Below are 72,089 nucleotides of genomic sequence, written 5' to 3'. Positions count from 1 at the left end.
CCCTCAGCTTGAGTCAGCTCATTGTCAGTGTGAACTGAAAAAACCACCCACCACCACTTAGAGAGACTGTACTTTGTGGAACCAACATGGATCTGCTCTTGACACTCAGGAGGTAGAACTAATTACCCTCATTCTGGGTACCAGTATTTGGGTGATGCTCAGCAGACAATCAGCAGCCCTACATTCTGGCTGCAGATGACTTCTGACTTTAACTCATACTCTGCTGCTGTGCCACTTCCTTACCTGAGAAGTTTCTACCCACACCCACTCCATGTTCATTTGTAAGCACACCTCAGAGAGACAAACAATACAGGCAAGACTGAGGACAATGGGACCATGCCATTGGCTCTTTGGATTGGTCAATCATCACTGAGGCTAACATTCTACCTCCTATCTTTACCTGCTAGCAATATCCCTTCTGGCTAAGCCTAACTCTATGACACGACTTGTGACTCACAGGTGCCTTCTAGGCCCTGTAAGCCAACTTTAATGTCAAATCGAATGAAATCCACTTCACTATTGTTAAATAATGTCATTAAACAAATAGAGCAATGGGGAACTACTTACAAGTCTTATTTAAGAAGTGCCCAGAGATAGTGTGTACCCAGTACCACAACAAGGATACTCGTGATTGGTGCAATTGAATGAAAATCTCTATAGTTCAGAGACAATACTAACAAACCTTATGGGATTACAGAGATAAAACAGTGTCTCCTACTAATCCCTGAGATGACGATAAATATAACCCGATAAATATAACCCCTGCCGACAATGTATGCCCTTACAACTCTTGACCTCTCTTTCTATTCATTACAATGTTCTCTATCCCTTTCTAGTATAAACCTCATTTGCAGAAGTGGAAAGAGGCTGCATTAACAAAATGGCCAAGGGCACGTTACCATAGACCTCCTTCCTGAATCCTAAACAGAATATACAAGGGAGGCATTGTATACAACACACTATTACCTGAGCTTAAGCATGTTTAAGAAATTAGAGATTTAAAAAATACGCATATAAGTGCACTTGCGTAGTTCAAACCTGTGTTTTTCAAGGGTCAGCTGTTTCAAATCATTACTGTGCACCTAAAACTAATACAATGCTACATGTCAATTATCTCAACTTTTTAAAAATTTACATATCTCGCCTCACAGAAACAATGAAAAAACCAGTAGCGAGGCTAACCAGAGAGGAAATTTTTTGGTGTAATCACACCACCACCTCCCAAGGGGCCATCCCTGAGGCTTTGAAAGCTGTATAAATGTCTGCCCTAGAGAAGTTTCCTCTACAATGGAGCAGGTGATCTCACAGTGAAACTCAACAATGTTATACTGAATAGGTACAGAAATGGGCTAAATATATAATACAATTGATGTCTATTTTGAAATAACTTGGCCCACCTGTGATGATCCCATATGTAAGTCATACTTCAGGATCTAATTTAGTGCATGGCTAAATTAACCTTATTTTCAACTGCTAAAAGTACTTATGAAACCTATCCCAATGCACTGATGCTACTTACCTTTGGCAACTGGAGAGAAAATCACTAAGCCACACCAATCTGAACAAGAGGGAACATATAATTGCCCACCAAATCATATCTGCATGTAGCCGTAGCTATAGCAATACCTTTCTATTCAGATCTAACCTCATTCTGGGCTTGACTCTGACAACCTGATTTTAGTATACATAGCATTAAACCTCCTCTCTGGCAAAATTCTTCCATAAATCTCATTTATCAAGACAAATCTATTCCCCTCACTACTGATATCAAACAAGAGCATCAAGAATCCAATGAATTTATGTGAGGCTAGTGACACAGATGTGTTGGCAATGGTAGACTAAGCACATAACCCATTCAGCTGACCCAGGTCATGAGTGCGAGGTGGAGAACACCCAAGTTCATTTGACTATAACATATATGCTCCTATTAGCACCACTTGCAATTGCACTAAAGCAACACAAACTTACCTTTCCTGGAAAGAGTATACAGGCAACAGAGGGAGCCTGACGGACCTGAAAGAGAATCAAATTGCCTCTACTATCACAAGCTTTCCCCCCATCCAACCTTACAACTTATTTCCTGCACTTGGATTTGGCTCAAAATTCCTGTAGACTTTTTCTCAGCAGTGGAACTGCTACCCGCCCCACCCCCACATACTTGTTCCTACAAACCATGCTAGCCGCAGCTCTCCAATGCCTCAAACATGCCCTCCCAGTCATCCCCCTGGTACTAACACCTGTAGGATCACTTATTCTGGGGACAGTAGGAACAGCCTATGTGCAGGACACCTCACAACACTGAAAATAGATAGCCATGCCCAAGGAATTATCCTCAGAAATTAAACAAATGGCCCCAAATTAGAACTGGAATGAATTCCAGTGCACTTTAGGGACATGGTGTTAGATAACGGCATAGCCTTAGCTTACTTACTTGCTGTTAAATGTAGAGGCAGGGGGTGTCTGTGCAATTGCTCACGCATATTGCTGCATTTGGGTCAATAACACTAAGATTTACAGATAGCCAGAGACATGTTTCAAAGGGGACATAATGTCACCATCTACTGATGTTAAAACAGATTGAACAATTCAGAATCTCCTTTTCTGATCTATTCCCCTGGCTTTCCCCTACTAAGTGGGCCAGCTAGCAGGAAATTGGCTTTGAAATCCTACTTTGTGCTCTTGTAGGATTTGGGGTCTTTAGAATGCTTTATCATGGACGTCAAACTCAGGTATTACAAAGTAACACAACTTAGGTTACAAAACAACATGGAGTCAGAGAATGGATTACTATATAAACAAGGCAAAGATGTCCCTGTATATTGCAGGCCCCTATGTGTTGGCCTCTATGCTGCTTCATTTTTTCATAGCAGTCTGAGACCTCTAGCTCAAAGACTGTTGATACCAAACTCAAATTTTTATATATCCTGTTGCTTTAAATGTAATCCAAATAAACCCTTTTGGGGCCATTTAGAACCTGTCTCATATACTCTATGAAACTGCACCCAACATCTGCTAGCCATAGGTAAGACATGAGATGATACTGCTTGTCGGAGTTCTCTAACCCAGAAACTCCATTACAGACTGTGAGCGGTGTACCCCCAATATTCATATGTTACAGTCCCAACCCCCAGTACCTCAGAATGTGACTGTATTTGGAGGTAAGATCTTTACAAGGTAATTAAGGTAAAATGAGGTTATTAGGGTGGGTCTTAATCCAACATGACTGGTGTCCTTATCAAAAGATATTAGGACAGCCATGCACAGAGGGAAGCCTGTGTGAGGGCATGGAAAGAAGATGGCCATCTGCAAACCAAGGAGAGAGGTCTCAGGAGAAACCAGCCATAGCACCTTGATCTCAGACTTCAAGTCTCCAAAACCGAGAGAATAAATTTTATTGTTTAAGCTGCCCCGTCGGTGGTACTTTGTTACAGCAGCCTGAGATAACCAGTACATTCCCCATTTTGCTGGTAAGCAACATTGCTTAGACACATAAGGCCCCTCTCCAATTTCCCTCTCCTATGACCTATCAAAGTGCCATCACAACAGTCTTCTGAGTTAAGTACTATTATTCTCATTTTACAGGTGAAAAATCTAAGCAACTTAAGGTACACACAAAGGTATACAAATGTTAGCTAACTTGCTTATTGTATCAAACAGCAATGTCTGGTAGATTCCATGTGTGTTTGAATGCTGAGTTTAAATAAATTATAAAGACATGCAACTTAATCCCAAGGTCTTTCAAGAAGTGCTCTGCAGTAACCCAACAAATATAGCATGAGATGCTACTAAGAATATATCATACTTGAATATATCATACATGTATCTTTAAACATAAGATAGGTAGCGCAGTCATGGCTAAATAGAAGTATATATCCAACTCCCTAAAGACACTTGGATATGAATTCTAATTGTTGGATCCTTTCTCTGCCCTGCAAATACATTTCAAAGTAGAACTACTAAGTTTTAGTATCAAAGAGCTTAAAGTTGGAAGGGGCCTTGGAGACAAACTAATCCAGTTCTAGTCCAAGGCATAGGAATGGAAGTGGACTTGCCTAGAGTCCTAGGGTGTTGGTAGAAGAGCTGGTAATAGAACTTGAGCTCTATTACATAGTAATAAAAATAATTAAAACAAAATCAATTATAATACTAGCCATTATCATTTTGGGGGTATGTGCAATAGGCCCTATATTATCTTATATGTATCTTAAGATATACATAAGACATATCATATATATTTTATATAGTATATGTTATAAAATCTTACATATTTTTCTTATGTAATACCGTAAAGCAATATAGGTGTTATCTCCATCTTGAAGAATAGTTTATAAGTCCAGGATCACACAAGCATCACATGGCAAAATATTTATTGAATCAAGTTCCCTTAAACTCAACTTTTATTCATGCTATTAAACTATAAAAATAATTGAAAATAATATCAATGAGACAAGAGCAGGATTAAGGCAAATATATGTATTCCATGATCAATATTAGATAGATCTCTACCATAGTTTTGTTCTTGTCTCAAGGAAAGTCTGAATGAAAAAAAGTGTATGCACTGCATACCACCACTTCAGGTTGTAAAGATGGGATCATCTGGAAAAAACAGTGTCTTATTCTCTTTTCTGATTCTCTTGCAGATGTTCCATTTTTGTTTTCAATCACATGGTCTTTCTTTTCTTGTTTGACCTGTCCCAGTGATTTGTTATACTGCGTTCTTAGGTTACATAGAGATAACAGAAGGAGATGCAGATATGTTTTGTACTGAACTCTTTCCAAGAACTCTTCACCTATAGTGGCATTAATCACAAGAAGGGCTGTCGAGGAAAATAGCCAGTTGTCTTCTGAAGCTTTCCCAAAAAATTCCTCAGGGCTGCTTTTTCTCTATCAATCTCCCTGAACCGGATATTTAAAGCCTTCTGCAGTTTTTGAATGTGGATCCTGGTCCTCTTTTCCTCTCCAAGGTTGTTCACAAGGGCCTTCCGCAGGTATATGGGGTCTCCTATTTTCATGATGTTCTTCGCTGTGTAGCCCATTCCACCCATGTTCAAATTCTGGCAGAGGATGTTCAAGACATGAGAGTGAGGGTACCTATAAATGCCTCAGTAAAATGATTCTCCAGCAATTTGGAATATCAGAACTATGGCACCATGGGAACGAAGACTCACAGAATCTTGAAGCTGAATGGCACCACAGATTCACTTAGCCCATATCCTCATATTTACTGATCAGAAGATTTTTAAGCTTGTATATATTCTTAGATTAGAAACAGAGATTAACATTTTGATAGACCAGAATGGTAATCAGGATGCCTGTTACTGTTTTGTGCTTACACTTACATTGAATGGTAAGTGCCTTTAGGTACTCATAATCAGGACCAGAATGCTTATGGATAAAGAAAAATAGAAAATAGATTCAACAGTCTGGTTTAGTTTTAGAAGCTAGCTGCATTCCTTTATGTAATCACTTATAATTGATAATTGATTGAGATTTTTGTCATTTGTCTAGATACTAGACTTAAAGAATATTCTCATGAGGTATATATTTTTCATACAAGAAATGACAGGAAACAGGAAAATATACAAGTATCTATTCATGTGTGTAAAAAAGACACAGGAAATATAAACTAAAAACTAAAGGCATGGTACAGATAGGAAGAGACAGGGGTAAGGATAAGAAAATGAAAACAGGGTAGAAGACATAAGAAGAGGGACACTTCTTTGAGTATATCTTTTAATTGTTCTTACATTTAAAAATATGTTAATATTTATGTGTTCAAAAATAATTAAAATCAAAAAAGATTGGGGGGGGTACCCCACACTTTTTATTGTGTATTCTAGGGTTAAAAAAAAAGTAAATATATTGTGGACAATGAGAGCCAGGTTCTGTCTATTCAGTAAAAAAACTATAAATAAAGGAATGAGAAAGGCTATAATATAATGTACTCTGTGGTGCTGAACTGGAAGTGGAGAAGTCAGTATGAAATTACGGTTCTTTGAATCAGATGAATTTATGATTCTATGAATTCGAATGGCCCACTAGAAACTCTGTCTCCACACACGCCTTAGTGACTTGGGACTTTGTGACTCTCTCCAACATGGCTGGAGCTCCATTTATTCTTGGCCTCAAAATTGTGGAATGGGAAGACAACAGCTTTTATGTCCTCCTCTTTAGGTTTCAGCTATGAGTTTCACCTAAGCCTTGATTATGTTATTTCTTTTAATCTCATTATGAGCAGACATATGTATAATTCTTCCAGCCTTTTAATCAGAGTAGAAAACCTGAATAATGTAGACTGTTCCTAATATATAGAAAGGCATAATTTTCTTCTAACAGGATAATAGTACTAATTTTTTTCACTGATGTATTATCGACATATAACATTATATGTTCAAGTGTACAACATAATGATTCGATATTTGTACGTAATGCAAAATGACCACTATGATGTCTAGTTAATATTTGTCCCCATGCACAGTTACAAGTTTTCATAGTTGTAATGAAAACTTTTAAGATATACTCTTAACAACTTTCAAACATTCAATACAGTATTAACTATAGTCACCATGCTGTACATTATAACCCCAAAACTTATAACTCAAAGTGTGTACCTTTGACCCCATTCACCCATTTTTCTCACTCCCACTCCCACTCAACCCTTGCTTCTAGCAACTACTGGTCTGGTCTCTGTAGCTGTCAGCTTGTTTTTGTTTGTTTGTTTGTTTTTTGTTTGTTTTTTTAAATAGAATTCTCATATAAGTGAGATCACATGGTACTTGTCTCTGATTTATTTCACTTAGCATAATGCCTTCAAAGTCCATCCAGATGTCACAAGTGGCAGGATTTCTTCCCTTTTTTATGGCGAAAATATTCCATTGCATTATAAATACCACAATGTCTTCATCTGTCTGTTTATAGACACTCGTTTCCATGTCCTGACTATTGCAAATAATGTGGCAATGAACATGTGGGTGCAGACATCTCAAGACAGTGATTTCACTTCTTTGGCTAAATACCCAGATATGGCATTGCTGAATCATATAGTAGTTCTATTTTTTAACTTTTTTTGAGGAACCGCCATACTGTTTTTCCACAGTGGCTATGCCAATTTACATTCTACCAACGGTGCACAAGGTTCCCTTTTCTCCACATCATCCCCAAAACTTATTTCCTGTCTTTTTGATAATAGCCATTCTGATAGGTGCAAGGTATTAACTTGTGGTTTTAACTTGCATTTCCCTGATCACTATTATTGTTGAGTACCTTTTCAGATGCCTGTCTTCTTTAGAAAACTGTCCATTTAGGTACAATTTTAATCGAATTATTTATTTTTGCTATTGAGTTGTATAAATTCTTTATATATGTTTATTTTGGATATTAACTCCTTAGCAGATAGATGGTTTACAAATATTTTTTCCCATTGTACAAATTACCTTCTCATTTTGTTCTTTCTTTGGCTGTGCAAAAGCTGTGATGTAGTCCCACTTGTTTATTTTTGCTTTTGTTGCATTTGTTTTTGGTGTCCAATCCGAATAAATCACCAAGGCCAATGTCAAAGAGTTTACCATCTAATGTTTTCTTCTAGGATATTACATTTTCAGGTCTTACATTCAAGTTTTTAATCTACTTTGAGTTAAATTTGTGTATGGTATAAGATAGGGGCACTGTTTGCATGACACTGTTTCCCAGCACCATTTATTGAAGAGACTATTCTTTTCCCATTTGTTTATTCTCATCTCCTTTGTCATAAAGTAACTAAACATGTGTGGACTTCTTTCTGAGCTCTCTATGCTGTTCTATTAGTCTATGTGTCTGTTTTTATTAGTTTTGATTACTATAGATTTGTAATAAAGTTTTAAATTAGAAAGTATAAGTTCTCCAGCTTTGTTCTTTTTTCTCAGGATTGCTTTGGCTGTTCATGGTTGTGCTTCCATATAAATTTTAGAATTTTTCTTTCTAATTCTGTGGAAAATGGCATTAGAGGTTTAGAGAGATGGCACTGAATCTATAGATGAGTTTGGGTATTATGGAAATGTTGACAATTTAATTCCTTCTATCCATCAAAACACAATATCTTTTCATTTATTTGTGTCATCTTCAATTTCTTTAATCAACGTTATATAAAACCTTTGCTTCCTTGATTAAATTTATCCCAGAGTATTTCTTTGTTTTTGATGTTATTATAAAGAGTATTGTCATATTTTTCAGATATTTGGTTGCTTGTGTATAGAAACAAAGCTCATTTGTGTATGTCAGCTTTGTATCCTGCATCTTTATGTTTATTAGTTCTAACAGGTTTATTTGATAGAGTCTTTAGGATTTTCTACAAAGAAAATCTCATGTGCAAACAGGGACAATCTTAGTTATTCCATTTTAACTTGTATGTCTTTTCTTTTTTATGCTTAATTGCTCTAGTGAGGACTAGTTGAATAGGAATGGTGAGAGTAGCCACTCTTATCTTGTTCCTGATCTTAGAGGAAAAGCTTTCAAACTTTCGACCACTGAGAATGACATCAGTTGTGAGTTCGTCACATATGGTTTTAGGATGTCTATAACCAATTTGTGGAGAGTTTTTAATTGTGAAAGGATGTCGAATTTTGTCAAGTGCTTTTTCTGCATCTATTGAAATGATAATAATTTTGTTTCATTCTATTAAAGTGGTGTATTGCATTTATTGATGTACATATGTTGGACTACTGTGTTTAATCTGTGGTTGGATGAACCTATGGATATGAAATCTGCAGATATAAAGGGCAGCAGGAAGATATAATAATTATAAACATTTACCCATCTAATGACAGAATACTGAAAACATGAAGCAAAAACTGATGGAACTGAAGAGGGAAATAGATGCTTCTAAAATAATAGCTAGAGACTTCAATAGCTCTCTCACAATAATGGACAGGACAACCAGACAGAGGATAAGTAAGGAAATAGAGAATTTAACACAATAAGCCAATGAGATCTAACAGATGTACAAGAAACACTCCATTTAACAACAGCATACACATTCTTCTCAAGTGAACATAGTACATATTCCAGGATAGACCATATGTTAGGTGACAAATTAAGTCTCAATATTTAAAAAGATAGTGATCATATAAAATATCTACCCTGAGCACAACAAGATGATGTCAGAAATAAATAACATAAAGAAAACCGGAAAATCCACAAAATTAAATAATGGAAATTAAATAATACACTTCTAAACAACGAGTGTATCAAAGAAGAACTCACAAGGGAAATTAGAAAATACTTATAGATAAATGCAAATGAAAACACAAAATACCAAAAGTTATGGGACATGGCAAAAGTGATGCTAAGGGGGAAATTTGTAGCTATAAATACTTACATTAAAAAATAAGATCTCAAATCAATGACCTAACTTTACAACTTAAGCAACTAGAAAAAAAAATAACAAACTAAATCCAAAGCTAGCAGAAGAAAGGAAATAATAGAGATTAGAGCAGAGATAAACAAAATAGAGAATAGAAAAACAAGAGAAAATCAATAAAGCCAAAACCTGGTTCTTTTAACAAACCAACAAAGCTGACAGGCATTTAATTGGATAGCTGAAGAAAAAAGAAAAAGAAGACTCAAATTGTTAAAATCAGAAATAAAAATGATTATAAGAGAGTACTATGAACAATTGTACATCAACAAATTGGATAATGTTCATGAAATGGACAAACTCTTAAAAACACAAACCTACCAAGACTAAATCACACACAAAAAAGACAATCTGAATAGATGAATATCTAGTAAGGAGATTCAATCAGTAATCAAAAATCTCCAAACAAAGAAAACCCTAGACCTGATGGTTAAACTGGTAAAATTTAACAAATATTTAAAGGACTAATATCAATCCTTCTCAAACTTTTCTAAACAATTGAAGAGGAGGAGACACTTCCTAACTCATTCTATAAAATCAACATAATCCTGATACTGAAGCCAACCAAAAACACTGTAAGAAAACTACAGACTAATATCTTTTGTGAACACTGATCCTTAACAAAATACTAACACAGAATTCATCAGCATATTAAAAATTATACAGAATGACCAAATGGGATTTATCCTGGAATATAAGGATGGTTCAACATATAAAAATATCAATCAATATATCACATCAACAAAATGAAGGAAGAAAACATATGAATACCTGACGAGTTAGAAAAAGCATCTGATGAAATTCAACTCCCTTTCATGATAAAAAAAAAAACTCAAAGTAAGAACAGAAGGAAAGTACCCCACATAATAAAAGCCATACATGAAAACCCACAGCAAACATAATATGATAAAAGACAGAAAGCTTTTCCTCTGAGATCAGGAAAAAGGCAAGGACACCCATGCCTTTTACAACTTTTATAACTTCTATTTAACACAGTACTAGAAGTTATAACCAGAGAAATTAGGCAAGCATAAGAAATAAAAGTCATCCTAATTGGAAAGGCAGAAGTGAAGTTATCTCTGTTTACAGATAATATAGCATTATATGTAGAATAACCTAAAGATTCTACAGAAAATGTTATAATTAATTCAGCAAAGTAGCAGGATATAAAGTTAATACTTAAAAATCAATTGCATTGTACACAAAAACAATGAACAATTTGAAAATAAAATTTTTAGAAATAGCATTTAGAATAGTATCAAGAAGAATAAAATTCTTAAGAACCAAGGAAGTGAAAGATTTCTATAATGAAAACTAATGAAATAAAAAAGAGAATCCAGAAGTAAACCCTTGCATATATAGTCAAATGATTTTGACAGAAATGTCGAGACCATTTAATTGGTAAAGGACAGTCTTTTTAATAAATGGTGCCATGAAACCCATGAAACCTGGATATCCACATACAAAAGAATGAAGTTTGACCCTACCTAACATTATATATAAAAATTAACACAAAATGGATCAAGGATCTAAATTTAAGTCCTAACACAATAAAAGTCTTAGAAGAAGAAACAAGACAAAAGCTTCAAGACATTGCACGTGGCAATGACTTTTTTAATATGACACCAAATGCATTGGCAACAAAAGAAAAAACAGACAAACTAAACTTAATAAAAATATTGTTTTTGTAAATCAAGACTACACACAGAGTAAAAAGGAAACACACGGAATGGAAAAAATACACAAATCATATATCTCATAAGGGACTAATATCCATAATAGAGAATTCTTAAAGCTCAAAAACCAAAAATCCCAACAAACCTGATTCGACCAGGTGGAGGATTTGAATAGACATTTCTCCAAAGATATATGAATGGCCAAAAAGCATATGAAAAGATTCTCAACATTACTAATAATTAGGGAAATAAAATTCAAAACTACATCCATTAAGATAGCTACTATAAAAGAGGTACTGCCAAGGATGTAGAGAGATTTGTACACTTGTGCACCATTGGTGAGAATTTTAAATGATACAGCTGCTACAGAAAACAGTATGGAGTTTCCTCAATAACTTAAAAATAGATTTACCATATTACCAATTCTGGTTATATACCAAAAGAACTGAAAGCAGGATCTTGAAGAAATAGTTGTATGCTCATATTCATAGTAGCATTATTAACAATATCTAAAACATGGAAGCAATCCAAGTGTCCATCAACTGATGAAAGGAAAATCAAAATGTGGTATATAAAAACAATGGAATATAATTTCACCTTAAAAATAAGGGAAATTATATAATATACAAGAATATTGACAAACCTTGAGGATATTATGCTAACTGAAAAAAGCCAATCACAAAAAGACAAATGCTGCATGATTCCACGTAGGTATTTAGAGTAGTCAAAACCATAGACAGAAAATAGAATGGTGGTTGCCAGGGGCTGTGACAAGGAAAGAATGGAGAGTTGTTTAATAAGTACAGTTTCAGAGTTTTATCTGAACCAAGATGAAAGAGTTATAGGGATGGATGGTGGTAACAGCTACACAATAATGTGAACATATTTAATAGCACTGTATTGAACACTTAAAAATGGTTGATGGTAATTTTTTAAATTTGTTGGGGTAACATCAGTTAATAACACTATATAAATTTCAGGTGTACAACTTTACAATGCAATTTGAAATCTAGTCTCCTTCCATTACCATATATTTGACCACCTTTACCCTTTTACCCTTCTACTCCTCTTCACCTCTGGTAACCACCACTCTGTTGTCTATATCTATGCATTTGGTTTGTTCATTTGCTGCCTTTTGTTTTGTATCCCATAAATGACTGAAATTGCACAGTTCTCTCTTTTTCCATCTGACTTATTTCACTTGGCATGATACTCTCAAGACCCATCCATGTTGTCACAAATGGCAATATCTCATCTTTTTCATGGCTAAGTAGTAGTATTCTAGTGTGTGTGCATATTACTCTATTCTCTGTGTATGTACACACACACACACACACACACACACCTTTACCCAATCATCAAGGTGATAAATTTTATGCTATGCAAAAAAAAAAAAAAGACACCACAGAAAGCTAATATGAAAAAAGCTATAATCTGGGTCCCAAACTGCATCCTGCCTGGTTGTACTGACATCACAGAAACCCATCTAGTGACATGGTAAGTTTGAGAATGAAATTTAGGGGACCTTTAAGAAAGTTCACAAAATGTGGGTGGCAAAAGCAGCCCAAATGCTTCCCTGCCACTTAAAAAAAAAAAAAAAAAAAAACAAAACAACCTTACGTTGGGCGAAATAAATTGAATTATGCCCTTTCCCAAAAGATGTGTCTGTGTCCTATTCCCTATAACTTCTAAATATGACATTGTTTAGAATGTTTTTGTGTATATAATTAAGTCAACAGTATTGATTTGCTATTATCCTGGATTATTCAGGTGCACTCTACATCTAATGATAAGTGTCTTTAGAAGAAGAAAAGAAGACACAGAGAGGAAGAAAGATCATGTGAGGACAAGGGCAAAGATTAGAGTGATCAGTCACAAGTCAAGAAATGCATACAGCCATCACAAGTTGGAAGAGGCAAGGAAAAGAATTTGTCCTAGAGCTTCTGAAGGGAGCATGGTCTTGCCAACACTTTGATTTTAGACCTCTGGTCTCCAGAGCTGTGAGAGAACAAACTTCTGTTTTAAGAAGGAAGGAGGGAAGGAAGGAAGGGGAAGGGAGGGAGGGAGGGAAAAGGGCTAATAACTTCCAAATCTGGGGAGTGGGTTGGTCATGAAGCTATAGGTCACCCCAAAATATCAACCTAAAGTTATCTTCTCAAAGACACATTATAATAAAACTATCTAAAATCAAAGACAAAGATAATTTTTAAAGCATCAAGACAAAAATAAAAAAAAACTCACATATTAAAGAACCCCCATTAAGCTACTGGCAGATTTCTAAGCAGAAACCTCACATGCTAGGACAGAGAGAGATGATAAATTCAAATGAAGAAAGAAATACACTGCCAAACAAGAACACTTTACACAGCAAAACTGTCTTTCAGAAATAAAGAAGAGATAAAGAATTTCTCAAACAAACAACAGTTGAGAGAGTTGATCTACACTAGATGTGCCTCATAATAAATGCTGAAGAGTTCTTCAAGCTGAAAGGAACTGGTGCTAATTAGTAACATGAAAGCATATGAAAATATACAACATTCCAGTAAAGGTCAGTATACAGACAAATTCAAATATGAAACATACAGGTAAAGGTAAGTATATAGGCAAATACTGTTATGGTGTGTTGCTTACTTAACTCTAGTAAAAGGTTAAAGGACAGAATTATTAAAAATAACAATAGCTACAATAATTTGTAAATGGACACACAATATAAAAAGTAGTAAATTTTGACATAAAAACATAAGATATGGTGAGAAGAGTAAAAGGAAAAAGTTTTCGTATGCAACTGGAGTTAAGATGCCATAAGCTTATAATATATACTGTTTTATATATATATATATATATGAGGTTTTATGTAAGCTCCATGGTAACCACATAGCAAAAACTTACAGCAGATACACAGAAGTTAAAAAGAAAGGAATCAAAGCAGACCACTATAGAAAATCATCAATTTACAAAGAAAGTAAGAGAAGACGAACAAACAAAGGAACTAAAAAACATCCAGAAAACAATAAGATGGCATTAGTAAGTCCGTATCTATCAATAGTTACTTTAAATGTAAATGAACCAAATTCTCAAGTCAATAGGCATAGGGCAGTTGAATGGATTAAAAGAAAATAAGACCCAATGATATCCTGCATACAGGAGACTCACCTCAGATTCAGAGACAAACACAGACTGAAAGTGAAGAGATGAGAAGAGATATGCATGTAAATGCAAACAAAATGAGAGCATAAGTAGCTATACTTATTTCAAATAGACTTAAACTCAAACACTGTAAGGAGAGACAAAGAAGGTCATTACATAATAATAAAGGGGTCAATTCAGCAAGAGAATATAACAATTATAAATTTATATGCCCCTAACATTGGAGCACCTAAATATATTAAGCAAATAATAAAAGTTCAGATAGCAGATACAAACGACAATACAATAATAGTAGAGGACTTCAATATCCCATTTTCAACAATGGACAGACCATCTAGACAGAAAATCGATGAGGAAACATTTATACTTTAGAGCAAATGTACATAACAGACATTTCCAGAACATTATATCCAATAGCAGCAGAACACATATTCTTCTCAAGTGCACATAGACCATTCTCCAGGGTAGATCATATGTTAGGTCTCAAAACGTCTCAGCAAATTTAAGAAGACTGAATTGATACCAGGTGTCTTTCCCAACCACAATGGTATGAGACTAGAAATCAAAAAGAGGAGAAAAACTGAAAAATTGACAAATATGTAGAAATTAAACTCCTGAACAACCAATGAGTCAAATAATAAATCAAAACAGAAATAAAATATCCTGAAACAAATCAAAATGGAAACACAACATACCAAAACTTATGAGAAGCAGCAAACAGTTCTAAGAAAGCTTATAACTATATATATCTACATTAAGAAAAAAGAAAGATCTCAAACAACCTAACTCCACACCTCAAGAAGCAAACAAAAATCAAACTAAGACAAAACAGAACAGAACTATGCCCAGAGTTTGCAGAGGGGAGGAAATAACAAAAACCAGAAAAGAAAACATAGGGTGGAAGCTCCTTGACGTTGGTCTTGGCAATGATTTTTTGGATGTAACAGCAAAAGCACAAGCAACAAAGCACAAATTAAAATGTGAGACTACATCAAGTCAGGAAACTGTACAGCAAAGAAACAATCTACAAAATGAAAAGGTAACCTATGGAATGGGAGACGATATTTGTAAACTATCAGTATAATAAGGGGTTACTATCCAAAAATGAATAAAGAATTCAGACAACCTAATAGCAAAAGCAAAACAAAACAAAACAAAACCAACCAAACAAAAAAAACCAAACAACTGGTAAATGGGACAAAAATAGACAGTTTTCCAAAGAACATATACAAATGAGCAACAGGTATTCAAAAAGGTACTCAACATCAGTAATCATCAGTGAAATGCAAGTCAAAACCACAATGAGGTATCACCTCACTCCTGTTAAAATGGCTATTATCGAAAAGGCAAAAGATAACAAGTTAAGAAAAGGAATCCACTATACTAACTTTTGGTGGGAACATAAATTGGTACAGACATTATAAAAAACAGTATGCTCAAAAAATTAAAAAGAGAACTAGTTTATGATCCAGCAGTTCCACTTCTGGGTATATATCCAAAGAAAATGAAATCATTATCTTGAAAAGATATCTGCACTCCCATATTCACTATAGCATTATTCACAAGAGACGAAATACAGAAACAACCTTAGTGGCCATTAACAGATGAATGGACAAGAAAGATTTCATACCTCTTTATCCATTCATCTGTGTGTAGTTAGAACATATATATGGAATATTATTTGGCTATAAGAAAAAGGGAAATCCTGCTATTTGCGACAACATGGATGGACCTTGAGGGCATTAACCTAAGTGAAGTCAGCCTAAAAAAGACAAATATTTTACCACATCGCTAATACTGGGAATGTAAACAAGCCAACTTATAGAAATACAGAGTAGAGTGGTGGCTGCCAGGGGCTAGGAGAAATGGGGAGATGTTGGTCAAACAGTACAGAATTCCAGTTATAACATGAATCTAAGTTCTGAGGATCTAACATACAGCATTGTGATTACAGTTAACTATATTTGTTTAATGGTATGCTTGGAAGCAGCTAAGAGTAAATGTTCTAACCACACTAACAATGATCCTAAATGCTCTAACCACACAAACAAAATGCGAGGGGATGGAAGTATTAAATAATCCTCTTGTGATAATTGTTTTACAATCTATATATATATCAAATCCTCACATCGTAGACCTTAAATTTACACAATAGTATATGTCGATTGTTTCTTAATAAAGATGGAAAAAAAACCCCAGCAAAACCGCAGCCCACATGATTTTATTACACAGTAAATTCTGCATGAGATGGCATTGCTACCTCTTGAGGCACTCCTTCATATAAATATGTGCACACAATCCAATTGCACCCCGAGTAATACCTTCAACTATCACCCCAAATATACAAACAAAACCATACTACATATTTCCAGAACACATCTCAGGACACACTATCTTTCATATACACTAAACGCACATACAACTGCTACTAGCAACCAAAATACAAATACAAACTACTTCATCCTATCCAGATTTTTACAGACAAAAGTCTGCTCATCCCAAATATTCATATATCACACCTATAACTATATATACATACAAAATAAGTCCTTTAACACAAACATATACAACCAACAGACTACCCATATGTTCACAATGAATATCCTATGGACACACAGACTCTCAAAAACCAACTATACAGTTGTTTCAGGAGCTACTCCTCACAAAAAAAAAAAAATACCCAAATGTAATTACACAGACCTAAAATATACATGTTCCACAATTCTTGAACACACAAATCTACATAGCCTGTTTCCAAATGCGCACACTGAATCTCACGTCTCCCAGAATACACACCATAAACCCCATGAACCCATATACACACACAGCCACAAACAATATAACTTAACCAAATATATAGAAGATTACCCCACAAACATTAAAAATACACACACAAGTAACCACTCCAAGCTGATAAACCATTACATCCTAGAGGTAACACAGAGGATCCCTGAACCCTTTAATACACATACAACGCCTTTAATGCACACTTACAAACTACCTACAAATATATACCTCTCTAGCTCAGATACATATGAAGTACAAAAACCAGATTATACTATTACTACCACAATCTCCAAACATTCCCAAATACACATGCCGAAACCCTAGCATTAACCAAAGGAAATAACTGCCATTCCTGACAATCTCAAATCCTTTATATAAACTTATGTAATTCACCGACACTCTGATGGAGGTAGACACAAAGCAGTATACACTCCTCAGACACAAAGAAACATCTCCAGCACATTATATATAAATACACATAGGCCCATTCTAAATCCCAAAGTATACATCATAAACCACCATACCCCTAAATACACAGAACCAAATCACATAATTCCAGTACATACAAATATAATTCTCCCACTCCCTGGTATAAACACATAGCCCCATTACTATATCTGTATAAAAATACTCACTCCCAGATATATACTAACTCTCAAATGAAAAATGTAAAAACATACCCTAGAAAATATTTATCTAATCTGCTAAACTCCATGAATACACAAACACAAACTCAATATACAAGCTTCTCATCACAAGCTCCAAATACACCCACAACTAAGTTAGAATAGAAATAACGTGGAAATCCATTTTAAAACCAGATTCCATCCTATCTATAAGGTCATGAATATAAAGAGAAAAATCCGAGATGCTGATTAACTGCCACTGCCCACATCCTAAATATATATAACCTGGAAGAACACAATGCAATCAGTAGACCTTGTATAAAAAACCAACATGTCATGTTATCATGAAGGTAATCATTACTTGTAAGAACACCAGAGCTTGTAAAACTCCTATGTAAGTCTGTTTTTTAGAGAGCCTGAAAGAAAACCAATTCATGAGAAAAGATTTAGTAGAGACATTGTTTGCTGACCACAGCAATAAAAATCATGGGACAATCCTCCAGCTTTCCCTCCCTTGCCTCCTTGCCCTTGCCATATCCCCTAAAAAAAAGCCCTCACATAATCCTATCATAGAGCCATCCAGCTCCTTTCTTCCTGCTGGTTCCCTGATGCACTAGCTAACACTCAAGCTCTGCTTGATGAACCACATATTGGATACAGTGTTCTTGGAACCCAAGAAACTGGCATTAGTGGCTCTGGCAACACGAACATGAGACAACATTGAGCATGCAACTGCTGACCATGAGGTGAACATACCGTTTGCTGACCACAGCAATAAAAATCGGCTCTGTTTGCTGAACTGTGTATTGCGTAGACTGTTCTTTCTATGACATTGATATCGAAGAAACGGGCATTTGTGCCTATGGCAACATGATTATATAACATACTACAAGTATGCAAACATACCATTCCCTCAAATACACGTAAAACTTCAAACTATCTGCATCTACAAAATCCAATGCTCCCAAATACTCACACTGAAGAAAAAAAAAAAACCCACTATCTTCCAGAATACAGTTCATATAAACCACACACCACCAACCAACTGCACGTCTGTGATACAGCACTATCCAATAAAATAGTCATAGACCCACCTTCACACACACAAGTACATACCCATAATTCCTGAAAATCACCAAAAACACATGCAATCACACGGCACACCCCAAACATGTATAAAGGATCCCTTCACACGTCCAAAATGCCAGAAAATGGCCCTACCTCAATAATAATACAGGCACTTTTTCCAACATGCCAATATGCACATGCAACTAAAAATTTCAAACCCACCATTAGACAGACACTCACGAATTTCCAACATTCAGAACACACACATTTCCAATGTTCTAAATCACAAATACATAATCCTAACCCCTTGAGGGAATTAGACTTACGTCTCAAATGGTCTAAAGTAACTCAACCTAACCCACTCTCACAAAAACACTCATGACTTCCACTTGCCCCAAACATTCACATGTAGACATCACCAACCCGCACATAGAAATATACTCATCAGATTCCCACCAACTCGATAAATGCACAAATGAACCTCAAACTAGATCATGAAAACACGTCCCCAACGGACGCCCAAATGATGATATGCAGAAAACCACCCACTGACCATCAAGTTCGGCGACGCCAGGAGATCCACAAATACACACCAGAACATCACATTTCTAGATAGACCCAACTCACAACTTACCCATTTCCCAAACAAGCACACAACACAACACCCTCAAACACACGCCCCTCACACTGCGAAGACACCCACACTGATCTTCTCGCACCCAGTATTCAAACATAAACCACCTTCAGCCCCAAATGCACTTGCAGGGGTATGCTGGCAAAGATTAAGCACCCATATCAGCTCACTCTAAAGGAAGTGTGGACCATGCTTCTGTTGATCATTGCTGAACTCTTGCATCACTAACCGACCTAGGCTTGCAATGCCATCTCGCTTTGACTCAGCCTCATTACTACCGCATCGAGCAGAGTCGTTCACTCGCTGAAAAGAGTGCGATGTGAACATACACGTTAGTTGATATTTTCATGTTAAGAAAGAGGACAGTAGTGAAACTGAGGATGTAAGTGAGAGCTGCACGCAGTGCCTATCAGTTTCCATGACCTGAGCTACTTTTTGCTGAACGGGATGACAGTTTTCCAATTCGGAAGACCTGCTCTCTCACTCTTGCATTCTTCTGAATGCGGCAGACACAGACGGACCCCCCCCCCCCCCAACCTCATCCACCATAGAGTTGAACAGCTCACACACATTAGTAGACCCCACCGTAGGCCCCGCAATCACTAAACCGTCCATGGAGCCCGTTCCCAGGGGTGCCAATTCCGCGGTGTGACCACCACCGAAGCGAGCTGTGCAGGGACATGACCCCGATCTGTGGGGCATCTCCCCACACAGACCCAGGATGGAAACAGCCCACACTGAGACCAACCAGTCAACAGCAGCGACACCTGAGGTGTGAAGAGTCCGCGCATCCACGACCTCCATGTTCACGTAACCGACCCTGGAGGCCGCCATTGGAGACCCCGACCAAGCCAGGACGGCCGTTGAGCCCCGCCCTACCGGCAGGCGCATGCGCTTCTCCCACCGCGAACCGCCGCAACGGACCCTGGGAGCAGTTGCAGGACCGTGGCCCAGGCGCCCGAGAGACGCAGCCCGGGGGCCGCGCGCATGCGTGTGGGCCCGAGACCCGCAGGAACTGCCCTGGGCTGTCTGTACCAGCAAGGAAAGAAGGGAGCGGCGTGGTTCTCTACGAAGCCGCTGTGGAGGGGCCTCCTCCTCGGAAGTTTCCGTGGCCATCCCTGGCCATCCCTCGTTAAACCCAGCGCGCGTGAAATGAACACCGAATCTTAGAATTGCTCAAGTGCAATCTATGCACTTAAATACGACCCTCCTGAAAGAGCTTCGGAGAGGTCTACCTAAAGCACGCATCCTCAATTGGGCGCAAGCGCTTTCATGCCCTTTGGATTGCATGTCCGTGGTTTCCAAAAATAATAGATCTGTTTTCCCTAGCAAGTCTGAAATTTCCACTAAATAATTCCGGCAAAGAATTTTAGACCTTGAAACCACTCTTAAGAGATACTTTCCTCTGACTCCATTGCTAGAGTTTTCCCAAACGCATTAACTGCACAAGGTTGTTTCCCTTAGTGTATTTATTGAGTACACGGAGGTTTTCAATAAATGATGATTCACAGGTGTTACTTTTGCACGGCTTTTATTAAAACGTTGATAAAGACGTGGCACTCCGGGCCAGTTTCCGTTATCACAGCAGACAGTATGGAAACAATTTTACCCTCCCCTCCCTTCTTGTATGGTTTTGCACATTTTCCGTCGGCGAGTATATACGTTTATGCACTGACTCGAGTTTGTCATATGTTCCAAAGAAAAGTGCAATCTTCCGATCCTCTTTCTGGTCATTAACAAGATTAGAGCATTTCTCATGCCGCAGGATAACTCTGAAGACCACTCGCGTCTCGTAGCCCTGAGCTTCTCCAAGTGCGTCGACAGAAAACCCGACCAACTTGGTGTCTCAACATTCCTTCAGTGGTCCCTGATCGGGTGGAAGGTGTTTTCTGAGGCCACGTCCGGAGATGTTTTCTCTATGCACTAAATGCCCGCCGTTGAACTTTCTGTAGGAATACTCAGAAATCGGGGTCCAAAGCACTTTTCGATGTCCCCTTGCATGACCAGCCTTCCCCAAATCCGTTTGAGATGAGTTGGTTCTATCTGCTTCTGGGGTCTTGGACTTGGATGTAATACAAAAGTGATTGCGATATTGGAACCAGATCATTTTTCCCCAATGCAATTTTCGTACCAGTGGTCCCAAGAAGACTCATTCTAATTCTGTCAGAGGCATGAGGGAGACTCTTGTAACAGTTGGTTGACTGACTGGACAAAGGCAGAAGCAACGAGAAAGCCTCCCATTCTCGAATGAGTCCCCGAGAACAATATTTTGCCTCTGCAGGATTCCCTGTGATAAAAGCTCAAGCCCTGAGAAATATCGTCAAGTTAATTTTTTTCAAGTCTCAGCAGTAGGTTTTTGAAAGAAAGTTCACCACGAACTCGCTTGAATTGCTCTCACCTCACCTCCTCATCTTCTTTTGAGTCTACTTTTCCGTGTAAAGGGCACGTTAAACATCTTAAACGCCACCAGCAGTCCTTCTCAGTGAATGTTCAGATTGTGGAACACTTTGCCTAAATCCATCTTCCCCACCCCAACACCCACCCATCAGCAGGAATTCTGCTGCTCCAGCAGGGAATGAAGCTTGTCTCCCAAAGATTTGCTTGCGGTCCTCTGAAGTTGTCACCCCTCGGCTCCCTTGACCAGTTTCCTAACAATCCTCTCCCGTCACGACACACAACGCAAATGCCCTTTGATATCATTTTCACCATGATAACCTTACACTTATAAATAGTATGAAACTAAGAGTCAAACAAGTTTTTTAAGAGGTGCTACCATGATTCCCACGCACGTGAGACCACATGCCATGGACAGCCTAGATTCCCAAGAGCAAGGGTATATGAGGCAGACAGGAATTTTGGAAGCCCATAATCAGGGATTCCAGGATCAGACTGGCCAGCTATGACTTTAAGAAAGCAGTTTTACGCGATCGGACATGGGGAATAGCGTTCTGCCTTTGTCTCAAGGTGTATGCGTAGTGGGTTTTCGGCATCCGGGAAAAACTAAACCTTAAGATGTTAGGCCTCATTAACCTATGGAAAGAGAAGGTTTTCTGCTTTCCTATCCCTTCCTTCTGTCCTTATTGCCACCAAGCCTAGGCATTCAGTGCTGTATGATGGCTCCTCCACATTCCATATCATCCAGAGAGCATGTAGTGTACGCAACTGTGTTTCATGGTAGAGCCAGGAGACACGGTCAAGTCTGTTTACTCCAAGTTCTCTTTTACAGGGTGAGCAACTAAAAGTAGCGTAATATCTTACCTCTTTCGGAGAACTGCCAGGTAAAATGAAATACAGGATCGCCGTTAAATGTGAATTTCAGCAAGGAGCAAACAAATTTGCCACAAAAGCATATCGAAAGTATTGCACAGGACAGAATTATACGAAAAGCAAACTCATCGTTGCTCTGGAATTTGAATTCCGTTGGGCGGCCATTATGCGCTAAATGCGGCCACCTATGTTTTCACGTAGTTTGAATTTTAAGGGGCGGTAGAAATTCTCGTTCTAGGAATCCAGCCTCCAGATGTACAAAAAGGAGCCACATTACCAGTAGAAAGGCAATCATTATACAAATCTGCAGAATGTTGGAGCCTGTGTTAATTTTTCGCCAGAAAAACAGTGAGAGCATTTCTTTAAAAATTAAAAATAGATTGCATTTGCTTTCAGTCGCTTGATACAGCTCTGGAAAGAACAACGGACAACACTGGATTCCTGTGGTTAAGAGGTGGGCGGAAGACCCATCATCGCATTTTGCATTTGGTACACTATGACCTTGAAATCGGCAAAGGTATGGCTTGTTTAAATGTTACACTAAAATTATTTAAAATGAAAAATCTCAATGTTTAACCTCAAAAACGGTCTTTGAAACAGAAAGCAGTGATTTCTGGTCTTGGACGTGTAGGCTGTAGGGCCTCCCTTTGATGGACTTGAGCAAAGTGGATCGTAAGTAAGGCCGGGCCTGCTGGAGTCTGCGGAGCATCCAGCTCTGGATGGTACTCGGGGCCACAGGACTGCTTCCTGAAGAGTGATGTGTGCCCAGCAACCCAAGGTGCCAGATCTGCTGAGCCGGGCCTAATTTCAAACACCGGGCTGGGCCCCGTGTGGCCGTAAGGACCCATGCATTTACCAGACTCTACATTCTGGATTTTGTCAGAAAGTGTAGCCCGTGTTAGAGTCGACCAAGAGCCATGTAGGAAGAAGGCCGAGGGACGCAAAACTGGGTAGGTGGATTAAGAATTGAAATAAAGGGAACATCAAGTAAAACCTTTGCGTGCAAATCTGAAAAAAAATAATTTATAGCTTTCCTGCAGAAGCACACACCAACCTTGTTGCCACTGTATAGTTTGAAATGAACTCGTGGTTCTTGCCTACCTGCCAGGGTCCTCCATGGAATGCCTCCCCACCCCCACCCAGGCCCACCTGCCCTCCGCCCCTCCCCCGCTGCGGAATGTCGTGAGACCTACATTCCTCTGTTTAGATTCAAACTTTTCCCTCCTTTACTTGATGGTGACCATCTGTTGGAGCAGGTCACTCTCCTGGTCCTGGACCTCACCTTTCGCAGTTTGGAGGCTACTTGACAGCGGTGGGCAATCCCTCAGCCTGCGGGGATGGCTTCTAAAGGAGGTAAGCCTGTGTGGGCTGGAGCGGGGTGTGTTTTAGAGACCCCGCAGTCCTTCAAATGCCTGGGATAAAAGTGTGATGTGGTTTGCGCTGGGGGACCATCATTTGGGCTGAGTAGAGGAAGGAGAGCGTGCCAGACCTCCAGGGACACGTCACCTGGGGAGGCTGGAAGCTAATGGAAACCTGGGCCGGCACTGGACGGGAGGGCTCCTAAGGGACGGATCAGGACGACTCAGGAGAAACGCCTGGGTCCGGAGAAAGGATGGCAGCGGGCACACTGATTCTTTCTAGAGGGGAGACTAGGCACTTTGACGTGTGTGTGCGTGTGTAGGGAGTAGGCGGTTGTGTCGTGGCGGTGGCACGGGGAGTGTCACGGGGAAAACCTAGCCCCTGTCCCGTTCTTCGGGACCCTGGAGCTTGCCCCACGATAGCTTTCTAAGGGATTTGAACTGAGTATACTAGATCTAATGGGGACAGTGGCGAGAGGTGGTCTTAGCCAGAAAGTTGTCCAGTGTGGCCGTCTGTGGCCAAGTCTACAATGAAATGTCCTCCCCGCGAGCTAGGCTGGAAGGTGCTCTAACTGCCGCAGCCCAGAGCTCACTTCTCCCCAGCCCAGGTAGCTGTTGTCTTGGATTCATCAGGGGCAGGGTGGCCGGGTAACTCCCACCAAGACAGGGCCCGCTTCCCTGAGTTGTTCCGAACTGTTCTCCCTCTGTGGAAACTCAGCTCCTCAGACCTACTTCATATTCTCGTGTATCTCACGGCGCCCCTTCGACCCTGCGTTTTACCTTTGAGATGACAGTTTGCTCATGTGCCACGTCACTACTTCACGGCCAGGGAACTGAGGTGGAGTGCGGTTGGACTTCCCTGTGGAACGTCTCTGAGGGCCGGTTCCTTTTTAAAAGGAGCAGGGAGAGTAGCACAGAAGCAGGACGCTGATCTTCCGTATTATTGTTAAGCGTCCTAGGACACCTGTCCTGGTTAATTAATTAGGTGCACGTGATGTGTCCCTGGTTCTCCTGGACCAGGGCCTGCGTGTGTTCCTCGGAACGGGCAGAGGTTCCAGACCACGTCGTCCCACTGACACCTGGCTCACACCGCGTCTCACTTCCGTACTGTGTCTTCACTCGCTGTTGTTGGGAGCTGTAAGGGGAAGGAGCACAGAGAGTCTGTAGCCCCACGACCAATCTAGCAGTAGCTGTGGGACTTAGTGGAAACCTCCACTGACAGCCCCACTGCTCTGCATTCCCTGGCCCTTTTCTAATCCTCTGCAGCCATTGCTGGCTCTGGAATGGCCGTATCTAAGGGACACGATGCCGACTTGACAGACCTCTCTCCTGGGCACAGAGCTCCTGAGTGGTGGCAGTGAATCTGAGCACTGGGGACTGAGTGGCATATTAAGTGCTTGCTGTGGTGGTTTAGAGATGCACATGCACACCGGGCTGCTTTGTTGGGGGCGGGGATGTTATATCGGGGTTTGTGGTGCTGTCTCGTGGAGAGAGATTACTCAAGAGTTTTTGTTTTGTTGTGTTAGGCCAGGAAAGAAAGAGAGTGACGTATGTTGGAGCATCAGGAAAAGGAAGGCTGAGGAGGAGATGGGGTTCTAATATTTGAGACACTGCCTGTTCACAAAGGCCGTTTCGGTGCCTAGACCTTACCTTGGAGATTGTCCCTACCTGCTAGTGTGTCTGCCTAGGGACGTTTTCCACAGGGCAGGTGTCCGGCCTGTTCCACGTCTTGGGAGACAGACTCTGAGGCCGGCAGGGTCAGGTGTAAGGGAGTCCTCAGGGAGGCTGGGGCGGTTTCTTCTCGGCAGGCAGGGGTCAGGGAGCCTTGGTGAAGGGCGAGCAAGCGCTCCAGCGGAATAATTCTCAGCCTGAGGTCAGAGCATGAAAACCATCTGAGGACATTTGCCACTTGCAGTTAGTTCCCCGTCCAATGGTCCTTCCCTGTTGAGGCTACTCGTCACTCTGATTCCCCAGGGGCTAAAGGGGGCCCAGAGCTCCTCAGTCCTGTTTGCTGATCCTCCTACTCCATTCACCCTTTTCCTTTGTCTCAACAGCATGTGCAGTACTCGGACCGTCTGTGGCCGTGAACCCCGGTGCTTCCATGTCTCCTTTCATGGCACTGCCCTTTGCCCCATCCATGCCTGGCCCTGCATACCGGCCACCCTGGGAACAGCACCTGCCGCCCCTCATGGCCCCGTCATTTCCTCCTGGCCAGCCCCTGGTGTTGCCGGCTTTCCCCGGGATGCCCTTGGTGGCAAGAGATGCCGGTCATGGCTCCAGTGGGACTGGGGCTTGCAACATCATTGTCCAGGTCGAGTCAGAAGTGGGGCGAGCAGAGCCCGCCCAGACTCAGACCTTGGTCCTCACTCAGGCCCCACTCAACTGGAGTGCTCCAGGAACCCTCCATGGGGGTGCTGCGTGTCCTGCACCCCTATTCTTGGCAGCCTCTGCGGTGGAGCCCGTTATGCCCACCCCGGCCGTTGGGGGCACCCAGGCTGTCGAGAGAGGCTGGCCCCTAGGCCTTCCTCCTGAAGCTCCCCCAGCAGCTGCCCAGCTGGCCCCCGGCGTCCCCCCAGTGAACGCCAGGCCATGGCCAAGTGGGGCTTCCAGGGAGGGTGGCATGGCCACCTCCCAGTCCAAGGCCTCGCCGGATGACTCCTGCAACCCCAAGAGCGTTTACGAGAACTTCCGACGTTGGCAGCGCTTCAAGGTCCTGGCCCGGCAGCACCTTCCCCAGAGTCCCGATGCGGAAGCTCTTTCCTGCTTTCTCATGTGAGTGCACTCGACAGGGGCGCGGGAGCTCGTCTACAGCTTTCACGTGGAGAGGAACGTGGGATGGGCGTGCGGGTTGCCTCATCCCGGGAGACTGGAAGCAAGGTCTGAGGCTGGTGTCCGCGCTCTGAGAAGGCACCTTCTCGGTAGCATGCGTCACACGCCCCATTCATGACATCCACTCGGGTGCCTTATCTCGACTGACGCCTTTCCCCCAGCCATGCCTGGCCCCTGCTAGAGTTGCGACCCTGGGAGACATGTCCTTCGGCACCCTCAGGTCCCTCGTAAAAAGGGGAGGACAATTCTACTTCATTTAGAGGACCGCAGAGAAGACGCGTTGGGTTAAGCCGTGAAGCGGCAGCAGATTGCCTGGCACGTGCCACACCTTGTTAATGATAGTGATTGTTGCTATGAAAGGGCAATCTGGAAGAGGAAAAGCGCTCCCAGAGCCAAAGCGTCCCTTCTATAGGGTGCGAGTGGACGGTCAGCCTCGAGTCCAGGCTGGTGGGCTGGTGTGGATGTGAGGCAGTAACAGCAGTAGCTGGGAATGCTTGTCTCTGCACACCCAGCCTCCTCCTCCCTCACCTGCCTGTGCTCAGTGATGCTATGGGGGGCACGTGGCGCGTTCCACAGAGCCGGGTGGGTCAGGCGGGTGGAGGCCGGGCTGCAGGCCCTGACCGACCCTGCGGGTTTACAGCCCAGTGCTCCGGTCCCTGTCCCGCCTGAAGCCCACCATGACGTTGGAGGAGGGAGTGTGGCGGGCCGTGCAGGAATGGCAGCGCAGAAGCAACTTTGACCGGATGATCTTTTACGAGATGGCAGAAAAGTGAGTCAGGGTCCTGGGTCTCGAGGGCTGCGTGCCAGGGAGTGGGCTGGACCTCAGGCAGGGTCCAGCTGTGGCGGTGCTCGTCAGAGAGGCTGTTGGGAAGAGGGTGTTGGCCAGCACTGGATCCCCACAGCCCAGAGGCCCTTCTCCCCACCGGAAGCCTCCCTCCCCTTCAGAGCGTGGGTTCTTCTGACCTACCTCTCTTGTGACCTCTGCCCTGCCCTGATCTTGACCCACCCTTGCCTCGACGTTAAGGGACAGGGCAGGGTCGGGGGGATGTGCCCAGCCAGTGGGGTCAGACTCCAGCCACAGTGGCTGGTGGAGCACTGTGCAGAGAACGTGCTCCCCCAGCCAGCCTCCTGCCTCCTCAGTGGTCCGGGCCTCCACAGCCCCAAGGCAACTGCTCTCTGATCCCCCCATCACCTGCTGCCTTTTCCGGGCTCTGGGCCGGCCTCCCCGGCACACCCTCGTGCCCTTCTCACCCTTTCCCCGCCCACCCCCCACCAGATTCATGGAGTTTGAGGCAGAGGAGGAGATGCAGATTCAACAGTGGCAGTGGCCGCAGGGGGTGCAAGGCCTGGCCCCTCCAGCCCCAGCGAAGCCTGATCCTTGGGTGCCCCCAGCACCGGTGGTGGGCCCGCAGCCAGGTACGGCACCGTGTACCCTCAGGAGCCCATGGCAAAGGCTATGGGGGCTCGGGGCGGGCCACTGTCCCCACACGGATCTTTTCCTTTCAAGGGGGCGCTGTCTTTCAACCAGAACGGCCATGGGAGCCGAGGTCTCAGCTGCCCTTTGTCACCATAGGGTCTGGACCTGGTTAAGTTTCATAATCTCCCACCTCCCCGTCAAAGGACCCAACGTAAAGTCTGCTGGGGAGCAGGCTGGATGGGAGCCCTTTGGAGAATGGGTGGCTCCACGCTTCCTCCCATGTGATTCCCTTAGATGCTGCCCTCCGACCTCTCCCCTCCCACGGTCACAGGGCTTCGGGTGGTCCCGAGCCGGCCGCACCGATGCCAATGTCCCACAAACACTGCTCTCAGCATCACATGCTCGGGAGGTGGAAGCCAGAGCCCCTCACGCTCCCCCCTCCTCTAACCCAGCCTCAGCGTGCACTGCCAGGAAGGCCATCCCCGGGGCCCAGGCTGCCCGTCCGAAGCCACACAGACGCCAGAGGCCTCGGGAGACCAAGGCACCAAAGGAGATCCCCCCTGAGGCTGTGAGAGAGTACATGGACATCATGGACGGGCTGGTGGGGCCGGCCCACTCAGCCTCGGGGGAAGAGGACAGAAAGGCGCCGCAGCAGGAAGAGGACGGGGACCACCTGGACCAGGGTCTCCTGAGCTACATTGACGAGCTGTGTTCCCAGGAAGACTTCGTCACCAAGGTGGGCTGGCTCGGAGCTCCAGGCTCTGGAAGGTTCCAGGGAGTGGCACTCTAGCACCCAGACCTGGGTTCTGCCCAGGCCCATGGGATCAAGCTCTGTTCTTTGTTCCTGAGTTGGACGCATGAGTGTGTGAATGTGTGTGTGAGTGTGTGTGGGTGTGCGTGTGTGTACTGATGACCGTGACAGTCTAAAACACTCACCTCTTGCACGAGGACGTGGCGGGTCTTTGCTTTGCCGCTTTTCCCCTGGGTCCTGCTGACTCACAGGTTACACCCTACCCAGGGTGCTCACAGTTTCTTCCTCTGTCCTCAGGTGGAGGCAGTCATTCACCCCCGATTCCTGGAACAATTGCTTTCTCCAGAAACACAGCTGGATCCCTTAGCCCTAGCTGAGGAGTTGGAGCAGGAGGAAGCACTCACTCCTGGCCAGGTGAGCCAAGGGAGGGAGGTAACCCCATAGACTGGGGAGAGGTGTGTGGGGGCCCCCAGGTGAGCCAGAGTGGGATGGGGAGCCAGGTAGAACAGGAGAAGGAGGGACTCCAGGTAGGTCAGGGTGGGGAACCTCAGGTGAACCAAGGGAGGGGGGGCCCTAGGAGGGGCCTGGTCAGGTGAGTCATGAGAGGGAGCCCCAGGCAAACCGGGGCACGGAGGGCCCCAGGCAGGGGTGCACATGCCTCTGACCACCCCTCCCCTGCCTGTAGGGCCAGCTCCGGGGCCGGTGCAGTGCAGCGCGACAGGAAGGACAGGACTGTAGGAAGGAGAGGATGATGGGAAGGAAGGGATGGGGAGCCCAGCAGGGGAGGGGAGGAGCAGGAAGCTGTGACTACAGCACAGGACGATGGCAGGAGAGCCACAGCTTGTCTTGGGATTCGAGTCACGAGTCACAGGGGCATCACCTACCCTCCTCCCTCCAATGCCATTCATCGCCCCCTCCCCCCGACCCCCCCCCCACCACAACGTGTGCAGAGCAGTCACTGTCCCCCTCCTCCCTCCCAGCTGGTAGAGAAACGATTCCTGGCCTTGAGAGAAGAGAGTGTGCAGGCACCCCCGAGCCATGGTGCACCACGGCTGGACTCAAAATCTTCTGAGTCTGAGGCCGGCCAAGTTGCTCAGAGTCGTGACCACGGCCCCAAGCAGGGGGTCAGTGACGAAGCCAGCCCTCCAGAGATTGACTTCAAGGACCCTCAAAGGCCCCGTCCAGCAGAGGCCCACCTGTCCAGGCCCAAAGCCTTTGCTGTCTCTTCAGGACATCGGGAGTCCCCACCACGCCGGGCTCCACAGCCCCGCTCTGCTCCCCATGGTCATAGCTGCACTTCCTCTAGCCTGAGACCCAGGGACGCCCCCATTCCCAGGGAGACCGCTCCTTTCAGGAAGACTCACGGGCCAGCAGATTGGTCCAGTGAGGAGGAGGAGGAGCTGCCCAGCCTGTCCTTCCTCTTGGACTCTCAGAAGAGCCTGCTGCCCTGGGGGTTCTCCCTGAGTCCTGTCTCTGCCTCTGGCCGTGTCTTCCCTGGAGGTCGAGGGTCCTGGGGAGCTCCCCAGGCTCTGTCCCCTCAGAGAATAGGCCTCAGCCGAGCTGCCCCTCCAGTTGCCAAGTCTAGGAAGTGCGCTCTGGGTGGAGGCCCGGCCCCTGCTGGGAAGAGTCCCCTCTCCGGGACCGACCTTGGGGTCTCTGGGAGGCCAGCTTTGGCTCTGGGGCTGGTTCGCTCCTCACAGCCTCAAAAGAGAAAGTGTGGCCCGTTGCTCTCAGGGAGGAGGAGAAAGCGGCACTGCAGCCCGTAGGGCCCATTGGGGTGTCCTCCTGGTGCCCTCAGGGGGCCATACGAGGTGTGACCTGGCTGTCCCCTGCGGGAGCCAGGGGCTCCTCCTCATCCTAGGGTTGGTCCTGGCTGGCGGTAATACTGATGTGGGAGGCAAGAAGGGAGGGCAGGTCGGGCAGGGTAAGGTTGGGTCTATTAGGGGCTGGGGGGCGGGTAATGGGCTAGGGGGGATAGGGGGTAGGAACAGCACTTTTGGGGCATTGTGTGTAAATTACAAATAAAGATGATTTTGCTAGAAAATGCTCTGAGGGCCTCTGTCTCCGAGTTCGGGTCTGCGCTGCTCTGTGGAGAAGGGCCCCTAGAGGAAGGGAGGATGTGGAAGGTCACGGACACTATGGATACGCATAGTGTCTACTTCCTCCATCCAGGTTGACGGGGACTCCTCCAGACTGCTCCTGGGCGCGCACACAGGTCTCTTGTCCACAGGGACCATTCCCGTCACCGAAGCTCCCAAGGCCAGGCTGGGCGAGGTGCCTCCTGGGTCCTCTCCCATCTTCATCTGCACCCTGAACCCTCTAGGGGTCGGAAGCTGCTTTGGAGACTTTCAGCCCTCTGGACCACTAACCAGTTTTCTAGAATGGACTGGAGTCAGCCCTCATCTTCAGGGAGCTTCTCTCTGCCCCCCAGAAGCGGTCAGACAACCGCTGTGCAATACTCAGTTCTTCCAGGGGTTCCTGTGTGGGTGGCATGACCGGAGAGGAAAAGGCTTGGCCTCAGGGGACAGGCTCTCTGTCTCTGTGCATCCTCGCAGGGGAAGCATCCTCCAGTCCCAGTGGGATGACTGAATATGGAGGGTGGTGGAGGCGGTGGTGGAGGATGGAACAAGGGGGAATGGGCTGAGCAGAGAGAGATGGGGCACCTCTTAAAAGCGTGAAGGCGGGAAGTGATGGTGGGGAGGCTACCGAGTCCCTTGCCACATATCTGTGCGACGGCCGTGCCCAACTGAGGGAGGAGGACCGTCTGCTGTGGCCTGAGGGACCGGGCTCGGGGTCCCTGGGTCTCGAGAAACCACACAACTCCTGTGCCCTCTCTCCCAACCTTGACTGGGCTCTTGTGTGACTAGATGCCGACACAGATTAGTATTCACTTGTAAGACAGTTCCTACTAAACAAAGTGCGAGCAAGCTTCACAAGGGCAGCTCAAGCAGCAGGGTCCATGGGAGGGGACCGAGGTGTGTGTGCCCTGGGGCCGTGAGTGCCTGGGAACCAGGCTGAGTGGAGGGGAGGCCTCGGTTGCCCTGTGGTGGGCACTGGTACAGACCACGCGCTCAGAGCAGGGGACCCGAACCCTGGCTGTCAGAGTGAGACGACCCGGTAGTGAGGGGCAGGAGCTGCGCCTGGGAGGAGACCCATCTCCTGTCTTGTCCTGGCCCCAGTCGTAACTCTGATTCCGTGCAGAGTCGTGTCCTGGACCTGACCCCCCTCTTCTCTCGGCCTACATCTCCTCTCCAGTCCAGGTCCTAACTTCTAATTCCTATCTGGCCCAGGTGGGGTCTAGATAGGCCGAGTCTCCCCAGGTGTGACCCAGCTCCACCCAGCACACCTGGCTGTCACCCTGGCTGGTTATACAGCGGCAGCAATGTAATGAGGCTCCAGCCACACAGGTACACAGGGTGCCTGGCCTGGTACTGGCCCCCTCAAAGAGTTTGATGTGAATGGGCTCATGTCGGGGCCCCCTACTATCTCCCATTGAATCGCAGGTCAGCCCACAGGTCCTCCTCTACCACCTTCCCCCATCCCATGACATGGCAGCACCTCCTGGGCCCTTTGTGAAGGTGATTTCTCATCTTGGCCATGCTTTCCCCAGCTGCTGCCCTACTCCCCGTCCAGCTGGGCCTCAACACAGAGAAGCAGGCTCAGAAGTATTGCCAGACTCAGACTGTGTCATTGGATTGGTCCAGAAGCTGGCAGCCCTTGTGGTTGAGCATCCCTATGTGGCAGGTACTGGCTGCAAGTGTGGTAAGTGACAGGGGGAGCCTGGACCCTTCGTTCCCTGGTTCACCTTTGTCCTGCGACTGCTCTGCTTTTGGGGTCTTTGTGGTAAAACAGGGTAACACATCTCTCTCTCAGGTTGTTAGGAAGGAACACTGTGTGAGTCGTGTTTGAAGGCAGCATATTTGGTCTTCCCCTGTGTGTGCCTGGCCCTCAGTCTAGGATAAGAGTCATTGTCATCGGGTTCACACCTGGTGCTCGGATGTCTCGGCTCCTGTCCTCACTTGCCTGGTGCTTTCTGCCCCTGGGGTCCTTGTTTGCATGAGGAGGCATTCCCAAGAGGAGGCAGAACCTGTGCTGTCCCCACCCCTGAGCCCTGTGAACCCTGAATCTTCCCCCGGAATCTGCACAGTGAGGCTGACCGAGGTCCATAGCTGCCCCAACCAAGCCTGAGTTCGACTTCGTAGCCTGCATGGATTCTCGTAGAGGTTTGCACATTAGTCTTTGGAAAATACTAGGGTAAGTCCAAACAGGAAGGAAAAGAAAGAAATGTCTCAAATGTTCACTGCAGCAGGCCTTCTTTGAAACAGAGAAACAAACTTGACCTGATGCTTTGCAAGGACTGTGCATAAGGTAGGAATCAGGAAGGAGTTACTGTAAGTGACTGAAGCAGAATCTGTGAAAACAGCGATGTCATCCCTTCAAAGCTCCATGGAAATCGGGACGCTCATACAGAGAAGTGGAGCTGGATACGTATCCAGAAGTGGGTTGTTGTATTTTTAAAAATTTTTTGAGGACATTCATTGTTGTTAACCTCAAAGGCCGTACCATTTTACATTCCCACCAATGTCAAGAAAATAACCAATGTCAAGAGGTAAAACTTGATATATTGGATATTGTTTACTTTTTGAGTCACTTATGACTTTTTATCATATGGGTATATTAAAAATAATTTACCAGTTGTCTCGTTGGTGAACTTCCATAAATTATAATATTACAGGCAATCAGTTCTAGATATAGTGCTTTTCCTGACATGGCTCTGAAAAAGTATTCTATCTAATAAGCCTTTTGTTGTTGCTATCAAAAATTATGTCATCATTTTTATAACCCTTTCTCTGCAGGTGATTGTCTTCCTTGCTAATTGTTTTTAAGATTGTCTTTCGAGTGCTATGTTTTTGAGAGGTGCGATTACTTGGAGGTTAAATTTTTTTCTATCCTCTGCTTGCTCTCTTTTGCTTCATTAACTGGTAATACACATTCTTTGTCATCTCCGGAGCAGAATATTATCTTTTCGAGGTCGCTTTTCCTCATCCTCTCTTGTCTCTACTGCTAGAGCTCCAAACATATGTATATTATACCATCTTATGTAGTCTCTGGCTCCTATAACAAAATACCGTAGACTAGGTAGTTTAAACAACAGACATGTCTCACGGTTCCTGAGGCTGGAAGTCCATGATCAAGATGCCCGCAGACCCTATTTCTATTAACTCCTCTCTCATATTTTCTGATTCTTTCTTTTCTGTGCTACATCGTACCTAACTCTTCACAACTATCTTCCATGTTAGTGATTTCCTTTGTTTCACACTCTGATCTACTCTTTTTCCCATTCACTTCGATATACAGATTTGTGGTGTTTGTATGTTCTGTTTCATCATACATGATCGAAACTATGCAAGTTCAGTGGTCAAGATTTAACAAATAAGTTTTACTGCTTCATCCAAAACATTCTTAACTGAAACTGGCACTTTTATGGCAAGTGTATGATAGTGAATATGATTCTTAGTTGAACAGTTTGCTGCCACTCCTTGATCTGGGTTACGGTGCCAGCATTTCTGCCACCATTGCTTTTCCCCATCGGTGTATCTGTCCACACAATTGTTTCAGGGTGACTCGTGGAATTCAAAAAAGTGAACCAACACTTTGAATATTTCAGCACCATTTTTGCTGTTGTGCGTGATTAAGCCTGTAGATCTTTAACGCTTACTTGGCACAAATGCAAGGAAAACAGTGAGCCCAGCAATTTTTTTTTTTTTGGTTGATATGGTGATTTATGAGACAAAAGTGCTGGTCAGTTGCCAACTCAGTTTCCTCTTCGTATCTTTAACTGTGTAATTGGAAAGCGGCAGTGGTACCAATTCTTTCATTTACTTTCATCCGGTGGTCAACTCCCATTGCCAACTATACAAAGGCTTCGTTAGTCCCTCCCACAGGCGTGTGAACCATAATACGAACAGAGACACTTTTGAATGGAGCTGGAGCTGCCGTCCCAGAGGAACTGCCTCGCATGTCTTTTACCTCAAAACTTGGAGTGTCAAAAAAAGGGCAAAATAACTTTTTTTTTTTCGAAATAACTTTTGAGCTGAGCCTCAGCAAACTTGTTTCCCAAAGGACAATTTGCAAAGATAACAAGAAAGTATATTGTGATTACTGGACTGAAATTTTTTAAATGTTGTTTAGAATGAACATCACTATGTTATGCTATCAGCACCAATAGAAACGCCTTCCTCGTACTGATGTCATCGTTCCCCTTCCCCTTCCTGTAACTACCCACTGCCATTGTCTCCTAATCGGAACACTGTTAAGGCTCCTGCCTGAATCAATGCTTTCCTGAGTAGCAATGCTTATTGGCCTCAAGAAAATGGAGTTGCCTCTTACTTTGAAAGGCCTTTTGTTTGTTTGTTTGTTATTCTTTTGATTAGCAGGTGCAACACTGTAATGTATCCTGTGAAGTGCTTTACAGATTTCTCCTTTTTAGTTTGAAGAGCTATCAGAAACATTTTTTTTTTTTGCCCTTTAAAGGACTCATACATCTATGTTTAAAATATTCAATTCCTCTCTCTATAAATGTGAAGTGATTGGACTGAAAATTATGCTGCAAGTTCACTGGCATGTAATCCCTGTTCGATTTGCCTGTGGCATGAGCTACAATGAGCTGAATCATTGGTACCTACAAAGCCCTGGGGGTCTGCTTCATCCCCTCTCAGGAGGGAATCACAGTAAGGTGTATCTGATAGCCTGTGTGACGTCTGGGCCCCTGGGGACAGATGAGAGCTTTCAGATGAGTGTGTGGCGGGGGGGGGGGGGGGGGGGGGGAGGGGGCTCTCAAAGACTCTTGGTCTAGAGGAGACAACAGAGTCAGGTCGACTTTTCCACTCTTGACTCCAATCATGTGCGAATCCCCCAGATTCATTTAGCCTGGTTAGAGGGAAGGAGGAAACGTCAGTGACTGGGCAGGTGGTTCTCCAGGAGGAGGCATCGGGGAGCAACACTCCGTCTCGGCAATCAGTTGTGTACTGAACAGCCTAGATGATCAGGTTGTTGACCACAAGTCCACGAACCCCTGGGTGAGATGTGCAAGATTTGAGATCTGGAGAATGGGCTCAGAAATTTAACAAAGAGTTGGGGGTGTCCTACCCCAGCTATGTAAGAGCTTGTTTAGATGGCATGAGACACCCAAGCCTTTGGTCACGTTCTGAACAGCTGCCCTGTTTATGGCCCATATGAGCAGCAAGCCTTCTGAGGCATGACTCAGTGCTGGCCCTGCTCCACCCTGAGGCTCCTGCACTGTGAGACATGAGTGCATGGTCAGGCCAGCTGATTCCCCAGGACAATTGTCAGTGCTCGGCGCCTGGCCCGCCTGATTCAGGTTCCGGACCGTCCACTCACCACATAATGTCACTTTTCCCAGAATGAGTGGGCTAACGATCCAGACACAAACATTGAGTCTGGGCCTGCTGTGCCCTTGAGAAGACATGACCTGTCACATGGCCCGTGGAGCAGTGGTCACATGGGGCCGGCCACCAGTCCTCAAGACCTCACATTGCCTTCTGTGAGGCAGGTGGTTGTGACGGAAGAGCTCTGGCATCTTGTGATCCCACAGCAAACACTGGAGCCTGACTGACGCCACACAGTTTGAGGAGGACGTGGGCTCGTGCAACGGGTTTTTCCGTCAGGCACCAGCTATCTTAAGTTTCTGCCTCGGACCCCTGACACTGGGCGCTGCTCTCAGGAGTCAGCCTCTCTGTTGTAGTTGCCTCACTAGGGGGAAGTGATGTGCTTTACCTGTTGACCTACACACCCTGGAGTGGGTGACCACAGCCTGGCTTGGCACACACTGGGGAATCCTATATGTGTAATCCAGGACTGAGCTTGCTAGGCTTTGGACCCCAGAAAGATAGGTGGATGCTGATGGGCCTGAGGGATCAATGCTGCAGCCCCGCGACAGGTGATTCCCCCTGGAGGAGGCTACCCATGGTCCTCTTTGGGCCCTGAACCCCACAGAGATGTCGACCCATGCCCCTTGCAGGCCACAGGCTCTGTGCACACGGGCACCTGTGGCTCCTCGCTCTCCCTGAGAGTAGCTGGTCATCCCTCACGGAGAGGCCTCTGCTCAGAATGGGGCGCAGAGCTGACCTGCTCCTGGCACATGCGTTCTTCCCTGGGCTTCTCCCCTGTAGTTGACCTGCATTCCTGTCTCCTGTCTGGCAGCCTGTCCTTCTCCTCCCAGACACCAGAGGGGGCCCCAGGCCCGGGTAGGATATAACATCTTATCAGGCTCCATGGTGTCCACCTCACCAGCCCACTGGCATCAACACCCAGGAGCCCTTTAAGAGAGCAAGACCAAGGACTTTAAGGAAACTCGCTAATGTCGAAGAACATGGGCTGTAAATTGAGGAATTTCTAGTGACCTCCAATTCCTTAAGAGAAGAAAATAAAAATGAGGGAATTGAAAGTTGCAAAGAACAACATCGAGAGATAACAGTTTAAGTGGATGGTGCATTTACAGAGTCAGAGAAACAACCACGGTCCACATGTGTGCAGAGAAGGTGTCTCACCCCAGGACAGGGGTGGGGAGGCATGACCGCGGCTCCTCTGAGACCCAGGCAGGTGCTGGGCACCTTTGTCCGTAATGTTCGCCAAGGCAAAGCTTGGCTAGTGAAGCCAGGGAAAGGCCATTGTGGTAATGACCGCCCGTCTCCACTGCCCTTAACACTGGCTGGAGGGACAGACTCTGAGACCCTGGGCCCCTTGGGCTGGGTTCTCCTCACAAAAGGTCATGTCCTCCAAGGTCTGTTTTCAAATCACAGACTGTGTAATTTAACAAACAACTTGGATAAATGTGCATCTAAGAGGCTTTCTTTGAAGGGACTTGTTAACTGGTGTTTGGGGAAAGATATGTTCCCAGGAGGATTCGGGCCCTCTGACTCACAGGGGACCCTTCTGTGAGACAGGAGCAATTCTGCCGGTAATGTATCAGGAAGCTGGTTACTGTCCTGGGCACTGTCGGCATCCCTCGCATGGCAGGGTCACCAGGAACTGAAGCTGCCAGGGGCAGAGGACACCCTCACTGACAGCACAGAGCCATCACCCGCGGCCTCCTCATCTCCACTGTCCACACAGACACCGAGGGTGACGGCTTCCTGATTCATAGAAGGTACTGATAGCACACCAACTGCCTGAGGAGTCTCAAGCATCGACTTTTCACTACTCAGCAGCACCATGGAGAAATAGAGGATCATCCGAGGATGTCATCACTAAACAGCCTGTTTTAGGGAAAACTTGCTTCTTCTGCAACATGTGCTCCTTAGTTAATTGGGGTTAAGACGTCCTTTCTTTTATACAATGATGTTTACAGTGTTTAAAAACTAAAAGATTGGCAACTCTGTGTAAAACGGTGCTCCTTTTCTGAGTGGGGAGAACAAGGGGGAATGAGGAAAAGTTTGATTCTTGATGTGGCAAGACGGCGGGGTTAACTTGTCCAAAACTGCTTCCCTGCAGGCCGGACTCCATCCAGGCTTCGTGGACACTACCCATAGCCAGGGCTTGAGGCTGCCATAGCCAGTGAGCGCTGCCCCACCACGGGGCTGTGTCCCCCAGAGCAGTACCTGCCGCACCTCAAGCTTAGAATCAGCTCCAACCATCAGGGGAGAGGCTGGTGATCCCCTTAACCCTAGTGCTTGTCTGGTGGAGTAGGGCCTGCGAATCGCCCTGCTCTTTCCAGTGTCTGCCCCCACAGGACCTGGGCCCCTCTGATAGTGCAGCATGAAACAGCAGAGCCCGAGGTTTGCGCCCCTCTCCTGGACCCTGGGTCCCCACCGGATCCCTGGCACTGGCTCAGAAAGCTAGTCGCAGTTGGGACTCTCAAATTTCCCACTGTCCCTGTCTCTGTGAACTTCCCCTGATAAACACACCTAGGAAGGGTTCACGTTGTCAGGGCATCTTCTTATGGTTATTCTACAAGTGCACAAGACTGAAAATGACCCTGTGAAAATAATAGTTGAAAAGTTCACTCCAATGATATTTGAAGAACCTATATGAAGTAACTAAACAAACGTAAATGCATTTTCCTGTATTGTGTCCAAAGTACAAGCTTTACATTCAGTATAGAAAAATGAGAATGAGAAGAAGAAAGCCTCCAGGAATGTGAAAGTTAAGATGCATACTTTTCAACAATTTGTGATTAAAGAGAAATGTCAAGGAAAAGTTGTTTAAATGATAATTTTCCTCAAATCCATTTCTACATTCAACGCAGTCCCTATCACAACCTCAGCAGACATTTTTTTGGGCAGAAACCGACAAGCAGATAGTAAAATGTATTCAGAAATGCAAAAACATAAAATAGCCCAGAAAAAACTATAGAAATCTGATGGCTTTCATTTCCTGATTTCAAAATTTACCACAATGTATCTTAATCTAGAGAGTGGGATTCTGGCACAAAGGTAGGCTTGTATTGTATGTACATCAATGGCACAGAATCGAGAGTTCAGAAATAAAACCTTACTTTTTACTATCAATTGATTTTAACAAATTTCCCATAAAAATTCAATGGGGTGGAGGAGGAAAATGACGGAAGTCGAGTCTTTTTTTTTAACCAATAAATAGTTCTGGGTCAAATAGATACCCACTGGCAAAACAAAAACAAACAAAGAAACAAACAAACAAAAGACTTACATCACATCACACAAGAAAAGAACTCAAAATTGATCACAGACCTAAATATAAAACCAATCCTTAAAATTTCTCAAAGAAAATACAGGAGAAAATTTTATGACACTTTAGACATGACATCAAAAGGGTAATTTATACCAGGACAAATGGATCAATCGGACATCATCGAAATTAGAAAGTTTTGCTCTTCAACACCCACTGTTAAGAAAACGAGAAGATAAGCCACAGATTTGGAAAAAAATACTTGCAAATCGCACATCTGGTAAAGAAGTTGTGTCCAGAATACAATACAGCTTAACAAAAAGACAAAAAGCACACTTTTTGAAATAGGCAAAAGATTCGAACAGACATTTCACTAAAGAAGATATATATGAGTGGGCATTAAGCAAATCAACACATAGTCAATGTCCTTCGTCATTACCAAAATGCAAGTGAAAACTACAAGATAACACTTCACACGCCATAGAACGCCTATAATAAAAAAGGCAATTCCAAGTGTTGGCAATCCTGTGGAAAAAGTGAAAACATCATACACTAGGCTGGAATGCAAAATGATACAGACCCTTTGGAAAGCAGTTTGGCAGTTCATAAAACATCACAGATAAGCTTGCCAGCGGTTTCATTCCTGGGAATCTACCCAAGAGAAGTGAAAACACATACCCACACAAAGACCTGCACAGGAGTATTTACAGTAGGATTGCTCATAATAGCCCCAAACTGTAAATCATCCAAATGTCCATCAATGTGTGGTACAACCATACAGTGGGGTGAAAAGGAACTAAATGTTGGTATGTGCCACAGCGTGGATGAACTTCGAAAACATTATGCTAAGTGAAAGAAGCCAGACTTGAAAGATGACCTACTGTGTGATTCCATTTATAGGAAATTCCCAGAAAACAGAAATTTACAGAAACGTAAAGCAGATCAGTGGAGGTGGGAGCTGAGAGTAATGCAATGTTGATGAGTGCCGCACGATTCTAAAAATCCGGGAATTTATGAGGCTACATAAATTATATCTCAAGAAACCTTTTTAAAATGTTAATAAGAAATCTTATATTTAGTGTTCTATGGTTTAAATTTACCACCCACCATCTTGGGTCTCATACTGGCCTCTTTCTCTTATCTGCCTCTTTTCTATGTTTTGATATGTAATTAATTATGTTCTACATGCTTTCTTCTCGGCATTGACTGTCACCTGCAGCCCTAAAGTACTCTAACCTTTAGCTCCAACCCAGACACACATCTCAAATTCCACGCCGGTACTTCTAAGTGTCTATTGGACAAACCCAGCTCAATAGTCCATGGATGTCTCAACCTGAAGTCACTTACTACGGTCCTCATTGCCTTCACCTCAACTTCGCCCTCAATACTGTTGTCACTTTTACAAAATTTATGAATTCTTCTTCTAGTCTCTATACTAAAATATAAATTCTTCCTCACATTAGCACTATTTGACCAAATTTTAGAAATTTATGTAAGTTCAAGTTCTTAACCAATAGGCAAGGCTGTGGTTCTTTGGTTTCCACTTTCATCAATAACAGTAGTAGTTATTAAACTGATATTTTTAGTGTATACATGTGCAGTGCTATTTCCATTACTCTCTTATCCCTACATTCAGTGGTGAATGAAGCAATTTCCAGGTAGTCTGGAGTTTATAGTCCAGTGATGAAGACAAACACGTAAGAAAATGAATGTAAAGCAACAGCATCTTACTTCCTGTACAAAAAATCCAGGACATCATCTCCTGGAGCAGACAATAGGAAACACATCTTTGAAATCTGGATGCTTCCCTCACTCCATAGAGAAATTGCTGACTGACCAATCTCTAGAAATGTTTACAATTTGGTGGTTGAAAATGACATGTTTTGACTTTCACTTTCTGGATAACTAATGAGATCAACCTTTTTTTTTTTTTTGGTTCATAAATCTTTTCAATTTCCTCTTTCACGATTTACCTTTTTGTACTCTTTCCCATTTTTCCATGCATAGTCTACTGTCTTTTCTCATTAATTCTTAGGGGCGCTGATTACACTGTGGCCCAGGCCATACTCCCACCTGATCAAAGGCCAGGCACAGTTGAGATCAGGACCAGGTTCAGGGCAGAGTCAAGTTTGGTGTCCGGTCTGGGTCAGGGCTAGGTCTGGGTGGCGTTTGGGGGCAGGCTGAGGATCAGGGCTGATCAGGGTGGGTTAGACTGGAGTAGGTCTGTGTGTGTGGAGGTGTCATTGGGAGGGTGGGTAGTGGGGTGGAAGTGCTGAGGTAGAGTCGGGGCTCAGTACTGGCCAGCGGGTTCCGGGCTCGGCTGAAACGGGGTCAGGGTAAGGTCAAGGCCCGCTGTTGCACAGGGTCAGGCAGAGGTCATGGCCAGGTCAGTGGCCTTGGCAATGGGCCGGGAGACTTGTAGTAACCACCGAGGCGGAGGCTGGCTATGGTCCCTGCTCTGGCTGCTGCTGCTACCGCCCTTGGCCGCAGCCACGCCCACTTCAGCTCCAGGTGAGACGTTGGAGGCGGTGTCTCCGCCTTCTTCGGTGCGCAGCAGTTGGCCCCAGGAGCCCCAAGTGCATGGGCGCCATTGTGTGAGGTGAACGTGCTGCACTGTGGGGCTGAGGGCTAGTGCCTGGAGTCACCCGAGTCCCATCGCCTCTCCCTCCTCGCCTAGGCAGCCCAGAGACCACTCAGCACTGTGAGGTTCAGGCCACCCCCTCCACTCCTGGGCCTCTACAGGGTACTGCCCCACCTCTCCACCTTGGGCCTTAGAACTGGGACTGAGTGGAGTAAGGCACCAGGACTGCTGAATGAGGAGCCCAAAATTGGGCCAGGGGTCTCTCTTCTCCCTGACACCCAAGCACAGGCTTTGGACCAGGATCCACCTCTCGGTGGGGGTGGGTAAACACCGGCTCTCTGCCCTCTCAGGTGTGAGCCCTAGAACCAGGGTCTGAAGTCCCAGCCCACTCCCTCTACTTCCAGGAATGTAGATTCCTGAGCCAGAGAGGAGTGACTTTCCCAAGGTCACACAGCACCAAATTCCTGCCGGTAAACCTCTCTCCCTAAGATACTGAGATATAGTGGAAGGGCACAGATACTCAGAAGCAAGGAGCATTGGCACCCTCTGAGACCTTCAATTCTTTGATCTGCAGAGTAGGCGTGGGGTGTACTACTGAGGGAAATAAGGTCTGTGATGTGCCCAGCCCTTGGCAGGCCCACTCAGGGATTTCTGTCTCCCAGGAGATGATGCTGTGAGCTGCTGTGGCCACCCTTGGTCCCATCTGCCCCATCCTACCAGACCCTGGGCCCTCAAGCTATAGGGCTTGCTCAGCTGTGGTCTGACATCCAGACCTTGGTGTAGCCAGTGAAGGCAGAGTCTGGGCAGTTCTGCCATTTGGGCATGCCACTTGCCCCTCGGCCTTGCTTTTCTCATGTGTGAGGTGCAGGAGGGCCTCCCTGGTAGTGGCATTTGGGATACCACCGGTGTGTTTATCATATTCTGGGGGAGGGGTGTCTCCACAGTGTGTGGGAAGCCCAAGGTAATGAGCAAGATCTATGGTGGCCAGGATGTGGTGGCTGGACAGTGGCCATGGCAGGCCAGCCTACTGTACCGAAACTCGCACATCTGTGGAGCTGTCCTTATTGACGCACACTGGCTGGTTACCACCGCCCACTGCTTTGTCAAGTGAGTCCTCCTTCCTGGGTCTCCAGCAGAGGGGCTGGGAGCAGAGGAGGATGCAGGGGAGGAGAAGAAAAGGGTTGAAGGGTGTCCTATGCCAGCTCCTCTGGGCTTTGCTCTGGGAGAGCCTGTGACCTCCAAACACATGCCATCCCTGCCTTGGATCTGCATCCTCTCAACCTGGACAGTCCTACCCAGTCACCTTCCCAAGTGCCCCTCATCCTTCATCCTCAGCCCCTGTGCCTGTTCCCCAGGAGGTTGGCAGTGTCCATCCTGGCCGTTGTGCAGCGTGGAGTGGCTCTTCGCTGCCTCAGATCATGACTTCTCAATGTCCCTGCATTCCTGGGTGTCAGACTCTAGGTAGCGACCTGAAGCTGCACGGAGAACCAGCAGCTGGGCAATTCTCACCACTTCTACAAAACCAAGTGCCAGGGAGGATCTGTGGTACCAGGATGCCTATTTCGGAGATGGGGCTCCCTGACATTAGAGAATGATGTGGCCACTCAGCAGTCTAACTCTGCTGGCCCTTCCGGGCTTGACTCAGTGTCCACCTTCTGAACAGATGAGGAGGAGCCTGAAGGAATGGGGGCATCGCAGCTGGGTCAGGGTCTTGGAGCTCATGTGCCAACTGGCTTTGAGAGCCCATAAACTGTGCCACACTCCATGTGAGCCCCTCTATGGCACAGGGGGTGGCAAGATCCTACCTCACCTGCCTCCATCTGGTTAGATGAGAATGTGGGGTGAGAAGGGTGGACCCCGCAGTAGTAGGAGGGAGGTCAGGAGAGGGGCTGTGGCATGGAGTGGGAGGGGCTTGCCAGAGCAGAAGGGTGTGGGCACTGTGAAAGTGGAGAAGGGCTTTCCAGGATGAGCCACATGAACAAAATCAAGACGGTAGGAAGTTTCATGACAGCCGTTCAGGGAGCAAGGTGAGATTTTGTCTCCTGCATTTATTTGCTCATTTCACTAACATTTTGTGAGTGCTTTTAACCAAGTAAACAGGCAGCCCTTGGTCAGAAAGGGATTAAAAGAAAGGAGGGGTAATAAAAGTCTTGGGGCCAGGAAATGGGTCACGGGGGGCCTTGGGAAGGGTCAGGTTATAGCTAGGATTGAGCCAGAGCTCATCTTGCAATACAATGAAAGGGCCTGATGTGATGGCCCTAGCAAGGACCCTTCTAACACTAGGATTCTCTGTTCCTTCAGTTCTAGGGTGTGATGGGGAAGCCATGTTTCCTGAGGTTGTAAGTAGAATATCAATCAGCATCAAGAAAGAATGGCTTCTGACAGTTAGGAAGGGGCGACAAAAGCTGTCTGCATTGTGTGGCATGGAGGCGTCCACAGGGGTGTGGGCAGTTAGACAAGGATGCAGGGAGAGAGAGCCGAACCACATCCAGATGGTGACAGTGAGCCCTTCCTCCTCCAGCAAATCTCATGCCCCAGAGGACTACCTGGTTATGTTGGGAAGCACCCAACTGTACCAGCACACTCAGCACACACGGAAGATGTACGTGAGCCGGATTATCACTCACCCAGACTTTGAGAAGTTCCACGCCTTCGGGAATGACATAGCCATGTTGCAACTGCACCTGCCTGTGAACTTCACTTCCTACATCAGCCCTGCCTGCCTCCCAATCCCTGGCGTGCAGCTGCCCATTTACCAGTCCTGCTGGATAACTGGCTGGGGGATGCTCAGCGAGGACAGTGAGGGGGTGTGGGAGGTGGGGGTGCATGAGAGCAGGGAGGTGGAGGAGGGGGAGCAGAAGGGAGGAGAGGGAGGAGGGGATGGAAAGAGGGAGGAATAGCTCCAACTGAGGGGTCCCCAGGAAAAAAATTCTTTGGCCCTGTGAGCCTCATTTCCAGAGGACTGGACCATTATAGTTCTAGTTCTGAAAAGTGTATGATTCTAAAGCATCAGAGTTCCCTAAGTCCAAGGCTCTGACCATCTGGGGATCTTTGACATTTGGAATCAAGAATCTTTGATTTTCATGGTTCTTGAACCCAAGTTTTTAATCAGCCATGAATCTGAAATGACTTGATTCAACGTGAAGGTCATGCTTGGGGCCCGGGCAATTCTAGGCCACTGCCAAACACCTCGATTTCCCATTGTCATACAAGGTGCTTGAGAAAAGTGAAAAGAAAACACTTTTATAGCTTCTGATCTCTGAGCCTGCATGACCAAGTGAGAATGATTACAATTTAAGAACTTCTCTGAACCCCACTTTGGTCAACTATCTACTTTATAGGCTCATTAGGTGAACTGAATAACAGGGAAAGGGGTGTTATTTTTTTAGATGGAAAAAAGAAATGCAGGCAAAGACTTATGGACAAGAGATTTATTAAAGAAAGGAGTGTTTATGGCTTATGGGGACATGCTCCTTCTACAAGTTAAGAGAAAAAATAATATATTTTTGTAATTATTTGCAGGCCCATAATTTGGTACAATGTTTCTCAATAGTGGTGCTACAGGAATTTTGGACAAACCATGTCTTCACTGGGTGGGAGATGCCAGCATCCCTGGTCCTTACCTACTAAGTGTCAGGAACTCCCCTTCATCATAGTTAGTCCTCCTATTCTCATTCTCATTCTCTCTTTCTCTCTCTCTCTCTCTCTCTCTCTCTCTCTCTCTCTCTCTCTCGTCTCACACACACACACACACACACAGAAGTTCACAGAAGTTGGTGCCTCCTTTAGGGCAAGGACCACAGCTTACTTGGTTTTAATATCCCAGTCTGTGCCACAGGGACTGACACATGGTAGATACCCTACCCTGGTCCAATAGGCCATCATGACCTCTAGACTTGTATGCCAGATCCCTCCCTGAATGCTTTGCTCCAGTCCAGACACAGCTGTTTATTTGCTTTAAAACATGAGTCATACCACTTCCCCACCTAGTACCCTCAGTGTCTTCTTGTTCGTGCTTAGAAGAGTCCAAACTCCATACTTTGGCTATCAGCCCCTATGTGATGTTGGCTCCCATCCTCTCTGCCTCATCTCCTACTGCATCCCTCAGGCATGCCAGCCCTGCCACCAGGCATCCTTCCTGCCTTGAACTTGCTAAGGCCATCCTCACCTCAGGTCCTTGACCTTGGCCATCTTTTCTACCCTGCTAGCTCTCCCCACTAATCTTTGCAAGACTCATTCTTCTTTATATTTACAACTTGGCCCCTCCTCTGAGGAGTTTTACTTGATTATGTGAGCTAAAATAGGCAGCCCCTACTACCACATCTTCCTGTTTTATTTCCTTCATGCCACTTATTAAATGTAAAACAATTCTATTAACTTTACTCATACTATCTCCCTCAACAAAAATGTTCCCCTGTATCATTAGTATCTAAGAGATACCTAGCATGAAGATAGATGAACAGATGAGTGACAGAATGAGAAGATGGATAGGGAGGGTGGGTGGGTGGGTGAATGCATAGCGGCAGGTAGATAGAGTGGATAGATATATTGGTAGAAGAGGAGGATGGGCAGGAAAATGATGGAGGGATGGATGAAAATGTGGGTGATGGGCAAATGGATGGAAAGATACTCAAGTAGATGAATGCGGGTATGAGGAAAGATGGGTAGACAGAACGAGGAATTGGTAGATGAAAAGATGGGAAAGATTAATGATAGACAAATGGAGAATGGATGGGATGGTTCATAAAAGGGTAGGTGAGTCGGTGAATGGTTGCTAAGCCCCAGTGAATGACATGTGTTTCTGGGATTTACCTTTTTTCTTTGTGTAATAGGAGAGGCACATTCCATTGTTATGAGAGAGGAGGTGGGGGTAGGATGAGTTTGAAAACATTTTAGAAATAGGATAGAAGCATATTGAGGATAGGTGGAAAACTGAAGTCATGCTGAAAGCTCAGCTGTCCTGAGAAAACCCCATGTGCTGAGCAGTAAGGCAGAGTGGGCATTCAGACGAATCTGGCCTCCTTAGCTAGGCTACAATGCATTTCACTGATTTCTTTCTTATCCTTAATGCAGAGCATCTACTCCCGCCCTTCCACCTCCAAGAGGGCAAGGTGGGCCTAATTGAGAACAAGCTCTGTAATATGTTATATGAACACAGACTCAACGAAGGCAAGACCTCCCCTGTGCATGAGGAGATGCTGTGTGCCGGGGACTTCTTGACAGGAAAGGCCATCTGCCGAGTGAGTGAGGCCACTTCTGTTTTTCCCTTGCCTACTCTCCGGGCAGTTTCCAAGGGGAGCCTGTATTGCCTCTACTTCCTTTGTGGAGACCCCTGGGACTTCTGTTTCCTCCCTCTGCATGCCTTTCCTGGGCTCCATCTTCCAGTAGCATCCCCCAGGCCAGCCCCTTCTTAAGCCCATCCCACTTGATAACATCTGCTGGTAGGGCCCTCAAACAGCATCTATTTCTGAGGCATATTTGAAACTTTTTATTAAAGTATGATGTACATCCAAAAGAGTATATAATTCCTAAGTTTATAGTTTAATGAATTTTTCACATGCTGATATATGTGACCAACTCTTTGGATGCCCCAATCATTCGTGCCTCTTTCCTGTCACGAATGCCCTGGGGAACCACTATCTTCACTTTTGACATTTAGATTCCTGATGTTCTATAAATGGAATTTATTCCCAGTTGGCCATCTTTCATGTCTTAACATTGTATTTGTGAGTTTTGTCCACACTGTCACACGCAGTTACAGTTGGTTCATTCTTACTGCTCTATTGTGTAATTGAATTCTGTGATCAGTTCTGTGCTTGATGGGCATTTTAGTAGTTTCCAAGCTTTTCATTTTATTTCATTTCCAAGTGTTTCTTATTTCATATGCCATTTCATAGAAGGCCATGAGCACAACTTTTGGATTAATATATTTGTGGATGTTCAGTTTTGGTAGATGTCACCAAACACTTCCAAAGTGGTTGCACCAGTTTGTTCTCTCCAGCAGTGGACGAGTTTATCTTTGCCAACGCTTGGCACTTTCCATCTTTTTCTTAGTTTGGTGGGTGTGGAGTGACATTTTATTGTGGTTTTCGTTTGCATTTTCCTGAAGACTAATTGAGTTAAATATATTTTCATTATTTTATTGTCATTGGATATCCTCTGTTAATTTTCTCTTTAAATTTTTTCCCCTCCTATTTTTCAATTGAGTTTTCTGTCTTTTTCTTTTAGAGACTCTTGGTGTATCTGTATGTTCTAGATATGAATTCACTGTTGGACATATGGATTGTGAATGCTTTTATTGCTCTGTTATGTCCCATTTTACAGGTGGGCAAATAGGCCCAGGGAGGGATAGTAGCTAGCCTAAAGTAAGGCTGCACAACCTGACCCACTGTTCTAACTCCAAGCCCAAACCTGCCTCCATAGCACCCCTCCTCCTGAGCTGGCATTTGTGCTCTGAGCTCTCGCACAGATGGTGCCATGAAGGGAAGGGGAAAGCGTCAGGGCTCTGGAGTCAGGGATACTGCTCTGCCACAGGTCCTACTCTGTGACCTCAAGCGGCCTCTTTACCTTCTGAGCCTGTGTCCTCCTTCACAGTGTGCAGTCCTGAGGCCTCCGTAGGACTGTTGAAAAGATGGTGTAGTGAGTTGAGCAGTGTCTCCCAAATCCATGTACTTTTGGAACCACAGAATGTGACCTTACTTGGAAACAGGGTCTTTGCAATTGTGATTAGTTAAGAATTCAGAGATGAGATCATTCTGGATTTACCGAATGATCCTGAATCCAATGGCTGGTGTTCTTGTAAGAGGGAAAGACACAGAGATACTTGGTTTCAGACTTCTGGCCTCCAGAAGGATGGGAGAATGAGTTTTGATAGTTTTTCAAGCCACTCTCTTTGTAGTGACATGTTATAGTGGCCCCAGGAGAGGCAGACAGTAGGGATGAGATGCACCCATGGGACGGTCTCCTGGACAACTTCTTTCATTACTGCCCAGTGGGCTGCTGAGGCAGAGAAAGGAAGCTTGGTCACCTGCCCTCCTGCTGGAAGGTAAATGCAGGTTTCTTGGTTCCCAGTCCACAACCAGTGGTATCAACCTGCTGGCTATCTGGCCTGGCCCATACTTCTCAGAGGGTCAGCTGCACACAGAGGTGGAACAAAGGGTTTACCCCCTAAGTCCCCATGTGGCTATTACCCTAGACCTCCCTTCGGCCTGGTCTTCTACCTGCCTTCTCCTACAAAGGCCATGCCCATGGATCTCAGGGCCAGCACCTGTTTGCTTGCCTACTGGACATCCATAGTGCCCCTCGAACCTACTTCCTCTCTAGTTTCTCCCCAGCCTGAGGACACCAAAGAGCTGGATACCTGAGAGTCCCTCCCTCTTTCTTCAGCCTTTCTTCAGTCACTGTGTCCTGTCCTTGAGATTCCATTTGGATTCATCTTCTGCTAGGACGCCTGCTCTGGCTCCTACCGTCCGCCCTGGGGCTCCCTTCTCTCCCCTGAAATGCCCCTCCCTCTACATGGGGCACCCAACAACAGCTCTGCAGAGAGACGGGGCCATGGGGTGACTCAGTGCTCTCAGACTGAGGGGCAGGACAGACATGGTTCTAGTTTTCCATCTGTTATTTACTGGCACCGTGATCTTCCTTATGCCTCCTCATGAAATGGGGTTGCTAGTGGCCTCCACTTTATAAGGTTCCTGTAGAAAATTTAGCAGGGTGCCTGGCATTTAGTAGGTGCTTAACAAGTGCTGGCTGTCATTTTCTTGACCTGGGCTGCCTCCCATTGAATCGTACTCATCTTAGGGTCTTGGACCTGTCCTTAGGGTCTGTTGTTCACCCATCACCTCAGGTGGAAGTCACTGCTCTGGCCTCACCAGACATGCACACACATGGTCTGCTCCGTCTCCACAGTAGTGCAAACCACAGCTCATTTGGCATAGGATCCCTCAGTGTTGATGTTTCCTCTGCCTTCTGAGAGATCCCCTAGGGCCAGGAGGCTGATGCAACTTTTCCCTTCTCACCCAGACTAGCCCAGAATCTAGTGTGATTTTGGCAACCATATGGCTCATCTGTGTGAATTGCTGAGGTCTGGAGTGGACAGGAACCACCACCCCAGACAGGGACCAGGCCTTCCCTGGCCTTCAAACAGCTGGGGTTGGGTACACTGTGGGGAGGGAGAAGGGCATGCCAGATGGGGACCACCAAGGGGCAGAGCTGAGGCAATGATGGTGCAATCTTGCTTTCCAGGAAGACCCCATATGTGAGTTTCTTGGGGCTGCTATGAAAAATCACCTCAAACTGGGTGGCTAAAACAACAGAAAGTTATTATCCTATATTTCTGGAGGTCTAAAGTCTAAAATCAAAGTGTGTGCAGCGATGATTCCTTCTGAGGTTCTAGGTGAGACTGTTTCTTTTTCCTGGCTTCTCCCAGCTCCTAGAGGTTGCCTGCATTCCTTGGCTCATGGCCCTTTCGTTCATTTTCAAATGCATCATTCCAGCCTCTGCTTTGTCATCACATCATCTTCTCTGACTCTGACCTCCTGCATCTCTCTTTCCTCATGGGGACCTACTCAGGCAACACAGGATAATCTTTTTAAGATCTTCAATTCAACCACTTCTGCACTGTCTCTTTGCCATGTAAGGTAACGTGGTCACAGGTTCCAGGGATGAGAATGTATATCTTTGGGGGCCATTTTTTGGCCAGCCCTTCTAGCCACCCTTCCCCAACCCTGCCATCTAGGGAGCTTACTTCTTATTTCACTGAGAATACTGAAGTGGTCAGACTAAAGCCTACTCAAATTCCAAGCCCTGCATTCCCCACCCTTCTTCCTCCATCTCTCTTGAGCCTCAGGTCCAGTTGGCCCCTCCTGGAGCATTGGTCACTCAGAAGCTCTCCTGGTTCCTGTCTTCTGTCCCTTCCTTTCATGACTCCTGTGTAAACTCAGGGCATCAATCTATATCTCACTACTGCCCAGTTTCTCTGCCTCCCTTCCCCAAAGACTCCTCCCAACAGCACCAAGTCTCTTTAACCACTCCACCCAAATGTGTCCACCATACCACCAAAGCCATGTGGCCAGCATCTCTACCAGCCTCAGTCTTGCCAGAGTAAGGTAGTCCTGAGTCTTCTTTCACTGGGCCCCTCAGCTTGTCTCACTCCTATTTCCTGGGCCTCAAGACTTGCCAGTTAAGCATTCTGCTTCTGGTTCCCTCCTGCCTCTAAATGCTGGAGATCCCAGGACTTTGTTCTCAGTCTGCTCCCTTCTCTCTCTGAACCTTCTCCCTTGTTCATGGGGAAGCTTCTGATTTGACATGTCCCATTGGCTCTTTCATAAAAATATTATCCCAAATCTGACTTTCTCAGCACCCTGGCTCCTCCCCATGAATAACCTCTCATCTCTCATCTTTGGCCACCTCATGGTTGGTCTCTCTTTAACGAGTTCAGCACTATTTATTATCCATAGCCTCCTGAGAGATCCGCTTAGACTGGTCAGGTTACCCACGATTCCCCACTCACTGCCACTGACACCTAAAGTTCTACATTGGGCAAACCCAAACTCCTGCCATAAGGCCCTGAACCCATGTCGCGTCTGCCCCATTCACCCTTCACAAGGCCTAGCTGTTCTTTCTCCCATCCATCTGGTGAGTCCTCTCCTTCTTCATTTCTTCTGAGTGCACCATCTGCTCCTGCATCAGAAAAGTGGGTTGTTTCCTGTTTGGAGTCTCAGCTCAGAAAAGCCTTATGCCATCACTGATTGAGATACCCTCTCTGTCCCTGTCCCTTCCATGGCTTGTTTCCACATTTCACATCTGATCACAGCAGGCTTCTCAGCTTGTTTACAAAAGTATCTTGAAGGCTGAGTCCTTGTCTTTTCAACTCTGTGATCCAAAGAGCAGAGGCTGCCTTCAACACTCCACTGCAGGTTGGATGGGTAGGTAGAAGAGTGAACCAGGGCAGCTGTGGCTACTGCTCTCCCAACCCCCAAGGACAAGAGCCTCCCTTTGTCTAGGAAAGTGAAGGGACTTCCAACTGGGGGTCCTGCTCTGAGAGCATCTCAGGACTCCAGTAACCCCAGGCAGCTTTCTGGGGACCTCTGCCCTCTCCCCTAGCAATGCAAGTTGCTTCTGCCAGGCCCGGACCTGGGAATTTTCTGAAGAAGTGGCAAGAAAACCAAAGGCTAAGTGAATGAAAACAAAAGAGGGCCCAGGTAGTGAAAAGTTTCTATAGTTCAGGGTGTGGCAGGAGTTGGGAGTCTGTGGAGGTTTTGGCTGACCAGGCTCCACTCACAGGCTGGCCATCTTGGGCCCTATCCATACACCTGTCCCCAATCTGCCTTCGGCGGTGTTTTGTCCTGGGCCACCAGCCCTTCCTGGGGCAAGGACAGAAGGTAGGGTCTCCCTATTGATTGATTTAGATCCATGATCTTCCTGAGAGTCAATTAGAAGCTCTTTGAAGTATGGAACCAGTGTCCACCAGGGTGACTTGGATGGGGTCTGCATTGGGTGGTTGGTGTTTGGACTTTCACAGAGGGCTATGCAAATGTGACCTGGACAGTGGAGACTCACATGCCCCACCTGGCTACCTAGTGTCTCTGACTCTGTTGTCCCACTAACTCTTCTCTCTTTCTTAGGGTGATTCCGGGGGTCCCCTCGTCTGTGACCTCCTCAGTTCCTGGGTTCTGGTGGGGCTGGCCAGCTGGGGCTTGGACTGCCGACACCCCATTTACCCCAGTGTCTTCACCAACGTCACCTACTTCGCTGACTGGATCAACGATATCCAGAGACTCACGCCATTTCCTGATCCCACCCAGTTTTCACACCGGCCTCTGCAGGCTGCAAACTCTCTAGGGCCTGGCACCGCCCTCATAACTCCACAGGCCTGGCTTCCATTGATGTTTGTTTTCAGGGCCATATGACAGGCCCTACAGTGAACTTCTGAGCCCCTCTGCTCCTGCTGTCTGCCTCAGGGCCCTGTCTCCACACTGAAACCTTTCATGCTTCCCCTCCCCTAGCCCTACCAGTTCTCAGTGGTTCCTTGTTTCTTAGCTTTCCTGTCCATCATCTGCAATGCCCCCACCCCAAACTAAGCCTAAAAAAAAAAAAAAATCAAAAAAAGATTCATCCAGTTTTTGTATCAGAGTTTCACTCCCCCTCCTCCTTAGCAATCACCCCTTTTCTTCGGGGTCAGTCATCTGGCTCCTTGGGCAAGGAAAAAGTCCTGGCAGGGAAACTGTCCCAGGAGGAAGCAAGGGTGGGGACACTGAGGGAGCCAGGCCACAACCATGGGAGAGAACAGGATATCTTCATGCACAGACTCCACTTCTTCTGCGGGGAACAGGCAGGGCTTCAGAGAAATTGTATTAGTCAGTTCAGATGGCTATAACAAACATCAGAGCCTGGGTGGCTTAAACAACAGGAATTTAGTTCTCAGTTCTCACAGTTCTGGAAGCTGGGAATCCAAGATCAAGGTGTGGGTAGAGTTGGTTTCTCCTGAGGCCTCTCTCCTTGACTTGCAGATGGCCGATTCCCCCTGTGTCCTTATACAACCTTCCCTCTGTATGTGTCTGTGTCCTAATCTTCTTTTCTCATGTGGACATCAGTCAGACTAGATTAGAGCCCACTCTAGCGACCTCATTTTTAAGTTAATCACCTCTCGAAAGACCATATCTTCAAATACAGTCACATTCTGAGGTGTTGAGTGTTAAGACTCCAACAGATAGATTTTAAGAGACATGACGCAGCCCATAATAGGAAGTAAGACATTTTGCCAGGGGTCTGCAGTACAAGGGAGCAAGGGTCTTCCCTGAAATAGACAAACATCACACCTGGTGTTTGGAGGAGGAGGAGGACCAACTGCCAGTGAACATGGAGGGAAGCTCCCAGTGTGCAGGGCAACTGAGCTGGAATAGTCCATGACCCAGGCCATGAAGAAGGGGGGTCTGCCTGTGGTATAGAGGGCTCTCACATGTGGGAGGTCTGAAAGAGTGATTCAGAGCAGATAGAGAAGACCAAATGCCAGACTAAGAGTCAAGGTTCAGGCCTGCAGCTCTCAGACCTCTGCTTCTAGAGTCATTTCACAGCACCCTCCTCACCTGTCCCCATAGCCCCACTCTCCCAATATGAAGGGGCCCAACCCACTGCCTACTTCCATGGCCCCTAATCCCATGAGAAATTGCTCCCTCTGTTCAAGGCCCCAAGATAGCCCGCTCTGAGTTATCCATATACCTATGGTAGCTGGACCCTCATGTTACCCTTCTACTTAGATAACCCGGGACTTAGTGACCACGCAGTAAGCCTTGAACCAATGTCCTAGGTCACCCTTCCTGCCAATCTTCCTGACATAGGAACCTTGTGAAGCCCCAGGACCTCAGTGGGCCTCACAATGCACTCACAGCAGCCTTCAGAACCCATGAGAAAGTGGGAGTGCTCCCATTCAGCACATATTCAGTATGGACCAGATGTCAAAGGGTTCAGTACAAATTCTTTCCAGTCCTCGCATTTCCCATATATTCTGGACCCTCAGCAGGAGGTGGATACGAATAGGTTTATATGCCCATTAACACTGGGATCTCACTGGCTTGAGTCAGGAACTTGCACAGGAACTCCCTTCCCATCTAATCTTGGGAGGCCTCAAGAAACTGCCTTCTCAATGTCTGCACTTGTATAGGCATTGCTGGCAGTCCCTGTCTCTGGCCGTCCCTCCGGCTGGATCTTCACCAGGGTGGCACCACTATGCACAGCTGGGCACCCACCACCAGCATCAGCCCTTAAGAGCTTAGCTGTCTCTGGAAGGACGATGAATCTTCTCTTCCTTGGTGGTGAACTCAGTTATGGGGACTCGGGCAAGGTGGCTCAGGCCCCTAGATGTCAGTGAGTTACCGAGACAGCATGTGGTTCTCACATGTTCTCCACAAGGTCAGGGAGCTCTGGCAGTGCAGCTGGAGTGTTAGCCACTCCACTGCTCCTGACCTACTCTGACCCCAAATGTGGCAGCCTTACTTAGACAGGCTATGCTTAGAGTCTGACCTTCGCATACCCTATTCCTGGAGTTAGGTGATTCTCTGTCCCTCTAATGTCTTCACACCTCTAAGGGATCCCAACACAAACCTCATACACAAAAAGATTGATCAAGTTTTAGCTTCTGCCCAGCCAGTTTTCCCATTACTTGAAACAAACTTAGTGCTCAGTATTCTGGTTTAGTTTCTTTTAAAAAATAAACTGAAACCTAGTAGGGTTAAGTAGCTTCTCAGAGATGATGTAGGTAGTAAGTAGAGGAACAGGAATTCAAATGTAGATCTCCCTTGAGAAAGTTTAAACATCCTTGGTCCTGCAGGTTGTACCCAGTTGCCTGTTACCCTGTCTGACCTTGCCTCGGATACCTGGGAAAGGCTTACTCTGACCTGTTCAAAGAGTGAGCCCCTGAATTCAACTCCCAAACAGAGAGAGTAAAGTAGGTGTAGAGATCATATCCAGAGTGGGTGAAAAGGACTGAGCAGAGAAGATAAGAAGCCAGTGAGCCTGGGAGCTGGGTCTGAAGCACTGACATTGCTGGTGGGGAGAGGGACTTCAAAGGTCTGCCACTGGAGACCTTGCCAGTGGTGCACAGACATGGGCTGTTGGCTCTCATTGCCAAAGTCAACCAAAGACAAACTATGGAACTGAGGGGGGGCGGGGAACCCTACAAGATTAGAGGCTTTCTGTTTCTAGTCTGCAGTATAAGGAAACTGGAAGTCATTGTTCCTATTGTCAAAACAAGAAAAAAAATGGAACAAACTGAAAGTTAACAACTCTTTTTATACCCATAAGAAAATGGAGGTCGAGAGTAAAATAGTATCCTTAAAATTGGAGAGACAGGGAGATACAGAGATTCAGTTTACCTGAGTGAAGCCAGCTGTCAGAGCCAGTCCAGTATTGGTGTAGGAGAACTTACCTTGTAATTGATGAAGTGCTAGAGACTTAGTGTGTGAATGAGTTTTTCAGTTAAAACTCGAGGGGGGTCCAGTCACAGGGGGATCCCACTCCTTCACGAATTTTTCCTCCAGGAAACTTATTGGTTCTCAGACTGTAGATCAGAGAAAATCCCCTTCTGCTTCCCATAGGAGGAGGGAGAATATAACCATTTTAAATATGCCTAGAGCCTCTACTCTATTTTTTAAAAGCCTACTATCATAAAAAATTATTTTACCAGAGCCTAATTTATTGGGATTTTTTTTTTTTTTTGGACAGCCTAACTGCCTTTGGAGAAGAAAAATCCCCAACTCCAGCCTCCTTTAGTCTTTGTGTCCCAGCTGGGGGAGGAGGGGAATGGTATGGGGAGGGTTGTACAGAGAATTTGCAAAAGTCATGGCCCAAGGACACAGGCTCATTAAAGACTGGGACCTAATCATAGACTATAGAATATTTTCTACTCACTCACACCTCTTACCACCACCTCAATAGGGCTCCTGTATAATAGGGAATTACAACCTAAGGAAATCCATGCCTCAGACCTTATTTACGAAGTCTCTAGGGAAATCCAACAACAGAAGGAAAAAAACATGGACACCAGAGGATATTTCAGTCTCTGACTCCCACAGCTATGACAAACAGTAAACACAGTCTAACTACTAGCCAGTTAAACATAAAATCTCACATTTACCTCAGTTTCTTTAACTCAGTACACTATGTCCAGCTTTAAACAAAATTTACAATGCATCATAAAAGATAAAACTCACAGTCTGAAGAGACAGAATCAGATTCGGTTGTGGCAGACATTTTGGAATATTCAGACCAAGGCTGTAAAATCACTATAATAAACATACTAAAGACTAATGGAAAAAGTGAGCAACATGCAAGAATAGATGAATAATATAAGCAGAGAGATGGCAAAATCTAAGAAAGAGTCAAAAGTAAATGTTAAAAATAAAAAGCATTATAACCAGAATATAAAATGCCTCCGAAAGACTCATCAAATAGATTCAATACAACCAAGGAAAGAATTTGGGCTTAAAAATAAATCAATAAAAATTTCAAAAAGAAAAAGTAACAAAAATAAAGATGACAAAACAAAATATCCAAGAATTGTAGGATAAATATAAAAGACATAACATACAAATAATAGGAATACCAGAAGAGAGAAAGGAACTGAAAAAAAAATATTTGAATCAAAATGACAGAAGTTTTCAAAACTAGTAATAGCCACCAAACAAGATCCAGAGAGTTCAGAGAATATCAAGTAGGATAAACATCAAAAATCTACACCTAGACATGTTGTATTTAACCTGTAGAAAATCAAAGACAAAGAGAAAATCTTGAAAGACACCAGAGGAATAAAACACATACCCACAGAGGTGCAAGGATAACAATTACAATAGATTTCTCTTTAGAAACTATGCAAGCAAGAAGAGAGTGGAGCAAAATATTTAAAATGCTAAAATAAAAAACCTACCATCCTAGCAATCTGTATCCAACAAAATTATCCCTAAAAGTGAAGAAGAAATAAAGACTTTCTCAAACAAAATTTGAGGGGTTTGTTGTCAGTAGATCTGCCTTGCAAGAAATAGTAGAAGAAATTCTACAGAGGGAGGGAAAACAATATAAGTCAAAATCTCAGATCAACATAAAGAAAGAAAAAGTGTTAGAGAAAGAAAAAGTGAAAATAAAACTTTTATTTTTGTCATCTTAATCGCTCTTAACAAATAGCAATTTGCCCAAAATAATAACGATGTATTCAGTGACTATAGCTCATGAATAAGTGAAATAAATAACAAGAATAGTATAAGGAACAGGATGAAGGAACTGGGAATGCTCTGTTGTAAGGTACTTGCATTCCCTGTGAAGCAGCACAGGCATACTTCATGTTATTGTGCTTCCTTTTATTGTCCTTCAAAGATATTGTTTTTTACAAATTGAAGGTTTGCGGCAACAGCATTTGCTCATTTTATGTCTCTGCATCATATTTTGGTAATTCTCGCTGTATTTCAAACTTTATTATTATTATAATATTTGTTATGAAGATCTGTGATCAATGGTCTTTGCTGTTACTATCCAAAGTATTTTGGGGTATTTTGAACTGTACCCATAGAAGATGGCAAGCTTAATCAAGAAATGTGTGTCCTGTGAATAGTCCATCAAGTGGCCATTTCCCATCTCTCTCCCTCTCTCAGGCTTCCCTATTCCTCAAGACACAACAATATTGAAATCAAGCCAATTAATAACCCCATGACAGCTTCTAAGTGTGTTCAAGTGAACGTATGAGTTGCATGTCTCTCACTTTAAGTCAAATGCTAGAAACTATTAAGCTTTGTGGGAAAGGCATGTTGAGCTTAAAGACATCCTCAAATCTAGCCCTCTTGTACCAAATGGCTGACCAAATTATGAATGCAAAGGAGATGTTCTTGAAGGTAATTAAAAGTACTACTCTATGAACACATGAATCATGGGAAAGCAGAAGCGCCTCATACAGAGAAAGTTTTAGTGGTTTAGAAAGATCAAACCAGCCACAACATTCCCTTATGCCAATATCTAATCTAGAGCAAGGCCCTAACTCTCTCCAATTCTGTGAAAGCTGAGAGAGGTAAAGAAGCTGCAGAAGAAAAGTTTGAAGTAAGTAAAAATTGGTTCATGAGGTTCAAAGGAAGAAACCATCTCCATCCATAACATAAAGTACAAGGTGAAGCAGCAAGTTCTCATGCATAAGACCCCAAATAGCCAAAGCAATTCTAAGAAAAAAATTTACCACTGGAGGTATCACACTGCGTGACTTCAAATTACACTACAAAGCAACAATAATCAAAACAGCATGGTACTAGGAGAATAACAGACACACAGACCAATAGAAGAGAATCAAAAGCCCAGAAATTAATCCCAGTATATACAGGCAAATAATTTTTGATAAAGAAGCCAAAAACATGCATTGGAAAAAAGCCTCTTCAGTTAAATGGTGCTAGGAAAATTGGAAAGCCACATGTAAAAGAATGAAACTAGACTGCTATCTGTCATCATATACCAAAATTAGCTAAAAATGAATCAAATACCTACATATAAAACCTGAAACAATAAATTACATAAAAGAAAACATAGGTACTAAACTCTTGGACCTTGGATTTAGAGAAGATTTTATGATTTGACCTCAAAGGCAAGGAAAGGAAAAGCAAAAATAAATAAATGAACGGGATTATATCAAACTAAAAAGCTTCTGCACAGCAAAAGAAACCATCAACAAAACAAAGAGGTAACCTACTGAATGGGTAAAGATATTTGCAAACAATGCCTCCCATAAGCAGCCAATATCCAAAATATATTTTAAAAACTCATACAAGTCAAAAACAACAAAACAATCCAATTAAAAAATGAGCAGAGGACCTGAACAGACACTTCTCCCCCACAAAAAACATACAAATGGCCAACAGAGGTATGAAAAGATGCGAAACTTCACTAGCTATTAGGGAAACGCAAATCAAAACCATAATGAGATACAACTTTACAACCCGTTAGAATGGCTATCATCAACAGGACAAGGAATAAAAAGCATTAGAGAGGTTGTGTGGGAACCATCATATACTACTGGTGAGAATATCGATTGGTGCAGCCACTATGGAAAATGGTATTGAGGTTTCTCAAAAAAAAAAAAAAATTAAGAATATAATTACCAAATGACCCAGTAATCCATTTTCTGGGTATCTACCCCCAAAATCTGAAAACATTTATCCATAAAGATATATGCATCCCGATGTTTACTGCAGCATTATTCATGGTGGTCAAGACATGGAAACAACTAAAGTGCCCTTCAATAGATAACTGAATAAAGAAGATGCGGTACATACATATAATGGAATATTAGTCAGCCCTAAGAAAAACTGAAAGACTGCCATTTGTGAAAATGTGTGTGGATCTTGAGATTGTCATGTTAAGCAAAATAAGTAAGGCAGAAAAATTTGAGAACCATATGATTTCACTCATATGTGGGATATAAAACTAAAAACAACAAATAAGACAAACAAAAACAAAAACTCATAGACACAAACAAGTTTAGTGGTTACCAGAGGCAAAGGGGAGGGGAGGCAGATAAGGATAAAGGGGGTCAAATATATGGTGACTGAAAGAAATTTAACTTTGGGTGGAACACACAATGCAATATACATATGATGTGTTATTCATTTGTACACTTGAACCTATATAATTTTATTAACCAATGTCACCCCAGTAAATTTAATTTAGATTTAATTTAAATTTAATTTAAAAAAGGTAGTCTAAGAAGCATATGAACACACATGTTCATAGCAACACTATTAACAATAGCCAAATGGTAGAAACAGCCCAACACCCATCAGTGGATAAATGGGTAAACAAATTGTTGTGGTATACAGATATAATGAAATATTACTGGAATAAAATAGTGATACATCCTAATGTGTGGATCAATCTTAATAACATGCTAAGAAGCCAGACAATAAATGTCATATATTAGATTCCATTTATATGAAATACCTAGAATAGAAAAATTCAGAGAGACAGAAGCTGACTAGTGATTGCCAGAGGATGGGGTGGGGAGGGTATAGAGAACAACAGCTTAATACGTACAGGTTTTCCTGTGGGATGAGAAAAATGTTGTGGAACTAGACAGATGCGGTGATTACATAACATTGTGAATATACTAAATGCCACAAGATTTTCTTTTTTAATATTTTATTTTATTATTTTTTTAAGTTTACTGGGGTAGCATTGGTTAATATAATTATGATTTTCACGTGTACATTATAATTTGACATCTATATATTCCATTGTGTGATTACCACTCAGAGTCCAGTTTCCTTCAGCTACCATATATTTGATCCACTTTACCCACTTCACCCTCCCCCAACACCTCTATATTTGACCCTCTTTACCCTGTCTACCTCCTCCCTCCTGCCCCACCCCCTACCCTCTGGTAACCACTAGTCCATTGTCCAAGTCCCTGAGTCTGTTTGTCCTGTTCATTTGTTGCTTTTAGGTTTATATCCCACATATAAGTGATATCATGTGATTTCCAACTTTCAGCCTGGCTTATTTCGCTTAGCACGAGTATCTAGAGGTTCATCCAGGTTGTCACAAATGATAGTATTTCATCTCTTCTTATGGCTGAGTAATATTCCATTGTATACATGTACCACAGCTTCTTTAGTCAATCATCTGTCGTAGGACACTTCAGTTGCTTCCATATCCTGGCCACTGTGAATAGTACTGCTATGAACATCGGTGTGCAAATATCTTTTTGGATATGGGTTTTCAAGTCTTTGAGGTAAATACCCAGTAGAGGGATTGCTGGATCATATGGTAGATCAATTCTTAGTTTTTTGAGGAACCTTCACACTGTTTTCCGTAGAGGCTGTACCAATTTGCAGTCCCATCAGCAGTGTGAGGGTTCCTTTTTCTCCGCATTCTCTCCAATATTTGTTACTTGTTCTGTTGATTATAGCTATTCTAACAGATGTGAAATGGTATCTCCTTGTGTGTGGTTTTGATTTGCATTTTCCTAATAGATAGTGATGCTGAGCATCTTTTCAAATATTTGTTGGCCGTTTGTATGTCCTCTAGGGAGAAGTGTCTGTTCAGGTCCTCTGCCGATTTTTCGATTGGATTGTTTTTCTGATGTTATTGAGGAGTATGAGTTCTTTGTATATTTTGAATATTAGGCCCTCATTGGAGGCGTCACTTGCAAATATATTGGTGGTTTCTTTTGCTGAGCAGAAGCTTTTAAGTTTGATGTAGTTCTATTCATTTATTTTTGCTTTTCCTTTCCTTGCCTATGAGCTCAAATACATAAAATTCTCTTTAAGTCCGAGGTCCTTAAGTTTCGTTCCTATGTTTTCATCTATGCATTTTATTGTTTCAAGTCTTATATTCAGATCATCAATCTATTTTGAGTTCATTTTGGTGCGTGGTGATAAACAACAATCTAGTTTCCTTCTTTTGTAAGTGGCTTTCCAATTTTCCCAGCACCATTTATTGAAGAGGTTTTCCTTTCTCCACTGTATGTTTTTGGCTTTTATCGAAAATTATTTGCCCATATAAACATGGGTTTACTTCTGGACTCTCGATTCTGTTCCACTGGTCCGTGTATCTGTTTTTCTGACAATACCATGCCGTTTTGATTACTGTTGCTTTGTAGTATAATTTGAATTCGGGCAGAATGATGCATCCAGCCTCATTCTTTTTTCTCAGGATGGTGTTGGCAATTTGGGTTCTTTTGTGCTTCCATGCAAATCTGATGATATTTTGTTCTATTTCTTTACAAAATGCCGATGGGATTTTGATGAGATTGGATTAAATCTGTATAATGCTTTAGGTAATATGGTCATTTTAACTATGTAGATGCTTCCGATCCAATCTTTCTATTTTGTTGTATCTTCTTTGATTTCTTTTAATAGGGTCCTTCACATGTTTCATTAGATTGTTTTGTTTTTGTTTTCAATTTCATTTATTTCTGCTCTAATTTTGATTATTTCTTTCCTTCTGCTGACTTTAGGCCTTATTTGTTCTTCTTTTTCTAGTTTTTTAAGATGAAGTATTAGGTAGTTTATTTGGGCTCATTCTTCTTTTTGGAGACAGATCTGTAATGATATGAACTTTACTATTATGACCACTTTTGCTGTGTCCCAAAAGTTTTGATATGCTGTACTATCATTATCATTCATTTCTATGTATCTCTTGATTTCTCTTTTGATTTTTGCCCTGACCCGGTCATTCTTCAGTAGCATGTTGTTTAATCTCCATGTATTTGTGGTTCTTCCAGATTTATTTTTGTAGTTGACTCTAGTTTCAAAGCATTATGATCAGAGAATATGGTTGGTATGATTTCAACCCTCTTATAATTGTTGAGGCTATTTCTGTGTCCCAGTATGTGGTCGATTCTTGAGAATGTTCCATGTGCACTAGAGAAGAATGTGTAAGCAGCTATTTGGGAATAAAAGACTCTGTAAATGTTAATTATGTCCGGTTGGACTAAACTGTCATCTAAGGATGTTATTTCCTTATTGATTTTGTTTGGATGATCTATCCATATCCAACAGTGGGGTATTTAGGTTCCCTACTATGATAGTGTTTTGGTCTGTTTCTCCCTTCAGTTCTGTTAGTAATTGCTTCACATATTTCAGGGCTCCCTAATTGGGAGCATAGATATTAATAAGTGCTATGTCTTCTTGGTGCATGATTCCCTTTATCATTGTAAAGTGTCCCTCAGTATCTTTCTTTACCTTTTTAATTTTTTTTATTTTGAAGTCTATTTCATCTGATATTAGTACCACTACTCCCGCTTTTCTCTGAATGCCATTTGCTTGAAATATCATTTTCCACCCTTTCACTTTGAGTCTATATTTGTCTTTGGAGCTGATATGTTTCTCCTGGAGGTAGCAGATGGTTGAGTTTTGTTTTTTGATCCATTCTGTAACTCTGTGCCTTTTTATTGGTGAGTTCCGTTCATTTACATTTAGGGTAATTATTGAAATATGAGGTCTTCTTAAAACCATTTTATCTTTTGCTTTCTGGTAGCTCAGTGTTTCCATTGCTTCCTTGTCCTTGTGTTTCTGTTTTATTTTGGTTGACTTTTTGGGTTTTGCCTCTGGTTCTTATTGTTTTGTTATATAATTCAGTTCTGAATCTTTGGTGTGTGTTTACCATTATGAATATGAAAAGGATAGTTGTATATACATACTCATCCATTTTCTCCTGTGTGTGCCTTATCTCCATTCCCCTTTGCAAATTTGGATATTTGAATCCTCCCCTTTTCAGTCCTTGTTGTTCATTTTGTCCCTATGTATGCTGAACATTCATTACTATCTTGCTATATCACAAATCTCTTCTTATTGTTAAAGCTTATAATGCCCTGTTCATAGTAAGGATTGCACTCCTCTGCTTTTATCAGCTTGATAGTCACCTTACTCCTAATTATGCTTTTGTTTGTTTGTTTGTTTGCCATTTTGTTTTAGGTGAGCTGACTTCTTTCAGTATTTCCTATAAAGCAGGCCTTGTAGCGAAGGATTCCCTAAATTTTTTTATGTCTGGAAAGGTCTTAATTTCTCCTTCCTATCTAAAGGAGAGCATAGCTGGATACATTATTCTAGGCTGGTAGCTCCTTTCACTTAATAGTTTAAATATTTGATTCCATTCCTTTCTGGCTTGTTAAGGTTTGCACTGAGAAATCCAATGATAACCTAATGGGTTTTCTTTCTTTTATAAGTTACTGCCTTTTTTTCCATGGCTGCCCTGAGAATTCTGTCTCTGTAATTGATTTTTGATAACTTTAATGCAATGAGTCTTGGTGAAGGCCTTTTTGGGTTGACATAATTGGGTGTTCTGTTGACTTCTTGAATTCCAAGCTCCAGCTCATTCCTTAGATTTGGAAAATTCTCATCCGCTATTTGTCTGAAAATGCTTTCTAGTCCTTGTTCCTTTTCCTCTCCTTTGTAATACCCATTACTCTTATGTTTCCTCTCCTGATGGTATCAGGTAGTTCTTGTATTTCTTTTTCATTATTTTTCATTTTCGGTTTCTCTTCTTCCTTCTGATTTATTTCTAGATTTCTGTCTTTGATATCACTGATGTTTTCCTTTATTTGGTGGACTCTATTTCCCAAGGTTGCTATTTCATTTTTCAATTCTTGCAGTGTGTTCTTCATCTCCAGAAGGTCTATTTAATTCCTTTTTGAGGGTTTTGATGTCCTTGCTCTGCTCGTCTAGTCGTTTTTTCAATTCCTGAAATTGTTGAGTTGTTTTGGAGCTGAGTTTTTTCAGAAGTGCCATTCTGAATTCTCTGTCACTTAAGTCACATATTTCTATATCGGCAAGCTTATTTTCCGGAGATTTTTCTCTTTCTTTCTGAGATCCCTTGTTATCTTGGTTGTTCTTGATGTTTAATTGAGTAGTTCTCCACCTGGGCATTAATAGAAGTGTATTCTGTTATTTTTCCAGAAAGATTTATTATATAAAGGTCTCTCTTTAGTCTGCTGCAAAGAAGGTGCTTTTCTTTTTGTTTCCATTAGGTGGCGTCTAAGCCTCTTGGATATCTGCTTTATATAAAACCTAAATGTCTTTTTTTATTTTCTTGTAGATATTTAATCACACTTGCTACTCTCAGTTTCAGTTTCTGTCAGTGTTAGCAACAATTTTGGTAATATTTGCTCAGATTCCCCTCAGGCTCCACGGTGATCAGTCTCGGAGGGTATGGGGCCAGGGGCCCTCTAGGTTGGGAGTTGGGGGCTGCGGCTCAGCCTCCATTTTGCAACTGGGGACGGTTAAAATCAACTGTTGTTTCTCTGCGGTCTTGTCCCACTTCTCTGCTTTCTTCCCTGATGACTGAGCCCTGTTACTGGCTGCTAGAAGTTCCAGCACTTCTAGGCAGGACATCAGGGAAGTTGTTGCACCTTCACCCCTCCCCCTCCCTCCTGCAGGGAGCTCCAGACGCTGCAAGAGGTAGCTTCAGTCTCTGTAGCTTCAGCTTTTGTTCAGATTCCCCTGAGTTTCCGTGGTGTTTGGTCTCGAAGGATATGGGGGGAGGGACCCTCTTGGTTGAAGGTTGGGTCCTGCAGTTCAGTCTTGGTTTTGGAAGTGGGCCTGATAAATAACAAGTGTCGTTTCTCTGCTGTCCCATCCCGCTTCTCTGCTTTCTGCCCTGATGACTGGGCCCTGCTGCTGGCTGCTAGAAATTCCCGCACTTCCAGGCAGGGTCATCAGGGAAGTCGCCGCACCTCTGCCCCTCTCCCTCCTCTTGCAAGGAGCTCTGGCAGCTTCTTTATTTCACCCAGTCCACCGCCACCCCGGGTTGTGATCTGTGGTAGCTCTTACGCGCAGATTCCATGCTCAGATGTGCTGGTGTGCAGCTTGGGTGTTTTCTGTTAAATTTTAGATGTTCAGTTTATTATTGTTTCAAGGGGAGAGATCTGAAGACATCTCTCACTCCGCCATGTTTCCCAAAATCTTCTATAATCAGAATTTTCTTTAAAATGGCAAATTTACATTGTGTGGATTTCATCCCAATTTAAGGGAAAAGTCAATAAAAGAAATCCAGATTGCAAAAGAACAAGTGTCATCATTTGAAGATGGTTGCCTATGTAGAAAAATCTCAAAGAATCTCAAACAAAAAACAAAAACAAAAAAAGTCCTTAAACTAATGCTTGAGTTCAATAATGACACATGGTATAAGATTAACCTATAAAAATGAATTGCTTTTCTATCCACTAATAAGCAACATGTAACAAAATTTTAAATATAATACAATTTAGAATGTATGCTTAGTTATAAATGTAACAAAATATGTGGAAGACCTTATCTTGCTCATTACAAAATGCTCATCAAAAAATTTTGAAAAAGTTTTTTATATTCTGGTTACTCAATATAGTAAAGATATCCATTCTTTCTAAATCAATCTATACAATTCCTATCAAAATCCCAGCTATATTTTTGTAGACATAAAATTATTATAGAATATATAGAGAAAGGTAAAGGCAACACAATAGCTAAAATAACTTTGAAAAGAACAGAAGTAGGAGTCAATCTATGCAATGTTAATACTTACTATATAATTACAGTATTTAAGACAGTGTGTTACTAGCAGAGATATATACATATACACCGATGGGACAAAATGGTGAATCCAAAAACAGACCTAACTGATATTTGACAAAGGTGCAAAAGATTTTCAAAGGAAAAAGGATGGCCTTTCCATCAAATGATGCTAGAGCAATTGGATGTTGATAGGTGAGAAAAAAAATAATAATTTTGCACCTTTTACAAAAATTAACTCAAAATGGATCATGAATTTAAATGTAAAATGTAAAACCGAAACATTACAAAAAATATTAGGGAAAATCTTTGGGATATAGGGCTAGACAAAGAATTATTAGACATGTCACTAAAACAATAAATAGAAAAAATGATAGAGTTATCAAATTTATCAAAATAAGAATTTTGCTTCTGCAACGGACCCTATTAAAGGAGGTAAAAATGAGCTATACACTAGGAGAATATATTGCTAACTATATACTCAACATAGGATTCCTATCTACAATGAATTTTAAAATTCTGAAAGCTCAACATTAGAAACACAATCCAAATAGAAAATGGGCAAAAAATATGAACAGATATTTTATCAAACAGGAAATAATGATAGCACATAAGCACATGAAAATATGTTCACATTATTTATCATTACAGAAATGCAAATTAAAACCATAAGAAAATATAACTATATACATATTAGAATGGCTAAAATAAAGAGTTAAAGTGGCAGACTAGAAAGCTGGAGGCCCTCAATCCCCTGAGGAAAAATTTAAAATTCAACCTGAGATTGATTAAAGTTACTTTATAGGAGCTCTGGAAAGCGGTCAAAGATCTATATGACAGGCATCAGCAATGTGGACGAGATGGGAATGATCTCGGAGTACAGCCACTACCATCGTGAGCCTCCTCAACAAGTCCAAGAGTGAGATGACCCCAGAGTAGCTGCAGAAGCAGAAGGAGGAAAAGTTTAACATCGGTCCACTCTCTGTACTCATGTAGTCAGTCAAAAACAATATCTGAAGACATCTTTGTCACAAGATGTGGCTGGGCCATGTGAAGGCCTTTGACAGACATTACAATGTGGTGCTGGAGAATGTGAAAGAGATGCGGACTGAGGTACCCAAGAGTGGCAAGGGCAAGAAGTCCAAGCAAGTCAGCAAGGCCCACTACATTTCTGAGATGTTTCTGCACGGGGACTCATCATGGTCCTGTGGAACCTGCTCATCACTGGCAAGTTGGGGTCTCCTCACCGCCATCTGAACTTGCTTCCCAGTCCTGCAAAGACCTGCCCTTTGAGACAGGAATAAAAATCCTTTGTTTTTCCTAAAACACACACACACACACACACACACACACACACACTCACACACACACTCACACACACAAATCTACAGTAACCAAGAGAATAGCCAAAAAAGAAAAAGCCTCAAATGGTAGAAAGTTTTTTGGCATTCTTCCAGATATGGCATAGTTGAAAGGAAGTAACCCTATTTCCAGTTCTGTCCCTCAGGCAGAGAAAGCTAGTCTGTGGGCTACCAGAGGGACTGGTTTCTGTCTTGCCTGACTCAGAATTCAGACAGGGAACAACAGCATATCTCAGATCTCAGATTTGCAGAAGTCATTGAAGGAAGTGGAGGACAGAGTAGCACATAAAAACTGCAGAGGAATCACAGACCCATGGATGCCAGAAGCAAGAATTTCAGGCAAAGGAACACAAAAGATCATCTAAGGCCCTGAGAAGCTATGGTGAAATTCTTTGGGAAGTTAATACATTTAACGGTAGAGCCATGTAATCTGAGAAACTTGGAGGTGGTGGAAGGCAAACATTGGGCCCAAACAAGATTCATGCCCCAAAAATTAAAAAAACAAGAAGATATTAGCTTCACCCTGGATGGTTTTCAAGGCTGAGTACATGCCCTCCTAATTACTGGAGGTCCTCCAAGCTTGTTTGCAAAGACAAGATGTGGCTATTTTCTCGCATGCCCAATTTTCAACAAAAGATCACAAGGCATACATAGAAACAATAAAATGGTCTATTCAAAGGAACAAAATAAATCTCCTGAACCATTCTGGAAGAAACAAAGGCTGTGGACTTTAAATATCTTTAAAGCAAGTGTCTTAAATGTGCTCAAGCTGAAGGAAAACCCAAAGAACTAAGGAAATCCGAAAAATGATATATAAATAAAATAAAAATATCAACAAAGAAAAAGTATAGAAAGGACTTGAAGAGAAATTCTAAAGCTGAAAATACAATAACTGAATTAAAATATTTACTAGAGAGGTTCAACAGCTGACTCAAATAGGAAGAAGAATCAGTAGGTTTGCAGAGAGGTCATTTGAAATTATTGAGTCTATAGAGAAAAAGAATAAAGAAAAATGAATAGAACTTAAGGAACTTGTGAGACACCATTGAGAGAACCAATATATACATTATAGGAGTCCCAGAAGAGAAAGGGGTGCAGAGATTATTTAAAGAACAAATAGCTGAATACTTCCAAAATTTGAGGAAAGATAAAACTCTACAAATTCAAGAAGTTCATAATTTCCAAAGAGGACAAATCCGAAAGACCCACACCAAGACACATTATAATCAAACTGTCAAAAACCAAACACAAAAAATATTTTGAAAGCAGCAAGAGAAAAGCTACTCATCATGTACAAGAGACCCCAAATGAGATTGTTAGTAGATTTCTGAGCAGAAATCATGCAGGCCAGAAAGCAACAATGCTATATTTTAAAAAAAAGAAAAAAAAAAAACCCAACAACTGTCAACTGAGAACTTTCTATCTGGCAAAAGTGACCTTGAAAAATAAGGGAGAAATTAAGGATCCCAGACAAATGAAAAGCTGAGGGAGTTTATTACTACTAAATCTTCCCTGCAAGAAACGGTCAAAGAAGTCCTTCAAGTTGAAATGGAAAGACACTTGACCTGACACTGCAAAACTTCTAGAAGAAAATGTAAGGAAAAAAATCTTTGACATCAGTCTTGGCAATGCTTTTTTGGATATGACACTGAAAGCAAAAGCAATGACAGTAAAAATCAATGTGTGGGACTACATCAAACTAAAAAACTTAACAGCAAAAGAAAAAATCAACAAAATGGAAAGGCAAACTAAAGAATGGGAGAAAATATTTGTAAACCATCTAACTGATAAGGAGTTTATATTCAAAATATATACAGAACTCATACAACAACTGTCTGATTTAAAAATGGACAAGGATTTCAGCAGACATTTTTTCAAAGGACAAATGGCCATGCAAGTACATGAAAAAGTGCTCCACATCCACATCACTAATAATCAGAGGAATGCAAATCAAAACCATAACGAGTTATCACCCCACATCTGGCAGTGTTGTCTCTTGTCATCAAAAAGACAAGAGATAACAAGTACTGGTGAGGATATAGAGAAAAGAAATCCCTTCGGCACTGTTAGTGGAAATGTAAATTGGTGCAGCCACTATGGAAAACAGTATGGGGATCCTCAAAAAGTTAAAAATAGAGCTACCATATGCTCAAGCAATCCCACTTCTGGGTACATATCCAACGGTGATAAAATCAGTATCTTAAATACATATCTGTATTCCTGTGTTCATTGTAGTTTCATTTGCAATAACCAACTCATGGAAAAAACCCAAGTGTCTATTGACAGATGAACAAATTTAAAAATGTGGTGTATATATGTGACTTGTGTGTGAAATATTATTCAGGCATAAAAAGAAACAAATCGTGCCATTTGCAACAATATAGATAGACCTTGAAGGTATTTTGCTAAGTGAGAAGTCATAAATTCCTAACTGGGCAAGTCATGGTGGGTAGCCACCCCAGGCACATAACTTCTTTAATTAAAGGTTTATCTTCCCCTTAAGTAAGCCCCATTAGTTATTTCTGTACATCTAGGTTAACACACCTTTGAAATGCCTTTTTCAGACCCCTCAGAAGTGAAACCACCCTCAAGAGAGCACATACTCTTAACTATCCTATAATCCAATCCCTGCCTTGCTCTATCCCACCTTCATGTATGTTCCTTATGTTCCCTCCTTAATTCCAAAAGCATGAAACAAGCTGCAAACTTATTCTCTGGAGCATTTTTCTCAGTCTGTTGAGATCCTGCTTCTAACTGTATCCTCTCTTTAGCTCAAATAATTTTTATAAAAATTCTCTACGGATTTGGATGTTTTTACATCAACAACAGAATGGTGGTTACCAGGAGTTGAGAAATGATAATATGCTGCTTAAGGGTAAAAACTTCCCATGACAAGAGGAATAAGTTCCAGGGATCTAATGTATAACACTGGTGACTACTATTAACAATACTGTAATATATACTTCAAAGTTCTTGTAAGAGCAAATTTTAAATGTTCTCACGAGAACAACATAATTATATGAGGTGAAGGATATGTTAACTAACTTTATTGTGGTAAGCATTTTTCAAAATATATGTGTATCAAATCATCACATCCTACACCTTAAACTTACACGTTATATGTCGGTATGTTTCAATAAAGCTGGGGGTGGGGTGGTAAACACAGTGAGATATCACTTCTTGTTGGTTAAGAGTGTGATTAGCAAAAAGATGAGAGATAACAAGACTTTGAGAAAATGTAGAGAAAATTGAACCCTTTACACTATTGGTGAGAATGTAAATTGGTACAACTACTACGGAAAAGAGTATGGAGGTACCTCAAAAAAAGTAAAAATAGGACTACCACATAATCCAGCAATCCTACTTCTGAATATATATCCAAAGGAAATGAAATCAGTACCTTGAAGAGACATCTACACTCTCATTAATCATATTATTCATAATAGCCAAAATATGGAAACGATCTGTCTATTGACAGATGAATAAAGGAATTGTGGTATATAATGCAATGGGCTACTATTCAGCAGTGAGAAAGAAGGAACCATTTACAATGATGTGAATGAACTTGGAAGACATTATGCTAAGTGAAATAAGCTAGATACAGGAAGACAAATATTGCATATTACTTATATGTGGGATTTTAAAAAGTTAAATTTACAGAAAGAGAATGTAGGGTGGTGGGTTCCAGAACTATGGGGTAAATGGAGAGATATTTGTCACAGGGTCAACTTTTTTAACTTTGGTTAACTTTCAGTTATGTGATAAGTTCTAGAAATCTAATGTACAGCATAGTAACTATATTTGATGATAATATATACTTGAAATTTGCTATCGGAGTAGCTCTTAAGTGTTTTCAGCACACACGCGCACACATGCACACACACACACACACACAAAGTGGTAAGTATATGAGGTGATGATGGATATGCTAATTAGATTGTGGCAATCACTACATAAGGTAAACATATCAAAATGCCATGTTGTAGCTTAAATATATATAATTTTTAATTTATCATTCTCAA

At 43.4% G+C, this 72,089-nt stretch overlaps 2 protein-coding genes and 1 pseudogene across 2 annotated transcripts; all 3 read left to right on the top strand.

Annotated features, from left to right (window-relative positions):
• Positions 1-23,858: 23,858 nt before the first annotated feature.
• Positions 23,859-30,847, top strand: NUTM2F (NUT family member 2F). Its single transcript, XM_016125368.2, has 7 exons — positions 23,859-23,949; positions 26,009-26,726; positions 27,424-27,552; positions 28,060-28,199; positions 28,653-28,936; positions 29,249-29,365; positions 29,932-30,847. Exons 1-7 carry the CDS (start codon positions 23,934-23,936, stop codon positions 30,715-30,717), a joined length of 2,190 nt encoding a protein of 729 aa, XP_015980854.2. The 5' UTR covers positions 23,859-23,933; the 3' UTR covers positions 30,718-30,847.
• Positions 30,848-42,018: 11,171 nt separating this feature from the next.
• Positions 42,019-53,107, top strand: LOC107500293 (putative serine protease 47). Its single transcript, XM_036239527.1, has 5 exons — positions 42,019-42,210; positions 43,066-43,304; positions 44,719-44,996; positions 47,271-47,437; positions 52,823-53,107. The coding sequence occupies exons 1-5, from the start codon at positions 42,019-42,021 to the stop codon at positions 53,105-53,107; spliced, it is 1,161 nt and encodes a 386-aa protein (XP_036095420.1).
• Positions 53,108-67,606: 14,499 nt separating this feature from the next.
• On the top strand, positions 67,607-68,010 carry LOC107500292 (annotated as a pseudogene).
• The last annotated feature ends 4,079 nt before the right edge of the window (positions 68,011-72,089 follow it).

This window comes from Rousettus aegyptiacus, unplaced genomic scaffold (assembly GCF_014176215.1).
Source record: "Rousettus aegyptiacus isolate mRouAeg1 unplaced genomic scaffold, mRouAeg1.p scaffold_m13_p_3, whole genome shotgun sequence".
Lineage (NCBI taxonomy): Eukaryota > Metazoa > Chordata > Mammalia > Chiroptera > Pteropodidae > Rousettus > Rousettus aegyptiacus.
The sequence above is the reverse complement of the archived record's forward strand: the minus strand, read 5'-3'. Positions and strand labels throughout refer to the sequence as shown.

Excerpts from the sequence above, each read along its gene's own strand:
- LOC107500293 (XM_036239527.1), top strand. The coding sequence starts at position 42,019 with ATGGGCCGGGAGACTTGTAGTAACCACCGAGGCGGAGGCTGGCTATGG. Across the intron at positions 43,305-44,718 it reads ACCGCCCACTGCTTTGTCAA|CAAATCTCATGCCCCAGAGG; the intron begins GTGAGTCCTCCT and ends TTCCTCCTCCAG. Across the intron at positions 47,438-52,822 it reads CAGGAAAGGCCATCTGCCGA|GGTGATTCCGGGGGTCCCCT; the intron begins GTGAGTGAGGCC and ends TCTCTTTCTTAG.
- NUTM2F (XM_016125368.2), top strand. Across the intron at positions 28,200-28,652 it reads GGTGGTGGGCCCGCAGCCAG|CCTCAGCGTGCACTGCCAGG; the intron begins GTACGGCACCGT and ends CCTCTAACCCAG. Across the intron at positions 28,937-29,248 it reads AGGAAGACTTCGTCACCAAG|GTGGAGGCAGTCATTCACCC; the intron begins GTGGGCTGGCTC and ends CTCTGTCCTCAG.